Source organism: Mytilus californianus, unplaced genomic scaffold (assembly GCF_021869535.1).
Source record: "Mytilus californianus isolate M0D057914Y unplaced genomic scaffold, xbMytCali1.0.p SCAF_4, whole genome shotgun sequence".
In the NCBI taxonomy this organism is placed as follows: Eukaryota; Metazoa; Mollusca; class Bivalvia; order Mytilida; family Mytilidae; genus Mytilus; species Mytilus californianus.
Genome location: NW_026262690.1, coordinates 102,649,926 through 102,712,443, shown reverse-complemented (window position 1 = coordinate 102,712,443; position 62,518 = coordinate 102,649,926). Strand labels below are relative to the sequence as shown.

At 32.5% G+C, this 62,518-nt stretch overlaps 2 protein-coding genes and 1 long non-coding RNA gene across 6 annotated transcripts; 1 reads left to right on the top strand and 2 right to left on the bottom strand.

The window, feature by feature from the left end:
* Positions 1-9,086: 9,086 nt before the first annotated feature.
* LOC127698982 (uncharacterized) lies at positions 9,087-14,584 on the bottom strand. 2 transcript variants are annotated; one of them, XM_052202773.1, is made up of 2 exons: positions 14,150-14,584; positions 9,087-10,101 (listed from the first exon to the last, which is right to left on the bottom strand). In XM_052202773.1, the coding sequence occupies exon 2, from the start codon at positions 10,087-10,089 to the stop codon at positions 9,139-9,141; it is 951 nt and encodes a 316-aa protein (XP_052058733.1). In that variant the 5' UTR covers positions 10,090-10,101; positions 14,150-14,584; the 3' UTR covers positions 9,087-9,138. The 2 variants fall into 2 exon arrangements, with proteins under 2 accessions (XP_052058733.1, XP_052058732.1); XM_052202772.1 differs by lacking the exon at positions 14,150-14,584 and adding an exon at positions 13,272-13,369.
* Positions 14,585-17,132: 2,548 nt separating this feature from the next.
* Positions 17,133-19,716, top strand: LOC127699038 (uncharacterized). Its single transcript, XR_007981035.1, has 2 exons — positions 17,133-18,372; positions 18,732-19,716. It is a non-coding gene; the product is annotated as an uncharacterized LOC127699038 (long non-coding RNA).
* Positions 19,498-53,232, bottom strand: LOC127698928 (myosin-VIIa-like). 3 transcript variants are annotated; one of them, XM_052202659.1, is made up of 29 exons: positions 52,838-53,232; positions 46,033-46,257; positions 43,028-43,300; positions 42,607-42,693; positions 42,032-42,127; positions 41,434-41,552; positions 40,921-41,038; positions 40,550-40,678; positions 39,906-40,079; positions 38,849-39,076; positions 37,862-38,274; positions 37,169-37,320; positions 36,679-36,860; positions 36,281-36,387; positions 34,841-35,007; positions 34,526-34,620; positions 32,968-33,029; positions 32,577-32,729; positions 30,771-30,791; positions 29,872-29,977; positions 29,400-29,547; positions 26,323-26,415; positions 25,925-26,037; positions 25,403-25,521; positions 23,930-23,996; positions 22,712-22,828; positions 21,835-21,918; positions 20,607-20,726; positions 19,498-20,263 (listed from the first exon to the last, which is right to left on the bottom strand). In XM_052202659.1, exons 1-29 carry the CDS (start codon positions 52,856-52,858, stop codon positions 20,153-20,155), a joined length of 3,900 nt encoding a protein of 1,299 aa, XP_052058619.1. In that variant the 5' UTR covers positions 52,859-53,232; the 3' UTR covers positions 19,498-20,152. The 3 variants fall into 3 exon arrangements, with proteins under 3 accessions (XP_052058619.1, XP_052058621.1, XP_052058620.1); XM_052202661.1 differs by having other exon boundaries at positions 29,433-29,547; XM_052202660.1 differs by lacking the exon at positions 30,771-30,791 and having other exon boundaries at positions 52,838-53,231.
* Positions 53,233-62,518: the final 9,286 nt, after the last annotated feature.

Here is a 62,518-nt window from a genome sequence, read left to right as displayed (position 1 = left end):
TTTGCAGATATTGAACCAAAAACAGAAATCTGTCAATTATTTCAATGATCTTTATATTGTGATGAATACATAATGGAGGGTTATTTGAATTAAGGACGGATGGGGTTGGTGGCTAGGAAGATTTTACCCCCAACCCCCGCCAATTATCCTTATTTTTTTCGTAAATATTTAATATAACCTTGGTACATGTTTTGAAGAGAGAAAAAAAGTTTTCCTCTTGAATTACTTAAATGCTCTCAAAATGTTGAAAATTAAAAATTAAGTTACTGCTAGAATGATAAATCCAAAACATTGCCCTAATAATGAAATCTAATATGATGTAGAAATATCATACTAACTCGCTCAATCCTCTTCGTGCTTTGATGCGCATAAGTCCATGGCCGGTGCCAAACCCACACGAGAAGGGAGAAGGATTGTGCATAGGACAAGCATCAACGTGACGTTAAAAAAACTTCCGCTACAGAAGTCAAGACGATAATAGCCGGTAAAAAAGTTTTCTGCTGAAAACCCACATTCCTTTGTTAAGATGAGCCAATGCATAGAGATCCATCAGGATATTACTAAATTTGAAGTCAAGTGAGGGTTAATGGATAAAAACATTTCAGCTGTCCAATATTTCAAGTATTTAAAGAGAGAACCTTTGGATTAATAAAGTTGAGTGACCAAATTTATACCTAGTTGATATAAAAAGTCATTAGAGATACCACTTAGTATAGCATATTCGCGTTTTGTCAACACAAAGACTCACTTGTGACTCGAGAATCATTATAGTTAATAATCAATGTCAAATACGAAGTTGAAGTGCGTTGAAAACAATTAATTCGAGGAAAAAGTTGTGCCAAATCCGGCTAAGGATACTATGCCTTGGGTAGAAAAACCTTAGACTTTCCAATCTTTGAAACATTTTGTACGAATTCACAGAACATTTACAGAAAAAATATCAGAATCAATGATATGTTTCATGTCAGCAAAGGGGCAATTTTTACTGGGCTGGTGATACTCTCGGAGGGATTTCGTTACCACAAATTACTTAAAACCTTAACTTAATTCTCCCATAGATACAAAGATTTGGTTTGCAAGTTTGGCTGTACCTGTAGAAAACTTATTTCAAACGGAATAGCACATCCTAAATTAATCGAGCCCGGAAATTTAGATACGATCCGGGTAAACTTATCAATCCTTTAAATAAACTTATTCTAAAAGGTTACCAATTCAACACTATACTAAATCTTTGAATATTGTTTTTATAGGTATAAATATTGATTTTGTTATCAGTAAATTAAAAAATTTCCTATATACCTTAATATAACACAAGGTACTTAACTTCCGTTATATTTCAATTTCTAGGTTGTCTACCCCACTAAAACTTGTTATGCCGTAAATCTAAATTGATTTACCTACATAATGGTGTATAACACGTATACCTTTGTTGTCGGAATCATTCGTAGGAAATTATTTTTCGGAGACAAGTGCCTGTGACTAAACATTGTTTACACATAAGTACTTTCACGATACTGTTAATGACGTGTTTATACTAAATCCATTGAATGTTGGATGTGTACTGATTGATATTTTAATCTTAGATACATGATTTTTTATTTAGTTGTTATTGGATTTGAACTAGCTGTCAGTAACTGCGAGTACTCTCAAATCTGTACTTAGTGTTTTTATTGTTGTTAGGGGTGAGGAATGGATATATACCCTGCCATGTCCGCTCTGTGTTTTTGTTTGATGTTTTTCGGCTTTGTATCGATCTGATAAGTTAAGCCTTATTCGACTGATTTTTATAGTTTGTTCTTATTTTGTGCTGTTACACCACTGTCGCAGGTTATGGGAAGGGTTGAGCGTTCACAAACATGTTTAACCCCGCCACATTCTTTGTGTGCCTGTCCCAAGTCAGGAGCCTGTAGTTCAGTGGTTATCGTTGGTTCATGTTTGTCATATTTGTTTTTTTAAATTATTTTGTTATAAATTAGGCCTTTAGTTTTCTCAATTGAATTGTCATATTTTTCATGTCGGGGCCTTTTATAGCCGACTATACGGTATGGGTTTTTCCTCATTGTTGAAGGTTGTACGGTTGCCTATAATTGCTTACATTCACTTCATTTGAACTTTGGTGGATAGTTGTCTCATTGGCAATCATACCACATCTTTTTATACCCATCAGCATTGTCAGCATTTGTATCGACATAATGTCCCCGTCATACTAGATACTAATATGGCAAAATGTATTTCCAGTGATAAAAGTAATTATGATTGTAATAACCCTTTAAAATTGCTATTTAAACTCAAAATAGAAATAAAGGACATTAAATCTTGGAAGGCGGAAAGTAAAATCAGGACATTGTTGTTTTATATGTGTTGCTAAACTTGCATGGTTGTCAGTTTACCTCTTCTTATCGGAAACGGCGAAGCTAACATTTCTTCAATGACTAAGAACCAAATACAAGAAGCATTGATAGATTAAAATTGCTTTGAAGAAAAGAACCAAGTTAGCGAAGATCTTGAACAGGACATGTTTGACAGTTTGAGTAAGAAAATGTACCTAATTGTATCTCGTTTGGTATAAACAATTTACGGAGAAACACGTCAAGGTTTGAAATTATCAACAAAAAGTAATAGGAATATGAGAAAGGACCACAACATTGTTTGATGTAACTATCTTAGAGAAGTTGTATCAGCAAGGCAAGCAATCGAATAACGACTTGCTGGTGAAATTAGAAATTAAGTTAAACTGAATAGATGAGGCAACCCTGCAAAAGACAACCCACAACGAATACAAACTAAGAAACGTATAACAGAATACATAATAGATGTTGTAAGTGGGGTACCATTGAATTGATTGAGATATTGTAAGTGGGGTACCATTGAATTGATTGAGATATTGTAAGTGGGGTACCATTGAATTGATTGAGATGTTGTAAGTGGGGTACCATTGAATTGATTGAGATATTGGTGTTTCCATATCGTCCCATGAATAGGAAATATTTTCTGCGTATTCAGGACAAGAGCAAGTAAACAAAAATAAAAACAAAAAAGATATTTTCTTCAAAGTCGGTAAACAGGAAATTCAGACTGCCACCAAAAAGTGTAAATCAAATAGGTCAGAAATAAGCCTTGTATCAGGCAATCAACAAATCCTTCAACGAAGAGTTGCAAATGTTATTTAACGTGCTATGCACATCACTCTCTCTAGGCGAGGCAATGGATTTCAATATCCGACTCCGAAAAAGGTGGCTGCGTACCATTGTACAGTGTGGTGTATATTTATAATACTCTTAAATATAAGATTGATTGATTTTTGGTTGCTTAACGTCCAGTGACAATCTTAAATATAAGAGATATCAAGAGAGAATAAATATACACAGAGAGAGAGAGAGAGAGATATTAAATCTATACAATCTTTGGAAACTATGTTAATCTTATTGATATATAATAATTTGGACACGGTATTGCAGAAAGGTCACCTGCGATGTCACCGTAACTTCATACACATGTCAAAATTTACGCATTTGATCTAAAATGGCCATTTCACTCATAGTTTTTGGTCAAAATATATGTGAGCAACAGCTTTACCCAAATGAATTCATTAACTTCTTTGTAAAATACATTTTGAAACAAAATATTGCTTTGGGTAAAGCTGTTTCTCATATCTAAATATTAATGACTAGACCTCAACAGTACACTATTTTGGCCATTTTTTTCTATTTTGCACTAAATGAAGCCCGTATGCATATATTTAAGACAAAATTTAAAAGTATAAATAATGATGTCCGACAGAATAATATCCTATGTTTCATTTGGTAGATTTTAATGCTTTTGGATTTTCGAATTCAAGAGGTAAAAACACTGGCCTTATCATACCTTCTCCTTTGAATATCTAAAGTACTTGTCACACATTTCTGTGTAAAAATGTCTCAGTACGTGGTAATACAATAATGATTATGGTAAAAATACTGTTGTAAGAACGACAACTCGGTCGTCTAATGCTAGTTACCTGATCAAACAAATATTAAGTATGGATATTTCTTGTAACAGAAAAGTTTGCTTGACTGTACAACTGCACGTTACGCCTCTCACTCAACTATTGATTTAAAATATATGCCTTCTAATCTCGAGTATCACTGATATGATATATCATAACTTTATGCTTGTATTCGTCCTAGAGAACTTATCATCTTTCTGTATATACTGACTTTTAACACAAAACTTGATTATTTTTTCAAATATGAATTTACACGGACTTGTGAAATACATTCATTTCATTTATTACTTCATCGTCTTATTTAATTGTGCAATTCGAAAGTTGAACTGATTACGCCACGTTTAATGTTCCAATCATGTGGTATGCACTGAAAACCTGTTTTTTCTCTTATTTTAAAAATCTGTTTGTCCACCGTCAAGCTATTACCGTGAGACTTATCACCGGGTTTGTACATACATGAATAACATGACGAGTGCCACATATGAACAAGGATCTGCTTACCCTTCCGGGCACCTAAGATCATCCCCGGTTTTTAAAGGGGTTCGTATTGCTCAGTCTTGTGTGTCTTTTGGTTGTTTTTCGTTTTTTTGCCATTGCATTGTCAATTCGTTTTCAACTTTTGATCATCCCATTGGTATCTCTCGCTTCTCTTTTGTAACCAACGCCTAATTGATTGATAAAGAAGTCGACCAGTTCTATGGGGATGTTTTGAGTTCAGTTTTGGCGCTACTGATTATGCCTCTGTCTTGCCAATTGCAGTCTGTTTTTGGCAACTATGAGGTTAAACTATAAACCTTAAATACTTTATTGGCAGTGAATTCTGTAAAATTTCTGTTAATTGGAAAAAATTTTGGCGTGAATCTGTTTACCATGACATACGACAACTTCGTTAGCAGTTGACATTGTAGTCGTAAATCTCTCTAGCAAATTGCGTTACATAATGAAACTTTATTGACGATGCTTTGTAATAACAGGTCGACGTGGACATGGGTGATCATAACTAACCCGTCTGTCAGAAGTCATTAAAGAAGAAACAAGATGTACCATGGATGCCAAAGGAAATTAAAAGAATGATCCGTTAGAAAGAAAGATTGTATAAACAACAACTTCAGAAAAAAAAACAGCAACAAAGCCGAATATTTGAAACTACTGAGAAAAACTTTTCTTAACAAACTTGATACATCTTACCATAAATACCCGAATAACCTGTTCGATCCTAAAAAAGACACAACATCGAAAACCTTTTGGAAATACATGAAATAGAGGAAGCAGGGTACAATTAGCATTGGAACACTGAAAGTTGAGGACAAAATAGCTGAAATACAGGGATGGCGGATATGTTAAACAACTATTTGGTATCCTTGTTTTCCAACGAGAATAATCACAAAATTCCAAACACGGGTCCATCGTCATACAAACCTATGAATAACATTCAAATAACAGCCACAGGAGTGAAAAAGTGCATAGACCCTCTAAACGAAAAAAAAAAGCCAGTAGTCTAGATAAAATACCAAAATTATCCCTCAAAGAAACTTCAGAAGCTATAACACCAATACTGTCGTTTATATTCCAACAGTTATTAAATACTGGAGATATACCCAAAGACTGGAAAATACAAACATTTCAAGAAAGGCGAAAGATCTAAGCATACAAACTACCGATCAGTATCTCCAACAGCAGTCATAATCAAGATGCTTAAACACATCATAGTATCCTACATAATGGTTATCGTGCAAAGAGATCCTGTGAAACATAGCTACTCGTAACACTATACGACATAGCAAAACATCTAACCCAAGGAAAACACGATGATATATTAAACTTCTCAAAGATTATTGGAATATAAGACTTCTCAAAGCGTTTGATAAAGTTTCTCAGACCAGATTACCAAACAAACTCCATCATTATGGAATCCAGGGTAACACACGTAGATGGATAGACAGTTTCCTCAAAAGACCGACGACGTAACATCTCATACAGGGCCAGTAACATCAAGTGTTTCACAGGGAACTGTGCGTGGACCCACAGTTTTCTTGATTTACATCAGCGACATCCCTGATTGTGTAACATCAACTATTAGACTGTGTCATCTATAGAATCCAATGAAGAACATATACTTAGTATTAATTCAAAAAGACATGGATACTAGTACCAGGTAGTGAAACATGGCATTTGGAGTTTAACGTCACTAAATGTATCATCATACATTTTGCAACATCAACTGAGAAGAGACTGTACCAGTACCCCATGAAAGATTAGCCATTAGATATTGTACACCACCATCCATACCTAGGCGTTGAAATCAGTGACCCCTAAAGTATCATCTGCACATTGACAACATCTGCAAGAAAGAGTATTGGGGTTTTTGAAACGGAAGACATTGTCCACCAAATGTAACAGAAAGAACAAAACAAAGTCTAGTCCGCCCGAAAGTGAAGTATGCAACACGTAATTGGAACCCACAATAGAAAACCAGATCAAACAGATACAGCAGATACAGCTGGTACAGCGGAATGCTGCCAGATTTGTACAGAACCAACCATACAACAAAGAGAAACTAATCAGTGTATCATCAATGGTTCAAAACCTCAACTGAAACACACTGGAACAAGGACGAACCATGACAGATATCACCCTCATTTACAAAGTATTCCACTAACTTATGACTTTACCATTACTCTATATTTCAGCACCAGCTTCTGCAATAAATCATAGAAACAGCCACAGTTTGAAATTACTGTCTGACTGCTGCTGAATCAACATATACCAACATTCATTTTCCCTAGAACAGTTACCATCTGGAACACTCTGTCAGAATCGGTTGTGCTCAAACCATCACTAGACGCCTTCAAATCATCATCCCTCCAGGAGCACCAACCAAGGAGAACAAACATCAACTAATTAGCTTGAACTTTAGTTTTGTTTAGTGTACATACATATAATATATTTTAACCAACGGAGCTACCTATTTATTGGATTGCTTGCGCATATCACACTACTCACATCTACACAAGTCCTCGTTATTAGAAGTCCAGTTTGGATTTTGATAAGTAATGAAGTTGAAATCAGGTATGGAATTTTTCCAATGAGAGTGAAGTATGGTAAGCATGTAAAGCAGTAATAAGAATACCCTATTTGATAAAAAAAAATCAACGAAACATGTGTTGCGTTTTTAAAGTCCGTCAGCATTTTATAAAAAAAAAATAAGTTACAGAACGCAATACATTACTGTACTTTTTCAGAAATTGTATGGTCTGATATTTACTGTAAAACTATTGTTGAGGGGAAAACATTCAGAGGATGTGCTTTTTTCACTCGGAAAGATGCTGTTGTCAAATCTTATGTCGTCTTTTATTTGTTGAAATAAACCAAAGCATATTTTGATAAAATTGAGAATGGAAACGCGGAATGTGTCAAAGAGACAACAACCCGACCAAAGGGCAGAAAATAGCCCAAGGCCACCAATGGGTCTTCAACACAGCAAGAATATCCCGCACCCGGAGGCGGGCTTCAGCTGGCCCCTAAACAACAATGTATACTAGTTCAGCGAAAATGGACGTCACACGAAACTCCGAAACATATAAATGAACCAAAATTGAAAAAAAAACTAACAAAGGCTAGAGGTTCCTGACTTGGGACAGCCGCAAAAATGCGTCGGGGTTAAACATGTTTTGTGAGATCTCAACCCTCCCCATATACCTCTAGCCAATGTAGAATAAACAAACACACAGCAATACGCACAGTAAAACTCGTTTAAAAAAGTCCGAGTCCGATGTTAGAATAGGTAACAGAAGGAACTAAGCAAAATGACAATGATCAACATAAATTAACATAGGACTACTAGCAGTTACTGACATGCCAGCTCCAGACCTCAATTAAACTGATTGAAAGATTATGTCTTCATCATATGAAAATCAAACACAACCCCTCCCGTTAGGGGTTTAGTATCATACCAGCATAAAATATACGAAAATATACTGTATCATGCCAACAACTGGTTTTAGAATAAATGTGTTTATTTCCAATGCAGAGACCGTATGAGTGAATCAATATTAATTCCAAAAAATGACATTTAATCTTTAATGACCTGACAACAGTATCGTAACAAGATCCCTTCTGAATAAGTCTGTTTAAAGGGCCTTTTTGGGCTACTTGTAATTGTCATGTAGTTATCAAGGTTGTCTATTATTAAATGCTATTTTGTGACATTAACATGTACCCAATGTATTCTTTTAAGCATTTGGCTTGGTACTTGTATAATTCAGAGTAAAATTTGAACCTTCTCTTCAAAAGACTACTCATGCAATCATGGGTTTGTTGACCTTTCTGGAATATTCCGTTTGTCGTTGCCATAATCCTTTTCCTGCGCACTTTCCATCGATTGCTACTTAAGCACCGAAATTTTACTGTCTCTAGCAACACTATCGGTGCCATACGTGGAACAGGAACTCAACATAGAAAGCCAAAGACTAAGCAACACGAACCCTACCAAATTGAAGGTAATATCAGGTGCTCTGAATAGGTAAGCAGATCCTGCTCCACATGTGTGTTGCACATGTGAGTACAAACTCGGTGATTAGTCCAATTCGGTAGTTCACATTCGAGGAAAAGGAGACGGGATTGTGGTTACGACAATTGGGGCATTTTCGTCGTTATCTGTGAAATACATATTGAACAACGGTCAACCAACTCGTTAAGGTGTCGAAGGTTTGATTTCAACTTCAACATTTGGAACTCCAGATTTAATAGCTTCCTTGTACGCAGCAACCCTCTATCAAGGAAATCCTGATAGGAAATGCAAGCTCTGGAATATCGTATCAACTGCGATATGTATACTAAATAAACACATACATTTGTGTGGTTTATAAATTCCATAATAGCTTAGGGTTACATAAAACCTGTCCTCTCCTGTATGATGCGTTGTGTTATTCAATCCTTTGTTTTTGGTAGTTAGTATATTGGTGTTTTATGTTGTTGTTTGTTTTTGTCTTGTTGTCTTTTTTTGTGTGTGTGTAGGGGGAGGGGGCATTGTCATTCTTCGACATGTATTTCTTCATTGCCCTCTTGGTATCTTCTTACTTTTTACAATTCATTAGTTCAATAAATGTAAGAAATATATATTTTCAACAATTTTTTTTTCAATTAAGTTCATTCTATGATTCTACGAAATATTTGAAAGCTGATCCGTCAGATTTGTACGTTAGAAGACGGTAAGTCTGATTGTCAAGATAAAGATCAATAATATCTGTGTCTCGAACTAATTCTTTACTTCGCTTCCCGTCCGAGGAAATATAAAAAATGTTTCCTGAAACATTACCAGCAACGAAAACATCCCCACTTTTGTTGACCGTTAGCCCTATTGGGCGATGCAGCTTGTTCTTTTTGAACTGCCACTTTTCATTCCCTTCTAAATCAAAGCAATAAACAGTATTGAAAATCCAGTTAGTGTAAATAATGCTATCATGCGTAACAACTAGAAAAGTTTTCTGATTTATTTTGATTGGAATTGTCTTAATCATTTGCCCAGTTGTGTGCTCTAGAACGACAATTCCACGCCCTTCTATCACAATATATAAGTGATTGGAAACAATTGCAATTCCAAAACAGTTGGTTTCCCAGTTAAATGATTTCACAGCATCTTTCGTTTTCAAATCTATTATTTCAACATATCGATTTTCGCCATAGCTGACTGCTAAAAGTTTACTTGAAATTATGGCTAAATCAAATGGGCGGCCGGAAAGGTAAATCTTACTTTGAAAATGTCCTTCATCATCATGGATAAGAAGTAATTTTAGATTGGGTTCTGTAAAAATCATCCATCCGTTTGGCAAGACCAAACATTTTTTCATAAGAATGTCATGATGGTGAGAACGCCCACTGTTTAACACCTCTTCATTCGCAGATTTGAATTTCTTCCATAAATGTAATCGCACATTAATTACATGTTTTGTAGGATTGGTTGGTCTTTTAGTTTCACTTACAATATTGGATGCTGAGATAGATTGACTGGTATTATCGGTAGTATTATTGGCTTGACTTGTGGTTTTATTTTCAGTTTGTTGAAGCCTAACTGCAAAAGATACTGCATGTTGAGGTTTATGCATTTTTCAGTCCCACTGAAAAAAACAATTGCATACAACAATTATGATTATGATAAATATTATGTAAAAGTTACTTATTTTTGCTATAAGTTCTATTCTATAAACAATCCGTAGATAAGATATCATAGATAACACATTTATTTACGGCAAAACGGAAAATATCGTTTTTCAACGTTTCTTTACTTCACCAAAGATATAAACACTAAGATAAAATAAAATGGACAGTACAATATAGTGACTTCTGCAATTGAATGAATTATAAAGCTTGCATGCTCAAAGCTTGTGAAAAATTAGCATGATTTAAACAATTTGTAAATAAATTATCAAAGACAACTAAATATTTCGCATCAAATCCAATTCTCAATAAATATAAATCCTGAAAAATATACAAACCGAACATAGTTCGATGAAACATAGACGAAAGTGTTCTGTAATTCTGACTACCATTTGTTGTGTATGGTTATAAAGATTACAGATCTGGTAGTAAGAAACTCAAACTTTTTAAGGGAAAATCAAATATAAACAATCAATGTATGAGCGCTCATAATATAAAAATAAGAAGATGCGATATGATTGCCAATAAGCAACGCTCCACCAGAGACCCAATTACATCGAAGTGAACAACTATATGTCACCGTACGGCCTACAAAAATTAGCAAAAAATCCAAACGAGAAAACTAACGGCCTGATTAGTTTAACCCAGTCACATTATATATGATCCTGTCCAAAAGTCTGGAGTCCTTGATTCAGTGGTTACCGTTTGTTGTTGTCTGTTATGCAGTATTTGTTCTTCTTTCATTACTTCATCATAAATCAGGCTGTAGGTTTTTCGTTTAAATTCATTCAAATTTTGACATGTTAGTGTCTCTTATAGCTGACTATACGTTATGGTTTTTAAATTGTTGAAGGGCGTACGGTTACTAATATTTTTCAAATCCACGTCATTTGGACTCATTTGGATAGTTGTCTTATTAACAATCATACGTCTCCTTATTTTATAAAAATAACACATGTACAAAAACTGGAAACAACAATCACCATACCTCAAGGTATATTCTAAAAGTTTATATGTATAAAAACCGGTTCCTTTTGGATAAATCGCACAGACCCCCAGTGGAACATGTATTCCCAAAAATACCAATTTCATTTCCAGCTAATATATATATAGAAATCGTCGATAAATCCATTCATACTACTCAGATCAACGGACATTTCTCCTATGTAACTCGATGAAATTGTAATGCTACAGACTGAGTTTTCGATAAACTAAACGTCGCTCTTGCTTGAATTCTTAGCTGAAGTATAACGTTTGTTTAAAATTTATCATTATTTATTTCAGTAATTTGTCTTTTGTGTTTGTCGTAAGATATAAAGGACCTGTGGTCTTTATATAGTTTTTAACTTTCAACAAAAGACGGGTGTCTACACAAGGTCAAGCTCTAAATAGCCCCGGTATATAAACGAGAGGCTCTATAGAACCTGTGTCGTTCACCTTGGTGTAGCTGCATCTTCAACAATGTACTTTCTCTTGTAGACTGGAATATAACTCATGACAAAAATCGTTTTTGTTGATCTCGTATTGCTGATCATTTTATCTGTTTACAGTTTCTCAGTATTTTCTTAGTTTTTGCCAAAAACACTACAAGGGAAACAAATCGTCATTTAATGGCAATACCTCCTTTAAAAGAGTCTACTAACGATTTCCATATTTATAGGACTTGTCTTGTTGATCATGTTTGCTAAAAAGTGTTTATTTATCTTTTATAATTTTCAAGATAAATTGCATAAAATGAAACAAAATGTAAAAATCGTCATTTAAGTAAGGAGCAAATAACTGCAATTACGAGTCCATTAACGATTTCGAAAAAAAAATGGAGGAAAAAAATCGTAAAATTTATCTTTTCAGGGCAATAACTACAATAAGAAGAAGTCTGACAGTTTTGATGTAACTAGACAGTAGGCTGATGTTATGTAAGATTTTAGCTATTTCATAGCGGTATAACATGTTACTTTTATTATTCGTCCCTTAGTTTATTTATTTTGTATTTACATTGTATCATAGGTCAAATTTATTTGTTCAGTGTATGTTCACTGGTGTTAATATGTCATTTGATTGAGTTAAGCCATTTCAGTTGATATCTTATAGTGTGTCTTTCTATATTGTGATGTTACACTATTGTTTCAGAAAAGGGTGAAGGTTTGGTACCATTAAAACGTTTAAACCCGCTGCAATTGTTTGCACCTGTCCTAAGTCTGGAATCTGATGTTCAGTAGTTGTCGTTTGTTGATGTGGTTCATAAGTGTTTCTCGTTTCTCGTTTTTTATATAGATTAGACCGTTGGTTTTCCCGTTTGAATGGTTTTACACTAGTAATTTTTGGGGCCCTTTATAGCTTGCTGATCGGTTTGAGCAAAGGCTCCGTGTTGAAGACCGTACTTTGACCTATAATGGTTTACTTTTATAAATTTTGACTTGGATGGAGAGTTGTCTCATTGGCACTCATACCACATGTTGTTATATCTATATAGCGGTTTTCATGATAGATAAAACTTGTATTTTACCTGTCCCTTATGTTCTATGTTTAGCCCTGTTTGCCATTTTTGTAAAAGCCAACAGACGATGGACGACAGACGACGGACATCAAGTTATGAGAAAAGCTCACTTGGCCATTTGGGCCAAGTGAGGAAAAAAGCTGTGAAAAAGTCTAATAGACTATACAATTTCCCAAATGACAAATGAAAAATATTATTCAAACCCCAGCAACATGTTCATACACCTTTCCAAATTGTTTTTAAATGTTTTGAGCTGCTAATTTTACAGAATAACTAATCGAAAATTTCGAATTTAGAAAATATTCAGGGAGTAAATGAACAACAAATTAATTCACGAATGCGCGTACCTCTCGAGTTGATTTATAAGTGTTGTTCTGTCACGAGTTGTTATTCAAATTTTGTAGTACCCTATGGATTTCAAATCATCTACACGTTGATTTTCACAAATGTATGTCTGTATATACTTCTCAATTGTTTATCTATCGCACAGTGAGTCTTCTTTAAATGAACATGCAAAAATAAAGATCAACTATTTGTATAAATGTTTAGCTGTTTAAGTAAACAAACATTATTTACATAATTGAATGAATGAATAAAAAACGAATTATAGATATTGATAAATATATAACTTACAGCTTATGTGAAAAGCCGATTTTCCCTTTTGTTTAACTGTGTTGAAAACTGTCTAATTTCAGTAATGAGGGTATTGAAATGGATCCACCGAATGACTAAGTTTGAAAAGAAAACCCTTTTCGTTTATGTTTAATTTCATTCAACAATGAACATTCAGAATACAATTACTAAAGTTTAAATTACGTGGTGAAAGTGATTTGTTTTTAAAATGCAAAAAAATCGTTCTTTCAGAGCAACAATGTTGTCATATATAAACCAATGAAAAGTTCAGCTTGCTTTTATTGAGTAAAGACTTTGACTTATAGTTATCTATTACAGGTCTAAAGCTTAACGGAATTTTGAAGGTTATTTTGAGGTTAATTTTGTGATTAAAATGGCCGAGTTTACACACCAGTTTACTCCCAAAAAAATTAACATTTAATTAAAACACTTGAATAAAATACAAATCATGAATGTCATCAACATTTAAGGAACAATTTCGATTGAGAATGAGTTCATACTCTTGATCATGAAACAATTTGATACACGTATGAACGTTTTTGTTGCCACGATGCTCACAACTGACACAAGACTTAACATGCAAAACTGGAATTGCGATGTATCATTGTATTATGTTTTACTGATTGTTTCAGTGCTATTTATTGTGAATTACTTTTTACAATCTCTCTTAGTTTTACTGAATTAATCAAAATGAGTAATTTTGTATTTATTGATTGTTAATATAATGTCCATAGTTGTCATTAAATGGATTTAATGCATTTTTAAACTTATACTTCGAATTTGACATAAGCGGTCATCTCAGTACCAGAATCTATGACAAACGAGACGATTTTAATTTTCAATTCCCTCCCATCTTAGTAGCAATATACCAACTTCACCTGCATATAGGATATACATTTCCCAACTCATTCGGTATTCAAGAGTTTGCAGCTGCTACCCAGACTTTATAAAACGTCACCAGTGTCTGAGCAGAAAGTTGATGAACCAGGATTATGTCAAAGAACGAGACGTCCTTTTTCTAAAAAAGTTCGTCGGATGATACCAAGATCTTGGTGATAAATATTCCGTATCAGCTTCACAAATCTAAGTACTGACGTTGTTTATCATCTTAATTACGTGTTAAAGTTTCCTTTTATTTGTCTTTGTGAATTATTGGCCTTTGCTGTAAAAACATTGGTCCATTTTTGGTAATGTCCTTTTGGCATGACTCGGTACTTATGCATCCGGCCAATGTGTTGTTGTGCTGTAGTCATTTTTTGTATTCTTGTCTTTCATTTTTGCTTATGTGCTATGTCTATATGCCATTTTGTCTTTCTTTGTTGACATATTTGTTTGTTTTTATAGTGATTAAGATTATATAACACAACGTTGACTACTGTACACCTATTTTTGACATTATTACCTATTATGTCTGTTTGTTTTGTTCACACATTGTTGTCAATATAATAGAATTTTATGCGACTGTTAGCTAGTTATAAAACCAGGTTTAATCCACCAACTTATATACATAAGGAAATGCCTGTACCAAGTCAGGAATATGACAGTTGTTTTCCATTCGTTTGATGTGTTTTAGCTTTTGATTTTGCCATTTTATAAGGGACTTTCCGATTTGAATTTCCCTTGGAGTTCGGTATTTTTGTTATGTTACTTTTCGCTTGGTTTTCTATCGCAATCCGCCATAAAATGATATATATATCAGTTCAAAATGACTGTATAGCTGGCCCGGCTGGCCGGACAAAAAGTCACTCCAAAATATAATATATGGTGATTATACATAGGATACTTATAGGGTGGTGTGCAAAACGTTGATGTCAATGGGCCAGCCAATCCATAACCATCTAGGTATTTCATATCAAATGAATGCTGACCGAAGATATATGAAATATCACCAAAAATGAAATTTAATATAACAGCAAGGAAGAGGACAACCTGTATACAAAGCCCAATAGTTAAAATCCAATGATGTAAAAGAGCCGAAACATTTAAAGAGCTATATGAATTAAAGACCTAAAGTAATACTAGTATCCAATCCACCAAAACCGTCATTTCATACTTGCCACAACTTTGCATGTCCAATATGTACATTATTTTACTAACGGATGCACCAAATGAGACATGACACATATGTTCCTACAGACTGAGATGTCAATTAAACTTTATCATTTTAGAAAAGAAATTGAAGGAATAAAAATATTGGTATTTCAGTGTCGGTCATGGACTAATATAACACATGAGAGTGGAACTACAATGTAGCACTTTGGAAAAATCAGGAAACCTTTTTAGAACGGCTTAACCAATCATCCATTCATGTCAGAAATGTTAATTGTAAAGCACCTACCATGTTATTACTTGTGTGCCAATCGAACAACAGTTTAAACCGCAGCAGGGGAAATGTGAAAAGAAAAACAATTTTTGCCTACAGTAACCAGTTGAGATCACATGTGATCGGAAGGTTTCTTGTATATACTGACGAAATGTTTAACCAGTGTCAAACTAAATAAAACCAAATATAGCAAGAAGGACTCACTGTTTTACGATCGACAAGGAAGTTGGCTCCTCAATGGAGCCGCTGGAAAATATGCAGATTTACTCATTTATCCTACCAACTCCAACCCCAAGAAAAAAACCACAAAAAAATTTCATTTCCCCATTTGGAACTCTGACAGAAAGGTTCATGGTCGGTGCACAAACATATTTTGCTCATAAGAAAAAAAAACAAAATCAATCAAAGACGAACACTATTTAAAAATTGATATGTAGAAATAACTTAAATGCCTTAATGCTCTTTGTCTTCATGTAAGTTGTTGCTTGTGCTTCGAACCAATCTATTGAATGAACCCATTTCCAACGAATGGCCAACGTAGATACAAGTATCTTGTCTTAGGAAGAGATAAATCCTACTTTGCTCTGATTAAAACAAACAATTCTCTGAAACTGACATTATCAAGATGCTTGATTTCTTGATTGACAACATGTTTGTTACATTTAACGGACGTGTTTTTCAACAAACAATCGGCATTCCATTGGGAACAAACTGTGCCCTATTCTTACCGACTTGTTCCTGTATTCATATGAGGCTGACTTCATACAGGAACTTCTTAGGAAGACAGAAAAGAAGTTAGCAGTATCCTTTTACTTTAATTTCCGCTATATAGATGATGTTCTCTCACTAAATAATTCAAAATTTGGTGACAATGTTAAACGCATCTATCCCATCGAACTTGAGATAAACAATACAACAGACACAGTTAAGTCTGCCTCATATCTTGACTTACATCTAGAAATTGACAATAAAGGTTGGTTGAGAACAAAACTTTACGACAAAAGAGATGATTTCAGCTTCCCAATTGTGAACTTTCCATTTCTATGTAGCAACATTCCAGCAGCGCCTGCATACGGAGTATATATCTCCCAGTTGATACGATATTCCAGGGCTTGTATTTCCTATCATGATTTCCTTGATAGAGTGTTGCTGCTCAAAAGGAAGCTATTAAACCAAGAGTTCCAAATGGTGAAGTTGAAATCATCTCTTCGTAAGTTTTACGGACGCCATCACGAGTTTGTTTACCGTTATGTAACATCCGTTTCACAGATAATAGTGGATATGTTCCTAATGTCGTAATTTCAATCCTGTTCCCGAAAGTGACCTACCGAGTTAGACTTATTACCGGGTTTCTACTAACATGAGCAACACGACGGGTGCCACATGTGGAGCAGGATCTGCTTACCCTTCCGGAGCACCTGAGATCAATTGTTGCTCAATCTTTAGTTTTCTATGTTGTGTTTTGTGTACTACTAGTATTGTTTGTCTGTTTGTCTTTTTTTCTTTTTTAGCCATGGCGTTTTCAGTCTATTTTCAACTTATGAGTGTGAATGTCCCTCTGGTATCTTTCGCCTCTCTTTTCCAACTGATTTTTATAGTGTTCTAATGATGTGCTGTTACACCACTTCCCTAGGTCAGGGGGATGATTGGGCGCTGACAAACAAGTTGTGGATGTTTATAATTCAGAAAAGGCTTTCGTTACGAATCTGGCAGACCCATTAAAATAAAGTTATTTGTAATGACACTTATGAAATACGTATATATTCATTTTGTCTGTGTAATTGTCACAATCCTGATTTGGTTCTGTGTCCTGTGATAATTCAGATAAAAATGATGGCAAATAATTGCTTCCCCGTTGCATATATAGATGCCCTATGGTAAAACAACATTTCAACCCCGTTCTGTTAATTTCAAGCTATACTGTCTGATTAATTTTTGAATGTAAAAAAATCGTTCCATAGTGAACAAACAAATTTTGTTACTTAAACATACATTTAATGACTGCTGGTTCTGTTAAAATTACTCTCATAAGTCTTTGATGATAAATCAATAAATTTCACAGTTCAATTCATTTCAGTAACATTCAGGTCCCCATGCTTTGTATATTAAACTAAAGTTATTTCGGTTAATTCCATAATTGGGAAGTTGATTATCAGTGATAATTCATAACAATACGTTTAAATTACACACACTTCATACATCATTGACATTGTTTATGCTTTATTATTTAGGCCCACTGTTTATTTATAGAACAAAAGACATTTTATGTTTTGTCATTTGAACATACGTTCTGCAGTTTGTTTTATGCATCAGGTTATTTTAATATATTTATAAGGCGTGTTGTCCGTGTGTTACTTGTCATTGTTTTGAATGCACATTGATTGTACATAATTCACAGTGCAGAGCTTGCAAAGTAATTTGCACAAAACTTCGAACTGGTCATTATTCCATCGATATATTTTTTCTCTCATCAGTGGAAAATGTTTACAGGTTCATGTAACAATCGAATAAATGTTGATGTTTAATTTTAGATTGACATAATCACTAACCAAAATAAGTTTATGGACCTCACACAATGAACCTATGGCAGATTCATTAAATACATTTGAAGACTGTTGCGTGGATTCATAATGTGAATTTGCAATATTCATCCTGTATGGTTTTTCAAATTTTCAACATTCTGACACATGCACAGTATCTACTTCGAGATTCTAATAATATTATCACAATTGTATATAATAAGTTCTGTTAGCTACTACTCCGCACTATAATTTTTAGGTGGCACGGTAGTATTTATGATTTCATGATTTGGTACTTATACTGTTTCTTTCAGTCAGATTAACTAGAACTAGAGTTGGCAATCCAAAAATCCCTCCTGAATCACTTGAATCACCATGTTTTACTTTTTTGCTCATTTGAAACATTATATATTTGGTTTTTGTTCACTCCTTAAGTAAACGTGGTAAGATGAAAAAAAGTGAAAATCTGCCAGCTGGGGTAGGGGTATATTCTTTTAATTTTTTTTTGGTGAGAAATAAGTGCAGACTAGTATTCTTGATTGTAATATGTTTCCTAGTAAGAAGTCTATGCATCATAGGTGTCATGACTGGTTTCAAGTTTGTGATGTCTTGGTTAAGGTGGCACGGTAGTATTTACATTCCGGAATTTAGGTTGCTCTTTTGTGTACCCTACTTAAGTCAATGTATCTGAACAGTGTGATTGGACAAAACATACAGTATCTACTGATCATACTTTTCCAAACTGAGGGATGAATCAGGTGTAGAAAAATATAAAATAATTTTACATGCAGGTGAAAATGAATTTTTGAGAATTTTTTAAAATTTTGTATTCACTGCTTGATAAAAGACCTAAAAGCACTAGTGGCCTTGGGTTTATAAAGATAGCAAAAAAAGTAAACGGTCATGACACATATTCAAATTCATTTCTGAATACTATAATGAAAGTACTTCAGTTAACTGTGTATGTAGAATTTTGAGCAGTGTTAGAAAGTGGTGAAAATTCTAAAAAGGCTATCATTATCCCTATGGGCCAGGAAATACTACCGTGCCCCCTTTACCTATGCACTTACTATGAGTAAAAGGGAAAACATATACCAAACAATGTAGAGGGTTACAAGAGGAAGTAGATAAGCTCATAATTAAGCTTACACATTTTAAACTTAAAACCAAATTTCAAGAAGATATGATTTGTTGTTGCTGTGAAAAATAAAACAACAGAAAGTAGATAAGCACAAGCTATAGTATGCAGATGCTGAGGAAACTGATAAATAACACCCATGTATCCAGGAAAAAGGAAAGAGATAAGTGACACTTCTTAGTATATGTCACAATATGAAGCTTCGTACCAAATATCAAGGTGATTTGATTTGTTATTGAGAAGATAAATAAGCAAACTTTTTATCACATACATCAATGAAACATAAAATAATGGAACAGCATTCAAATACATTATTATATTATCAATTAAATCTATATAATCATATATAATGTGGATTAAAATGAGTGAGTGGAAAGTAAAATATGTATATCAAAATAAGACATTCAATGAACACAATAACTGGCTGACTATATATCATAAATAAAATAAACGTATATACAATGATTTTGCTATATAAACAGCAAGATATTAGGAAATAGTTAGAGCAGAAGTCTAAGGTTATCACATAGAAACTTTTATTATTGACAATTTTCACTTATCTGAAGTCTCTTCTCAAAGAATAAAAACATGCATTTCTGGTAAATAACTTTAAACAAAGTAAAATTTAGTCATCAACTTATGTTGTTAGTATATTATTATACAGAAGAATTAAGGTTTTCCAATGATTTTGGTGATAAATATGTTCCATAGAAATCAAATGAGTTTGGCAACTATATTTCAAGTGCTAAGAATGTGTTTGTGGTTATCATGTTAGGTTAATACAATTCATAACGGTATAGCTCAATATATTTTATCAATCCTTAAATTAGGGATATACAAAAATTTCCCGATACTATATTAGATCTTTATAATAATATAATTAAAAGTTGTCAGTTATATATCAGCAGGAAGATTCGCCAACGGTTACACCAGCTGCACTTGGTCGTTTCTTTATGTGCTTATTCATCATCCAGGCCACATAGCACATAACAATATCATCTAAGTTATGGCCCTAGTAAAAAAAATATCTACAGTTAGCAAAAAGGAGTCGGATGATATAAAGGAGAATTTGAAACTCGAGAGATAAACTTACAATGCAAAGGCAAAAAAAAAACCGAAATGCAAACATATTCACAAAACGCTACAGAAAAATTAAAACTTAGAAACACGAAACACTTGCAGTGTAATATAATAACATTTTGTTTAGTTCAGCAGCACACAAAAAAATAGACATATTAATGTGAGGACACAGTTGCGAAATATTTTTATAAAGAATAAATATCTTCTTGTATACTTGTATCATTTAATACACCAGAAATATTGCAACCATTCATAGTCTACAAATAAATACTGACCACGTTTGTTTCCAAATAAATCTTCACAGCACTCGAGGATTCACCAACAACCAATGTAAATGAGTTTTCATCATAGGCCCAGTTAGGAATCTTGTTGTAACCATATCTTGCCAGTATACCCTAAAGAATTGACAAATTACAAGTGTTATAGTCAAATCCATTCAAAAATTTAAGGTTAACTGCTTTTGTTTAGCTCTTAAAACTCATCAAAATTACCAGGCTTTTAATTTTTTTACACACTGGCATTTCAGAAATTGATATGTCTGTACCACTAGGATGTTTTGATGTGTTATTTGTCTACCTTTTTTTGTGTTATTGCGCTTTTTGTTTCCAAAACGTAAACTTTATGAATTATATAACTGTCCATGAAAGTTGATTTCCTGGCGTAACGATAAGTAATATATAATAAGTTATTAACAACAATATTACAAGAATTTCTGACTGATGCTTGAAATCTATATTTCATAGAATTTTTATAATAAAAATAGATGTAAGATTTTTACATCGGATGACCGTGAGGGCATTCCGGTGTATTGTTGCCACAGACATTTCTACCCACGTGACTTTCGTTTTTGACTGATAACCGAACGCAAAATAACATTCCTTGTCGCTTGTTATATATCAATTTCATCAATAAATATTCTTGAAAATAATTTTTAAGAACATAGATAAATGATATGAAAATGTTTTGTCGTGAGATGTATACATATATCAATAACAAATCAAGAATACCGAAAATTTGAGTAAACGCATGCGGAAGAATATCTCAAGAACGTTTTGAGGGAAAATATGAATGCCTACTCAAATCCAATATATTAGAAAAATCGAATTATTACAGAAGAGTGTCCACCATGCACTTGCACTGCACTATTATTAGAATAGTAGAATAGAATGATATACAAATGGATGAAAATTATATATACATGTAACTGTTATATACAAATATTAATATAATATATAACAACAAACCAGAGTATACTGATTTGTATCACTACAATATAATAGTTATTACGGTGAGGTTGAGTTCCCTGTCATTTATTCATCATCCACGCACTAACTTGTCTCTGAAAAAAATATATCTATGTACCTTAACCTCACTTTCAGGTATAGAGATGTGATTTTTTTTCTGAGACAAGTGCTTGTGACCATCCACAAGAACTTGCGGTCATCCGATGTTCAGTACTTTAGTACTTTGATTATTTAAGTGATATTTTACTCATTTAATTACCTTATTACTAGCGTCAAGAAAAATAACACCATCTTTGTTAACAGCAAGCAAAATATTCTTTGGATAAGTCTTTACACTTCTTTGCTTAAAATACATAAGAACAAGTTGTATTATTATAATGATGAAAACTTGTATAATTCACAATAAATGTATAATCCATTCATGTCCTTTGTTTTTCTACTAAACATACTTTCTCAGTGCAAATGTTTACTATGAAAAAACCGACACCATCAAAAGGGCAAATTGCCACACCTTCTGTTATTTGAGGCATCCGAAAACTTATATTCCTTGTTACACTTCATACTTAACTCATTATCTTTTTCCTAAACCATATAACCAGAAAAAAACTGATAACCAAGAGTAATAACGGTTGAACAGCTAACATTAAATTTTCAAAAATCGAACATGTCTACTGCATTATGGTCCAAAATACTGTGTAAAAATATCAGCCAAATTTTATTATCATCTTAATTTTCATCAGGAAATCTAAAATATTCAATTAATATAAAAAAAAATCCTCAGCCATTAATTATTCTTAGTTCCATGATTTTAAAGAATCTATCAAAGGGATAGGAACCAAGGTGATCTTTATATTGATTTAAATTAAATTCTAAATGTATATATTAAACGTTCTTTTAAGAAAAGTTTAAGGAAAAGTTATCGCAAAGAATTATTTCTGTATTTAAACATCAAAAGAACACAAAAATATTGCATAACTTTTATAGACAAAGTTTATAGACAGTAACCTGAAAATTTACCAAGACACAGGTGTTTTGGAAGCACAGTTTCATAAAAATAATTATATATTTGTAAAATTGTGAGTTTCTGAGTATTTTCTTTTTGTTATTAACATTTTGTTCTACTATATATAATATACCTTCACTTCAAAGAAAACAGATCCATAGGTAGGAAGAGTACTCAGTATTTTCAGAAATTCAATTTTGGCGTCTTCTGACTTCATAGACTTGTTATTTTGTAGACTACTTTCTATAAGCTAAAACAATACACAAGAAGAATCTTTTAATCAATAACAACATATTGCATTAACACAATCATGTTAAAAAGATAACAACTGAATAAGTAATATGCTTTGTCAACAGTTATTTCATAGCTTGATTAACATGTAAAACTATCAATATACTTTCATTTTTGTTTTATAACAAAAGATAGCCAATGAAGATAAAAATATCTTACTTAAGGTAGGGAAAGATCATACTTTGACTTTTGGTCGTTTTGTCGTTTTTGCTATGGCATTGTCAGTTTGTTTTCAACTTATGAGTTTGTATATCCCTTTAGTATATTTCGCCTCTATTGTAAGAAATTACTCTGATTCAAACAGAAAGATCTCTGAAACTGACATCATCCAGTTGCTAGAGTTTGCGTACTACCTTTAGGGTAAATAATCATATTGAATGGCTTGATATTGAATACGGAGAAGCGTCACATGAATCCAGGTCTTCTCATTTAGATAACATATTCTTCAAATGTAATCATACATTCTTTTTTTAGCATTTTCTTCCTAAATGACTTTTGTTTTTAAAAAACTGTTTCTAATAAAAAGTTTAATAAATTCTTCTAGCTTGAAGAGTCATCTATGGATTATTTTACTTTAGTGTATTCAATCTTTTACCGATAAGACGGAGTCTTACTCGATGGTTCTTTATTGCATTCAACACTTCAACGTTTTACACGACAAAAATAAGATTCATTTTCAAGTAGCCTTAAATGTGATTACTAAATATAATCTTTACATAACCAAGTTCAAAGTATACTTAACATTCTGGACTGAATCCAATTGATTCTGTAGTGCTTGAACAAGTCTGATTTTAACACATCCGAACTGTACTCTCCGATACAATCTTAGCCTAGTATGTGTCGATATCACTTCAGGTAAGAATCAATGCTTTATCCACACTAACTTTATCTTAGTTCTCTTAAGCAGTTGCCGGTAAATTTTCAAAAGTTAATAACCCTGTTTATACAGGAAATGTTTGCCCCTGAACATTATGCTAACAACAGTCTATTTGTATATAAATATTAACTCAATAAGACAGTCTCGTTTGAATATTAAGACCTAAAAGGCCAGAGTACTTACTGATTTCCACTCATTGCCTGGTTTTTCTCCGTGCATTGTCTGTGGAATTAAAAACGATTGGTCCTTTCTGTAACGATCAAATATAAATTCTTTTTAAGTACATTATACTTTACTTGTATAATACATGAAATTATCCGACTATATCGAATAAAAATGAACTTGTGTTTATGTGCTAAATATGAATACAAAAATTATCATTTTTTATTATCTACTTTATACATACCAAGTTCAAAGTTTTGATTTTGAGCATTCCTGATGAATGTATATTAAGGCGACAATAGTTTGCCGATGTTCAAAACTCTTAAATCGATTAGGAAGATACAAATCAAGGGAACGAACAAAAACTGAGGTAATCGCATGAACTCCAAAAGGAAAGAGACCAGGTGCGTCGACAGGATAAGCGTTTCCTGCTATGGATACATCTCTTGCCATACGAATTCACACTCAGTCAAAATGTCACAATCGGGTATAGGAAAAAATATGTAAAATTACAGTTCAGACAACTTTACTGGTATCTAAGGCTCTAGGGCCGCGAAAAACATATTGCTAGTTAGTTGGGACACCGTATTGGTCAACCAATTTGTGATGATAAATTATGTACTGTTTATTTCAGTAGTTATTCAACATAACTCTGTTGGAGCAGTTTTTTGTGTAAGGATCACACCTCTGTTAATGAAGTCCGTATAGTGTAACGAGCGTTACGTATTAAATGAGACATGTAAATGCCATACGATGGAGCAGAAGGTATGTTACTGCTGAGAATGGAAATTTAACAATTGGAGAGTTGAAACCATCACGTTTGTCATATACTCTAGTTTGAAATCGTCCATCTGTGTCAACATCGAGAAAAAAATCCAGATATGAAGAAAACCTTCTACTTAAAGGTAAATCAAGAATAGCTCATAGGACGTACCAGATTTACAAAACTGTTACTATGATTTTTTAGCACTAGGTCGATACCGCTGCTGATGGAATGTTAGTCCCAGAAAGTGTTGAGATGATTTATGGCACCCATTTCTTCAATTTCCGTTGATAGGTTTAGAAATTATTTAGGAACTAGAGATACAACTCCTCTGGCAAAATTTACCTTAGATAGTTTTGGCTATAATTTTTTTTTATTTCCATTTCAGTGATTAGACTCCTCAAGAAGTATTCATACATACATACTTGTAGAATTGCAGTCCTATAAAGCAACAAATTCACTTTGGAAAGGGACAATGACAAGTCAAGAAGGCGACTTTCAATCACTATCCATGTATTGCATCAGTTTATATGTTGATTGTTTACAATCAAATGTAATTCGCCATCTTTTTTGTATTAATTTGGAATTAAGCATATTTGTAATATGTTGTTGTAAAACCTGAAAAAGCGATGCGTCAAAAAGATGAATCTCAACAAAAGCAAATGCAAACACCAGTATTATACTGACATTCTGTCATAAATCAAGTCCAAGAAATCAAAACAGAAACTTACTCTAAATTCTTCAAAGCAGCCAAATCCTGACCATGCTGAGCAGTGTATAACAAAGATGATAATTTCACAGTTTCTTCCATTTTACATTTGTGATAGCCGCGAAGGTAATTTGGCACTTCCTGAAAAAAATATAATGTGGAATTAACCTTCCATGCTTGACGTTTGTATCCTGTCCGGATTTGGCGATACTTTAGGTCCTTTTTGTTTAGGTCAACTCTTCCCACGTTTTTATTAGGACTTGAATTATTAAATTATTCGGCCTAGAGCATCACTGAAGAGACATAAATTGTCGAAATGCGCATCTGGTGCATAAACATTAGTACAGTTGAAGTGATTACAGTTATTTACATATTACTAGAAACTTGTTAGTTTGTTATTTAGAAAACGATATTCTCTGAAGAATCAGCACAATAGCACATTATCAGCGTGCCAAATTTTAATGAATTTAAATATAGGATATTTTTTTATAAATACATCAACAATTTTCAAGCTTAAATAAATAAAATGAATTTATTGTATAACCTGTGGAAAATGAAATTCAACATCTGATAACACTTCCTCTCCTGGTACAGCATCAACCCAAAGCTTCTTCATAAAGAATATAGTAAGATCCATTTTCTGTGTAGTGCTTGATGCTAAAGTTATAAGAAAATATCCATGTAACAAATAACAAAACACAGTACTATAAATGATTATTTCTAAGTAAGATCTTTATGGATTAAACCTTACTCTTTAGAAAAGCAGTATATCGACAACGCAAGATCCTAACGGTTAGTCAGAGTCGTTAAACACCACCGTACAGTTTTAATATTCATAGTTTGAACAGTTTTCACATACCAATTAATTCATACAGTTTCGTGTTTCGGTTTATAGTATAGGCAAGTAACAAACCTTAAAACTTAGTTATATATCATACTTACTACCGGGCGAAATTGGATCCGGTTGCCGTAGCCAAAACCTTTCTACATGTGTAAGAGCATCCATGAAATATTCTGTTTCCCTAGCATTTATCACTAAAATACATAAAAAGTGAATAAATTCATCTTTTCATATTTAAAATTGATAGAATGTTATTTTACATTTGAAATCATAAAAATTATTTTCATTTTGCTGTTACCATATTTACAAATGAATTTTCCAATGATATTATGAAATAAAAATTTTCAAATTCAAAATCATATTTTCCCTTATTTACTTGCTATAGATATGTTACAATTCTATGAAGGGTCATTCGAGTCACAATGCAACACTTACCCGAGAGAAACGCGTTGCAGTGTGTTCGCATACCCTAGAGCAACGCGTGGCTGTTGGTTCGGATACCCTAGGCCTAGAGTATCGTGTAACAGTTAGGTAATGTATCGTAGAGTAACAAGTTACACATTATTCGCATACGCTAGAGCAACGTGTTGATGCTTAACAGAGAAGGTGACTCACGATACTGTAGGGAACGTGTATATACGAAAACTTGTCACTGATAGAATTATCTTGCCCTGCAACAACGTATCATAGAATACGCAGTGCAGTATATCGAATGTCTTGTTATATAATGATATCCTTGAAAGAGCTGATGACTTTATATGAATGAAAGGGACTGACTGAAAACAATATTACTCTCCCACAGGCACTAAATTTTCGTTTTATATCATTCAGAAATTGCCTCGTGTTTGTCATCAATTCAAGATTGGGAAGTAAGGGTAAGAGTAAGTACTTTGACTCGTTAGAGATTTTTTTTTTTGAATTCCTAGAACAGACGAGTTCATTCCAAATGTAAGGGATATCGTTCATAAAGTGAACAACTTCAAACGTGCAATAGTTGCAACGTGTTTCTCTAAGTTATGGGTTTTTCTAGGGTACACCCACTGACTGTAACATGTTTATCTGGAGAACGTGTCAACAATTGCATTGTGACCCGAATAGCCCTTCATACAATTCAACTGATCTATGACGTGAACATCAATATCTTTTTTTTAAGCTCCGAAAATTTTTGTTTCAACACAGTGTATTATAGTAAAATTCAACATTTCGTTAGTTGTGAAGAAAGAAAATTTTAAAACAATGAATAATGATATTTAAACAAATTAGAAGCTACAAGTTGCAAGCAGTCTAACATTTCTACAATGCTGTAATGCATTACTTCATTTTCGATAAAAATTCACGTACTTACAAATAAGTTGCTTGTCGTAAATCGTTTTATGTAACACTTTTTGAGAGAAAAAAAGAAAAAAGGTTGACCATTAATTGCGAGAATTAGAGTGCAATTAGCATAGAAATGTCATGCAGCATTAATTTATTTCTGTATAATAAACAGATAATCTGATGACTTAATCTATCGGCAGTTGTAGGGATTGAAATATAAATAGAAAGTCGAACACATTTTCAAAATTAAATACGTGCAACAAAACAAAATATACATAGTGCAAACTCGATATTTGTACTGCTGATAGAATGACAATGACTATCACCCCGACAATATTCTTAACAAAACATGCATATAATTTGATATATGTAGCATACAATACTAAATGCAGTCACTTTGTTTATTGCTAACATACATGGCCAACACATCAAAAGCAACTTAAGATGAGAAAATCTTGAATAAGGTAACGAAAACTGCTTGTTCGTGAGAATCAAAATCCGTGTATATATTTATTTATTGCTTTATATGAGTACCTTTACCATACTTTCATTCCATATATACTTTTTATTTGATTATAATCTTGTATCACAAGCAGTGATAAACGCCTATTCTTTCTCTGTTGTATATTTCCTTACTTAATTTAGGTACATATACCATAAACTTCTTAATCAGATGAAATATCTACACCAGAGACAGAACAATGAAAGTGAATATTGTTTAAGTTTGCCACCTTACCTTGCAGTTAAATAATATATACTTTTCAACTGAATATACTATCAAAAATTCATAAATGGTGGATATCAAAGAAAAAATTTGAAACATATTTTTGTATACGTCAATATAATGGAATTAAAGAAGTCCGACTTTTGATTTTAGCCTTCATGTACCGTTATTTATTATGAATTTGCTTTTATGTGCTTGTAATCATATGTTCCATTCGGATTGAACATTTTTGGATGCGTTCGAACGCGTTGACCCTTTTGCATAATCCTTAATGAGAAACTTTCAAAGCCCATATGTTTGAAACATCAAAGACAATGAACAAATTTGGAGCGTTACAAAATTAAAGTTGTCTAAAAATAAACGGCAAATACTTGCCATTGTCACTTTTGTTTGAGGGGAGAAAATAGATATAGATTTCGCCGAAATGATGGTTTTTCATTTGGTTTCTTTAAAAACAACGCATTTAAAACTTATATTGAGTTTAACAAAAGTTAAAGAAGATAAAAAAAATCAAGAGTTTAACTAAAGTCAAAGTAGTAAATAAAAGGAAAAATTAATTAGTATGTATGAAGATTATTTAAAAATAATGATCGTTTCTGTAGTAAGTATTATTTATTAATGGAGGCATTCGACTGAATAAGCTCATCCAGTTTGTTTTTGAACACGTGCTATGGTATCCCTATACCATATTGTGTATATGCACATTGCTGGTCAGATAAATGAAGCATGCAGGAATAGAAATAGACGGCAGATATCAATGATTTAATCATCTAATTTACTTACTTTTGCAAAGGTTCTACAGGAAAATCTAAGATAGGCAAGCTCTACATAAAGAAGAATTTCGATAGTGCTTTTTAAATATTTCAAAAATCAAAGAAAGGTTATTTTTCGTTTAATATCCACCAATTATTAAATGTATGTACTGTGTTTTTAAGAGTGCACTATTTTTTCATATTTTTTCAGTTTTGTTATTTTCAAAAAATAGTTTTACCAAAATATTAATTATATTTTGCAACCATTTAAACTTTCAACAAATATAAAAGATATGTTAAGGAAGTGGATTTTGCAATGAACATTTTGTGTACCAAAAACACAGTCACAGTACATTGAATTAGAGTGAGGGTGAAGAATACGAACACACAGCCAAAGATGATGAGTAAAGGTTGGAACCTCTGTCTTGTAATCCAAAGAAGATCCCGTAGTCTTCTGCAACTGCAAGTCCAAGTTTGTTAGCGATCATGTTTCGAAAGCTTCCCACTCTAGCTGTTGGTTCTATGTCAAACGTCTGGATAACAACAGAAATATAAAAAATCACAGCATATATTTAAGCCGACTACACATATTGCTGAAAACGAATCGACAGAAAATCATATGACTGACAATTATCAAACAAAACATAAACATATGTATGAGAATATTTCACACTTTCTATAATATAATTGTAGAATTCATGAAAACAATTGTTTCTTGAGGCATACATTTTAAGATGTATGATTGGTTATGCGACGAATATGATAGACATTGATAAGTATCGTTGTTAGTCACAGTTGTATTGAGTTAACCATTACATGTTTGTATGAAAATGTATAAAGTTAAAATAATAAAGTACCTGCTGTTCTCCAAAAGGAAAGCGGATCTGAATTGAAATCTTTTGAGTACTGTAGCTGAACGATTCATGTTCCCTTGTATGAGGAGGATAACGTCTACAGCCATCTCTGGAAATATATAATATAAAATAAAATTGATTACGTACGAAGACTGGATTTAAATCAATAACCAAGTGAAATTCCTTTCTTGCTTTTATTTGTGTTAAATAAAATATCTTATATTTTCTAACTGTTCATGTAAAAAGTTATCGATTCTCCCTAAAACAAAACACTTTAAGATATTTCATAATCGATCTTTATTATGGTCGAACTGAAGACGATGCCAGTTAAACAAATTATAGTGATGTTTTTTAATCAACTTATGTTTCAACGGTTATCAAATAATAATGCATGCATGTAAGTATAAGTGTTTATAAAAATCCCTAAATGATACTGACACAATTGGGGTGATATATTTTAATAATTTAAAACATATAGGGGTTAAACAGCAGTGTGCATTTCAGTATATTTGAAATCCATCACCTTATACAAAATAACGTATGCCATTCACCATTGCAGCATTATTTATTGCGACTCTTATCAACACTGATAATCCAACAATACTAAATTACGATCATACAAATTTAATCCTACCAGGAAGTAATGATAGTAGATGACAATGTTACAAACTTCGGTTACACTATAGGTTCAAAATAATATGATTACAGTAATGCTAAAAAACGAAAAAGCTTTAACTTGTTTAGTAAAATGTAAATTGTCAATGTCTATCAAAACAAATACTAAATTGTATTCAAATATTCAAATATTTCTTTAAGGCATTAATAAATAAAAAACAGCAATTGCCTAAATACTACACTACTTCTAAATAATACTGCCTGGCAAATCGCAAAGCAATACTTGCCTGCATTTTGTTACTCCAAATCTAGAGAACCATAGCACAATTATTTTAATATCTTCTTGAAGGTGACTGTATACGGCCCCTATCCTACAAACCGTCTTTTTACAGTGGAAGGTCAAAGTTACACCGGTTGATCGCTTTGATATAGTCATAATTTTTTCTCTCGTTCTGAAGTATTTGCCACTGAACAATCAACAATTTAGAAACAATCAATCATAATCAGCGTATTGATTTTTAGGGAGGAAAAAAATGCATTCAATTATTCTGATGAAGATGTATTTAATTTGATATTTAGTATGTAAACACACTTTAGTATGTAAAAGATATCAGGCTTATAATTTGGTACACCAGACGCGCTTTTCGTCTACATAAGATTCATCAGTGGCGCTCGATTAAAAACATTTTGCAGGCCAAATCATATACAACGTTGAAGGGCATTCAAAATCGAAAATACCGAAAGTTGTGCCAAATACAGCTATGGCAATCTATTTCATAGAGTTGAAAACCGTTAATGTTTCGAATAATTCAACATTTTATAAACAGTAGATTTACATAAAATGAACATATCAATGATATTTCATGTCAACACAAAAGTGCTGACTACTTCTTGGCTGGTGATACTCTCGGGGACTAAACGTCCACATGCAGTGGCATCGACCTTGTGGTTGTAAACACTCATAAAAAGTAGCAGGCTTATAATATCGCCCCTCAGACGCGTGATTCGTCTACACAAGACTTATCAGTGGCACTCGCTTCAAAACAGTTTGAAGTTGAAGAGTATTAAATCCAAAAATTCCGAAAGTTGTGCTAAATACGACTAAGGCAATATTTGCCTTAGGATAGAACAAACTTAGTGTTCTGTGTTCCAAATAATTCAATATTTCATGAACAATAAATTTGCAGAAAAAAATATTCCAATGACATTTCGTGTCAACGCAAGATAGTACTAAAATATATGGATATATGTTAATATGCATATACCGACATATATTAAAAAATTTCACTGTATTCATATAGAAATCGATTTAAAAAAGATGTGATTTTTGGAGAATACTTGTTGAAAGATGTTCATTCATTTGTGGATACATTACAATATATAGAACTTGTTTTATAAACGCAGATAGGAGTTTACACTTTAACAATACACTTAAGTAAAAACTAATGATTACCAATAACTAAAAATAATCTTGCTTAAATCAGGCTTCATCGTCGGATACACAGTTTGTTTAAACTAGCTACAATTTGTACTTTTTAGACATACAACCTATTACATAAGAAAAAGGGACATACAATAGCATGCCAAAAAATAAAAATAGACGAACAAAAACAAATAGCAGTCAGTATACAAAATACACCATAAAATAAGTTACACGCACCCATGTAAACCCGCCGTTAAAATACTCCAGAAGTGTAAGCAGTTCCTGCTCAACAATTGACACCCTTCGTGCTACTCTTTTAAAATTCCCTGATGAGTCATTATCAGTGATAAAAGATAAAACAGTAGCAGATTATTAGGAATCTTTTTTGTAATCCACATTTCGAAATTCTTCAACGTCTAGAATCATGAGTGACGAAAAATTAAATTCTAATATGAATTACAAAGAAATTCTTCAAAAAAAGGGTAGCTGAGTCCAAAAAAAAAGACGACATTCTGTGTTAACGGGTTCATTAGTTTTATTACAGACGGTCTTTTACAACGTTTACAAGACAACCGGTGCTGTATGATACAAAAAACTAATAAGGCCTTCCATTAGTCTAGCTAAAAAAATTCATAAAAATCACTACTTAATTCATTTCCAAGTAACTTACTCTTTAGTTCGTCGCAAACTATCCAAACAAATCTTTGCCAACTTGTGTTTGTTTCCTTTTAAAAATGCTTCACAATGTTGGGTTAATTCATAGCTTGGGGACACAGTCGAAGTCAGGAAGTATAATAGTTTGAATCCTTTTTCTGTACTTCCCCTGTAATTAAAAACAAAATATAAATGGTCAATAAATATAGATCCAAAAAGGTTGTAAGTACAGAAAATTAAACACAAATGAGAATTCATGGTTTATACATTAGAAATTATGATTCGGCTTAACACTGACAAGATGCTAAAGTTGTTTATTATTATGATTATTTTTATGATAGAAAAAAAACCAAAATGCTTCATTTTGTGATATATCTGTAAAAATCTTGAAAATATATATCACTCACTTGTCAGGATTATTTGTCAGCTGTTTTATTAACTGGCAGTAAACTTCTTCTCGTATGTGACGCTGAAAAAAAAACGAAACAAAATTGCCAGCATACCTTGTTATAAATTACTAGAAGTCAGAAAAAAAAGTTTCTTAGAGAACTCAAAAACTTATTCGAAATGCACAGCTGATCTATTTGTATTAGAATTAATGGAATTATAATGGTATTCCTGTAAGAATTATAGTATGTGTAACATAATTGTGGTTATAACAGAGATTAGGTGGTTAAAATGCAAGACCTGACTTAATTTGATAATTCGATACATACACATACCACAATATACTATTTATCAGCTTTCCTGAAATTTGCTGTGAAAATCGTGTTATATATTTTGGCCTTCGTTTCCTGCACAGTATTGTTAGCGTTAAGTATGAGATTGTTTTAGCATAGGGTGAGGTATGAGTGTTAGGGCTAATGTAAAATATGAATAAGGGTAATGGTTAGTTACATATAGCTCTTTATGATTTTGAACCCCTAAAGTAAAAGAAGGACTTTAATTTGTATTCACAAACCGATCACTTGTTTGGTTATTGTACGGATTCCTTTAGACTTACTTTCTCTTTCTTTGACTTTGACAATGAATTCTTATTTTGTTCATATTTTCTCTACTGAAAAAAATGATTCTTTCCAGGTATATGATACATTTTGAATGTATGTTTATCTCATGATTTTTAATTGAATATGAACGTATGAAAGTTTTAACGTATGACACGATTTGTGCGAAAGACACGTGTTTCGTGTATTAGCTTGATCGAGTACGGACACGACAAAAATTTGTGGAAGCTAAATACATAAAACGTCCAGGAACAACTAATCTTAGAGGGTTAATACAGTACAGACTAAACAGTTGGATAGACTAACCGAGAGGGCTGATAAAGAACAGTCAAAACAGTCAAAGACCAACTGAGATTACTAATACAGACCATTAAAACCAGTCGAATACCAACCGATTGGGCAAATACAAAACAGACAAAACCACCGAAGACCAAACAAGAAGTCAAATACAAAACAGACAAAACAATCGAAGACCAAACAAGAAGTCAAATACAAAACAGACAAAACCACCGAAGACCAAACAAGAAGTCAAATACAGAATAGACAAAACAATCGAAGACCAGCTTTGCCCGAGAGACTATTTTCTTTAAAAAAACACGTAACTTCGATACTACAATTACCAAATTGTTGCATAGTTTACGTTGCTTTCCAGGATTAATAAATAAGAAGATTATTTTTTTTTTCATTTTCTTATTGTTTATTCCTTCAGGACATCATCAATGAGAGACGATTTTTTTTAAAGGCAGTTATGGTTTTTATGCTCTCTAACGTTTAAAAATAATCGGCTTTTCAACTTTTGGTCAAGGCCGTACCCGATCACGTTTATTCCTGATTCATGTGCTGTATAAAAGGGAAATCATATCATTTTCTGTTTGTTTGAAATATAAAGTCATCAGATGAAACGGTCGTTCATAATTTTTTATCACAAAAAAAAGACAAATAACAACATATAAATACTTACGCTTCTTATAGCCGGATTGATTATATATTTATTCATTAGTTCAGACTCGACAAGTCTGTCCTTATTGATAGCGTCACCCATATATTGCTGAATAGGTTCAATTGTCAAGGATTTTAATCAACAAAGACTTCAAAAAGACATACAAGAATCTAAACAGAAAGTTAACAATCTGATAATTTGATAACCAAGCAAAAGCCATCCTAGCACTTAGTATATTTCACTTTTTTAATAATCGATATCTAATATTTTGAAAGTTTTTAAATAATTTACAATCACAAGGTTTCTTAAATAGTAAGTACACCAATAAAAGGATATCCAAAAAACACCGACAACTCGTTGATCTTAATTCTTCTTTAAATGCTGTTTTGCGTAGCAATGGTTTCTTGATTGGGTCTTTTGAAAATTGCCAAGGCGTTGCTGACTTTTCTTTTCTAAAAGACACCTGTTTCAGCACCTTAGTAACTGTATTATCACTTGTAGGTCTAGAATAAAACAAATAATTCAGTTTTTAGAATATTAAAAACAAAAACAAAAACTTACGGTTCTGGATTTTCTAATGTTCTTACTAGTGTGTTCTTCACAGCGGAACCATTTATCTCTTTACGAATTTTCTGCAAGTGTTCATTCTATTCAAAACTGTTTGAAAGCCGTATTTCGCAACCTTAACCTCCAAGATCAAGTAATATAAAAATAAGGAGATGTGGTATGATTGCCAATGAGTCAACTATCCACCAAAATTCAAGTAAAGTGGATTAAGATCGTTTTTTTAATTTTTATCATTTCATTAATTATTTTAATCAACAGCTATCGAGAGGAATTCATATATGTGACTAGTCACTTGTTTTCAAATCCTTGCATTGTAATGATGTACTTGCTTATGAATTTGTTTTCTGAATCAAATATAATTTATACAAACAAGCCATGAGTTGTTTTATGTTTATAACGTCAAGTTACAATCTAAATGCAACTAACCGCTTGCAAAAATTGCTTTACAGTTGAAAAGTCAGTTCCATAAGAGCACTAATCAAGCAGTTATTCAAATAAACTACGGCCGTACAGTGACATATAGTTGTTTGAAACTTCTACGTCATTTGGTCTCTGAAGAAGAATTGTCTCATTTGCAATCATACCATATCTTCTTACTTTTATACATATATTTTACTGTCTATGGCAGTTCTAAAGTTTGAATTCGATACTGTATAAGACTTAGTGCCGGTTCGGTATTGATTGCATGTGATTCATATTGACGTTATTAATTATTTATATAGGTCATACATAATATGAATATTTCAAATTATTAGCTACTTTCCTCTTCTTTGAAATCCAAAATTTCAGTATTGACGATGTAAAAATTTAATATATGACGTATATTTTATAGCAATTATATAAAAAGAAAGAAAGAAATAACCTTAATAGCCATTAATGAGATAGGTTCAAATTTCTTTAAAACAATTGATCCTAGGACAGATTAGGTACAGAAATAGTGACTGAGAACTTTCTTTGCACTGTGTGTACTAATTCTAAGATTTCCTTTCATTTTAGCGATATAAAATAATAAAATCAGACAATATAGATTAAGAGGCAAAAAGCCCAGTGCTTACAAATTTCGATAAAGATGTTTTTGTTCCTTTCTTTTGTTCTGCCTTTTTCATAATTATATAAATATCAGGTACATTTTTGTAAGTGTTTTAATTCACATGTTTACTACTCTATGACATACTGATTTAGAAGAAAAACAATAAATTAAAAACTGACCGAAAATGAACTTTGGAATATGCTTCCAGTGTGTGTTCTATCTTTTCACTAGCTGATAAATTAATAAATACTGTTGGATCCTTTTTCAGTTGCATAGTGAGCATACCCTGCAATGTAAAAAAAATGTTTTATTAAAACTTTATTAAAAACAATAGGGAAGATATTTCAGTAAATTTCCAATGAATTCATTTGACAAAAGCACCTGTACGATTGAAGAGTATTCTACTTTTATTGTACTCATCACCGCCTAATCTATACAAAGGGCATCGCTTTTTTTTCAATAGTGGAAGCGGTTTTTCAAAACATATGAACTGTAAAAAATTAAAGAGATACATTATATCAAACTGCATTTTTTTACAAATCAACACAAAATAATAAAAAAACTATAAAATATTCACCATTGAGTCAGCTGCAGGTTCTTCAGGGGTAGGAAGTATGTACAGCAAATCACGTGGCATCACACTTATTTTGTCTGTACGTTTGCACATACCCGTAATTATATCTGCATCTATATAATTTTCGTACGGTCCATCTAATATAACTAAATCTCCTTTGGCTACATTCACACCTATTGCACCTTCTACAAATAAAACTAAATGTTCAAATGAATATACATCGTGAATGGATCTTTATCTCTAGTTACATGACACAGGAAAGACATTCGATTGTTGAAGTTTTTCCATTGTGTTTGGTTTTTTTTTTAAATCATAAAGACGTTCATAATGGAATGTCGAAATTGCACTTCAACCTATCGCTAGTGAAGCTGGACAGGATTAACAGCCTGATGTGCAAACTTATCAGTTTATATTACAGTTTCATTTTTTTATACTTAGCTAGATTCTCGAACATGAATTTTGAAAGAATTGATATATCAAATAGTTTACTTACCCAACTGGGATGAATCCTGAACAACTACAGCATATTTTGATTTCCGCTTCAATCCTTCTAAGAATGTTGTAAGATGAGAATGGAGGTCCTCTGAATGATTTGAATGCATAACATATTCCTCACCGCTCAGAGTGGTGATGGTCGTCGAATGCCTATAACACAAAATATGTCATCAATAACATTAACAAGATTTAAATGACTAATGTTTTATTTTGTAAAAATAAAAACAAGGATGACATAAACTTATGCATTTTAAAAAGAATACGAACAAAATTATGATTAAATTCAAGAATAATACTGCTGTAATACATTTCTGTTTTTTTTAAAGAGATAAACATTCTTTGAATATGTGTAATATACATGACTACAACAACTGCAAGGTATTGCCTTTAGCCATTTTTGGTTACTGTTTCGCTGACTTTTATTCAAAATGCTTTACCCATATCCCATTTTTGTATTTTGATGCCTAGACTCCGTTTCCGCTTACGAATACACAGTTTAATTAACGGAGTTTCTATACTTCAGTTGCATTTAAGTACACCATTTAAAAAACATAGCGCAAAACAAATGAAATATAAAAGAAAAAGATAGGAAATAGAAAAGAAATGAACCTTTCAGAATATGGATACACTTGTTCATAATTATGGTAGATATGTTACATAATTATATACGTTATATAAAATCGTATCATACCTTGTTCTCGATACAGTTCCAATTTCAAGAAATGTTAAATGGTTTCGCGCATTTTCTTTTTCGTCCATTATATCAATTTGTTTTGAATTTACACCAACTATTCCATTCTGTAATGTCATTGCAGGTGATATAACTTTTGATGCATCGTAAAACCTAGAAAACTGCGAATGCCATTTATCCTTAGCATAAGTCACAATGTCAGCTCTAAGAGATTCGGCTGTCACTTTTTTTCCTTTTGGAAATTCTTCTTTTATAGCTTTTTTCACTTGTTCTTCCCAAAATGCCATGTCTTTTGCTTTTTTAGATTCCTCTGGAAGCCACGAATTTAAAAATGATGTCAAGTTCATCGGTTCGAAATTATCTTGAGATTCACAAAAATATCTTTGAGCCGCCATCAAGACTAGAACTTCCTCCTTAAATGAAAACGTTAAGTACTAATTAAACAACTGATTTCGAAAATGCTTGTTAGTTTAATTGCTGTATTTACTTACTAACCGACATTTTCTTTTAAAAGATATACGCTTAATTTAAAATTTAATGTATGCTGTATACTAACTGTATTGTTTGAATATTAGTAGATGAAAATGCTAAAGAGGAAAAAACTATTTGTTACAGTACAATACATTTATTTCAGAATTATGATCATTTGAGAAAAAAGTCTTATTTTTTTAAATACTGCGACTGTTTCCCGCATGTTACCATTTACTACCTTTAACAAACAAAAAAAGTGTCTAAAAATGCATTTGTTGTTTTGATACTTCTTTCAAACTTTCTCAAATGAAAAACAGGGAAATGCCTTTCCGATATGTGTATTCACAGTAGTTTGTTTTCTTATTTTTGAAATAGCAGCCTTTGATCACCCCTTCAATTCATCAGAAGTACCCACACATTAACATCTTAGGCATTCAGGCGTAGACCAGTGCTTCTTTTAGTTAGTATTATATTTAACTGTTTATCTATAAATGTTACATTTGAAACGGTAGATACCTTGTCACACTTGTATTCACCAACAGATATTCCTCTCATCACCTGGTGATAAACAAGTTCAGTAGAAATTTCATCTAATTTTGCATTATGCCATGGAACAAAATATTCTTTCCTGAAATATAGTCTCCAAGCTGAACTACTTTCTCTCATTCCCATTTGTTTTGTGTTCTGTTCACATTCAGCAACTGCATCCATAATTCGATGCAAACCATGGCCAAGGCAAGATATCTGTAGAATACAAAAATTTCACCACACAAATTTAAGACATCATTTTATTAATCTGGGCAATGGACAATTTCTCCTTAAGATATCATCTTTTTGTAACGAATTTCAAACTTTGAATATTTTATCTTGTTGTGCTTAATGAAAACTAGAAAATTCGAAATAAAACACAAAATTTAAACTATCCTCTTTATTTAAATAAATTTTTAAATCACACCAAAGAAATTTTTGTTATTTCGAATATAGTTTTCAAGCTTTGTATTACCCGTTATCTGACCTATACATTTCTAGGAATATGATTAGTTAAAAGCAACCGCGTGGAGACGTGTATATTCTATATTGGGTTAGTAGGCGGGGCTTATTTCAATACACGGTTAGTAGTGGTGTTACGTCTCTTTATAAAAACAACACGGTGTTGAGGAAAAATCTTAAAGGTTATAACAGAAGAAAAAAATGATGATGAACGATTAAAACAAATTCATAAAACACATTTAAAGCTAACAAGTTGTTATTGTTGGCATTTCTTTTTGTATAGACCAATGGAAGTAGGTTCTTAATACTAACGGTATTGAAGATTTGATCACTTTGATAGGCCACTAGTCTAAATACTACATGTTAAGATAGTCGGTAAGATAAATTTGTTACATAGTATGCTAGTGACCTAATACGATATATATGGGGTCAGTAAATTCCATATTGGGTCAGAGCGATCGTATTAGGTCACTAGCACACTATGTAACTAATATTATTAGTATCTAGAGTCCCGAATTCCGTTTTTTCAACCAAACAAACTAAACTTGAATAAAATTATGAATAAAAAATAAAAATTGCATACCCTTTGCATTAATGTAATATATACAGAAAAGCCTGAATCATCTATTATCCCTATTCTATCACAGATCTGATGACAAAGTTCCTGGACAGTTGTTACAGAATCAGCAGTTACCAACATTCTGTGGTTGTTCATCAAAGCTATAGGAATTAATATTGGTTTCCCGTTCTTTGCAGCCTGGAATTATTACACATTTATTAAGAAGCAAGTGATATCTTACTTGAACACAAAACCATAAAAGCCTATTGAATAGTAAGCATTTAATATATTTTGTTCATGATCGATAAAATATATATATGCATTAGAAGATGTTCGTTTATGCACGTTTTGTTTACATCTACTGATGGAGAGTAAAAAGGGTAGGATAAATATATCACAAAACTAGTTAAGCCTTCCTATATCAGTAGCATCTTCACTAATATTCGTATATCATCATATCTCAATGGGTTTTTTCAAGAATTGAGTGTAAATGGCAGATCTTTGATTGTTTCTGTTAAATTCTTTCGTAATGTTTATGGACATGGGACGATACAGAACTTGATCTTGCCATATTGATTTTTTTTTATTGTTTTGTATTAAGGTTACTGTCTCATTTGGTATACCACACATTTTTTTTATTCATATTTTAGTACAAATAGATGACAAACCTGAAACTCCAACCAACTAGGTGGAAATCCACGTGTACCGGAAATAAAGGTCCTTCTAACTAATCTCTCCACTTTTTCTGCAAAGACTGGAGAACTGTCTTTTAAAAACTGTAGGAAACATGGGGCAAGCTACAAAATATCATAAAAAAAATAACTATTATTTATCTGATTATTAATTTACCATCAGATCTGAGACATGAATACGAGTAGATATCGAAATATCAATAGTATTACCTAGCACTGTCATAGTTTATAGTTTATATCAGCATTAATATCATCTATAATAATAATATAATTTAATTTAACTAAGCTTCAAGCTACGTCTCATTGATTGCTTCTATATACCAGATGTATTATGTGGATTTGCTTACCCGTTCTGATGGTGCAAAGCTGCCAGCAAACAAGCTTAATAAAACCCAACCTCTTACTGTGCTGTTTCTAGAAGGATTATTTGTTAACTGTCTACAAACTTGACAATACAATTCATCTCTGAAAGTGAAAAAAAATGATACTACTGGAAACTACAGAAATTTGTGTCAACATTAAAGACTGGAATAAAGAAATAATACTTTCACTTGCTATTTATTTTGTCTCTGTATTTACAGACTCTAGATATATTTGTTCTAATTAAGCCTGGTTTTATTTTTTGGACTATTCGTTTTCATATCACTTTAATTGTTTAATGTTTAGAATATATAAAACTCGCAAGATAAAGATCAAACAAGGAAAGTGCATCGTATGCAACAAGTTTACTTTAAAAAAAATCTTTAACTACGACCGCCATTCAGAAGTAATTTATCGTCCTGATGACAAATACCGTTTTGATCAGTTTTATAAAATTGTGTGAGTTTGTGTTGTACTTATCTATGATTGTAAGATTGTACCTGATTTCTGGTCGGTATATTCCTAACGCTGTAACATACTGTACTTTGTCTAACATACCACCACTTCTTTCAGGTAAAAATGGAATACTGGTTACTCCAGAATGTGCAGGGTCTTTAAACTATACCAAGATATACACAAATGAATATATTGGACAAATACAATCGAAACAAGTATCTTGTAACACGAGGCAAAAGATACCTAGAAGCGTAAATCGAGGTGAAACAGACAGTACCATTAGCAAAAAAACTTACAATTTTATTATTATTGTATGTATTATGGCCTATAATGTCTAAATTGCTTGACAGAATTATTTAAAAATTTACACTATTTAAGATTATCATCGGAAACATGGGAAAATGATTTTTTTTGGGTACATTTGAAAATCTCTGAATGTACTGTACACAACAATTAATGTTTAAAAAAACAAAAACTTTCATAAATGATTAAACGATTTACAAAAGTACATTGTATCTTCAGAAAATGTCAAATATCATATGAAATAACAACTATTATTTGTTTTTTTTTGATAAGATATCATAGACCTTTTTTTAATTCAACAATTTCCAAACAATGCTTGTGTTAAATATTCATAATTACCAGTTCTGAGTATCTTTTCTGTGTTTCTTCAACGTCCTTCTTAGTGTATTTTCTTTGGAAGTATTCTCTTACTGTAGTCACAACAGCAGGTGCAGTCTAAATGTTAAAATATTAAACAATTGATCAAAAGACAAACAATAGTACTTTTTCAGTAAATTCTGTATTTCATTTCTGTAAGTCATTCGTCAGTTAACGCGTATATTTTGTTTGAAAAACTATGAGATTGTTTAGTTTTTTCATGGCTCAATTTAAAAGTATACAACGACGTAAGTTGTACGTCCTACAATAAACAAACAGTCGAACACATCGAACCAAACAGATGGTTCGATCAAACGAAAGTATCTTTAGACAGGTTTAATGATAATATATGATGTATCTTAGTCCAAAGACGGAATTTCAAAAATGCAATGAGCTCCAAAACGAATTTTACCTTACGCACAAATACATATTACCAAGAAGTTATGCAAAGCCATTTTCTCTCAGTAAAAACCACAAGCGTGTCGTAAAAAATGCTAATAAGAACAACACACAGTATGTTACATAAATTAGAAATTCATAAAAAAAAGAAAACATACCCCTGCTACTGCTAACGTATCTCCAACATCTGCATCTGGAAGATCTCCCATTATTCGTAAAATTGTCACCCAAGATGCCAAGGATGCCTGGAAAAATATGAAACAGTTCTTCTTAATATAATTTTCGATAATTTAAAATGTTATGAATGTATATTTTGCATGAGAAATTAATTGATAAGTTATCGTCAGTAAAAAAGTAAAACAGCAATGTGAATGTTGTATCAATACACTGAATAATATCAAAATAAAGTATCTACATGTTTTTATAGATACTATAACGTAAAATAAAGTGTGCATTCTTAATGACTTAATAATTATCTATTGAATTCAAAATTCTGCACACATAATTGCTACATAGTGCGAAATAAAATATTTACCAATCAAAAGAAATTTTAAATATTGAAAAAAAAGAAGTTATTACCAAGTGGTCACCCCTGTCTTTCTTTGGAAGAAGTGGTTGCTGTAAGACGGAACAACTGTAACTATGGCTACCTTTTGTCTGAAAATATGTTTGAGCAAATTTTGCCCAGCTACTACTGGATGATGACGGGTCACTAAGTTCAAAAGAGCTGGTGGATGAAGCAAGCTCATCCGAATGTTCACTAGATGGGCATTCAGAGTCTCTGTCCGTACTTCCGTTTCCATTAGTAACTCCATTTTCTTCAGCGTTGGCTTGCTCATTGAGTGCAGCAGCCTGTAAAAATACATAAAAGTATACTCTCCAAATTAGAACACAAAAGAGTCACTAATTACAAAAAGTTGCAAGTGTACTTGTGTAAGCTTTATCTCATTTAATGTAACACAAACAGTAGTTATATGAGTACAAGGAAGGTTGCGATTACTTTCTTAAAAGTGTTAAAGCAGTGGCATAACGACGACCAACCTTTATTTAAATATTCGTGATACTGTATAAAAATAAGAAGATGTGGTATGAACCCAATGAGACAATTTTCCATCAGAGTTCAAATGACGTAGAAACTAACAACTTTAGGTCACCGCACGGCCTTCAACAATGAGTAAAACCCATACAGCATAGCAAGCTACAAAATGCCTCGACATGACAAATGTAAAACAATTGAAACGAGAAAATAATGAATTTACTTTTTGAAAAGTTAATATTGTTTTTCATTTATACACCATACATCACACAGGACGTTTAATATAAAATTATATAGTTTTAACACTTTTGAAATTGTGTTTTATATTTAACGTATGTACTATAAATTTCATATGACTAAAATATCGTATGATAGATTTAGCTAAAAGTTTCAAAATTTTACAAACCAAACAATTAGGGACCATAGGTCTTCTCTCAATTGAACTTTAATGCAACAATTCTTACGCATTTACGTTACATTTTTTCAAACTATTCAACTTTTTCAAAAAAACCTATTCCCTAAATTATTTTTAACTTTCCTTTTATGTTGAGCTCAGATGGCTTTCTACAAGGAATTTAATCCTATTTTCAAATGACGTTACTCAATTTATATATATGAATTTAACAGTTTTAATACATGAAATATATCATTCAAATATTGGAAAAAGGTAGTCAGTCATTCGTAAATATCTGTATAATATATATGCATCAGTATATTTGTGTGAAAACTGTGGGTGTTACACTTATTCACAAATTTCCTTATATTATGTTTAATGCAAACAAATTTATCCAAAATCAAGATCAATGCATAATAATAAAGGTCATAACCTCTTACAATAAAGACTCGTCTAAAAAAAAATAAGGTAGATACAAAGGGATATTCAAACTCGTAAGCAGACGACAAAATGACAATGTCATGAAAACGTTATGAAGACAAACTGGCAACGTTCTAAATGAAAAATAATATTTCGTGCGTCCGACGCGCTTTTGTTTTACCCTTCATCGTGAACGCTAAACCCAAATAGTTCAAAGCCAAAGATGTATGAATACGTAAAAACTTTTGAAGCTTTATGACCACAGTGAATAGCCAAACTCATCTAAGATCAACTTTATCTCTATACAGTGATTAAAAGTTGCTTTATATTTTTCTCACTGTGGCACTGCTTATAAGTTTAAAAAAAAAATTAAAAGTTTAAATTTCGTTCGGTGTACAAAAACATTTGACAATGATGAAATCTTACTTTCGTCAATTTGTTTCTTGTTGAAAACTGAAACTACTACATATAATTATTATCTTCACAAACACCGTTTATTAATATTCCGGTCACATGAATCTACTATAATAACTTTTCTTCTCCACCCTCACTATTGCGGTAAAATTCTATCAGGAAATGACTTTTTTCATTCTTTAGTGGCTAATAGGTTAAAACACTTTAAAATTGTAAAAATTGAAAAACCGCTTTTTCATTCAGGCAGTCTCAATGGACTTTGAATGAAATTGATCGATTTTATTGTTTGTCTAAGGAGCAGGATAACACGTATAAATCATTTGTACATTAACACATTAAACTACTTCCCCAAATAAGAAGTCTAACTTTTCCTAGGAAGAGTAAAATGTCTTCGATCGAATCATATGACTTGAAAATCACCGATGAAGCAAATTATGCTTCTATGCAACAGGACACATCGAGCTCTGCGTCTTTTATATGTTCTTATTCGCTATATATTTATTTGAATGTTTGCTTCCAGTAAAAATGGAAGAAGATACCAAGAGTATATCAAATCCATACGTCGAGGGAAGACAAATAACAACACTACAGGACTAAAAGGCGTTTTCAATGCCAATTTATCTTTGTTCAAGACCTTACGTGACTATGTATTTATATATCTCGCCCAGAAAACAGACGGCATAGAAAGTTAAAAGTGCTCTTGAATGCGCAGATATATATGTATCAAATAGTTGAATGTTCCGTCATTATTTTAATATGATGTTTTCTGTTGATGAAAAGTTTTCAGCTTAACTTGATGTTTACAATCAATTAGAGTTGTCAACTTTGTGAAATTGATAAAACGAATTATTTCCATGTGAAGTGTTTTTCGAACCTTACAGACATGCTTGGTTACTGCTATAAATAATAAAGTGTTGTTTAGTATATAAAAATAAAGGAGATGTGTTATGATGGCCAATGATACAACTGTCCACCAGATATCAAATGAAGTGGGTGTAAGCAATTATGGGCAACAGCTCGGGTAGAATGCATTTATATTTGTTGCTGTGCTCTTCTGCAACAGAATACACTCTATTCCTAACTTTGTGTTATATCAAATTATATCTAAAATATTTCAAACTTACTAATAACTAAAACTTGCATATTGTTTTGAAAAAGTCTATTGCTGCTTTAATCGTATTTGGGTACAAAAGTCATACATAATGCATATTGATTGCCATTTACCTTAAATGTTAGGTGTAAACTTTGTTCTAAAGTAAATGTTGAGTTAGATTATAATTTTCTATTTACTACTATACTAAATACACATGTATTATATACCACTTTTTCTGCTATAGGTGCTGATTTGGACAATGTACTTGTACCAAACTTTGGATTTAACTCCGCAACGTCAGTAGATGTTGATCCCCGCTTAATACTTGTCCTGCTAGACGTCTCATCAGCTGCAAGTGACGTGTCGAAATGGCGGTCATCGTCATCAAATGCGGAGGCTGATATTTTCGATGGCACAACTCGTTCCTTTGTAACAGATATATTACTTATGTTCTGAAATAAGAACTTAGAAGTAAGATATAGGTTTAAAACAACCCGTTACTTATTATAATTATGTCCTTAAATACGATTTGAGAAACATAGCTTTTATTGTTTTTTTACATAAATCAGGCCGTTAGTTTTCTCGTTTGAATATCGTTTTACATTTGTCATTTCGGGGCCTTTTATAGCCGACTATGCGGTATGGGGTTTTGCTCATTGTTGAAGGCCGTGTGGTGACCTATAGTTGTTAACTTCTATGTCATTTGGTCTCTGGTGGAGAGTTGTCTCATTGGCAATTACACCACATCTTTTTACTTTTATATAGGTATAGAACCGCCTGCTCCCTATTCACAGATAAAAACAAATCATCAAAGATAATAGGCATATACTGATTTTGTGTAATGGATGGATACCCCATACCCTTTCTTTTCTATTACAATTGTGTACGCCAGACGCCATTTCGTCTTCAAAAAGACTCATCAGCGACGCTCGCTTCAAAAAATTTAAAAGGCCAAATAAAATACGAAGTTGATATGTTAGTTAGATTCTAGAATAAGAAATCAGAAATAAATATAAAACAATCATGCGCGGGCTAAACACACATACTAAAATGTAAATTGAACTAAATTAACATTTGACAAAAGTTAACTTTGATATTTCGGTTTTTTTTTCAGTGGGAAAGTACACATGAATGCATAGCATTTGGTACAATGATTCAATATCAGGAACGTACATGTGAACACATAGCATTTGGTACAATGATTTAATATCAGGAAAGTTCATGTGAACACCATTTTGATACAATGATTTAATATCAGGTATGTCACCTTACGTGTTGTCTCTAATTATATGTATAAGCAAAAAAACAAAAGTACAAGAACATCACAAGCATAGACTTATATATTTTAAATTGTGTAAGTTTCTTCTCAAAACGATTAAAGATTTGAAAATGAGCAATAACGAACAAAACGTTTCTTGCATTATTGTATGTGGTCAAATTTGATTATACGTCATGTCTGCACGTTTGGCATACAATACAGTAGTTATGAAGATCGGGTACGGTGTTGAACTGTCACCAGTCTTTAATCCTGATCTATTTAGTATCGTTTTATTTTCATCTGTCTCTTTGTCGTATGTAATACTAATTTTATAGAGTTCAATGCTTTGTCTACATATATTGTTATTGCACATTCTAAAATGTACAGTTTGCTGGATCCACTGGTAGGAATTTGAAGGGGGAGTGATTATTCAAATTGCCAAAAGTGAAACATTTTACCATTAATGACAATTTTACAATTAGAACCAGGTAAAATTAGTACGCAACAACCTTAACGAATAATACAATTGACTCAAAAGAACATAGTTGCATAAAACACTTTATGGCAAAATGTTTTGGTAAGACTGTTTCGCATATCTAAACTTGAAGGGGAAAAAGTGAGACAATATTGACAGTGACAGTTTTCCTCTATTTAGAGAAGTTTGGAGCTTATGGAAAATATTTATGACAAAATTAGAATATATATAACCAATATCTGACCAAGGTCTTGAAGATATCTGAAAAAATGTTGTCTGTTAGCTTTGTGATACTTTGTATTTTCGAATTTAAAAGGCCAAAAAGATGGTCTTGTTATATTCTCGTCTTTGTCCTTAAAACTGGAAAAAACGTTGAATAAATGTATCCTCAAACAAAGATCTAAAGATACATTTATTAAGGTCATTATCTACATTTTACACGTCTATGAACTTAATATCGAAAATAACTTTCTCGCCAAATTTAACAGATATGAATCTTTATTGATTTCAGTCTCGTGACCTAGTCGCGCAAATCATCCATCAAATATACTTACTGTCTTAAGTTCAAACAAAGGGAAGAGAGAGAGCACGCGATGAGTTGTTGTACATTTTATGTGATTAATATGCAGAAATTAAAATAAACTTCAAACAAAATATCATAATGAGAACGTCATACAATATGATCGCCAACGAAAAAATTACGAAAGAAGGTAAGATCAAGGATGCTAAGAGTTAACTGCTTCGCATAATAAACTTTCGATTCAACAACAAATTTGACTGCTAAATGAACGGATTGGGGAAAGGGGGATTTGGGGAGAAATTTTATGGTATTTTTTCAACCGTCTCATGTTACTGACATGCACCAATATGAAACCTAGTTGCTTTGTGCTACATATCACGTTTTAACCATTTTAGCTTAGAATGTTTGTCCCATAGAAAGATATAACAAATTAATGATTTTATATGTATTCAAAGCAATAGAACAAACGGACCATCTGCACCCTAAGTTTAAAATCGGGTACATATCACAAAGGTAAAATCGGTAAACTACATATGAAACTTGCATGACGCATTTCCCGAATTGTTTCTGGTAATATCTTATGAGCAATTAGCACTGTATTCTATTTACCCCGTTTACAATTTACGTAATTATAAAGTGCCTCGAAGCATAACACATATCACTGTATCTTATAATTTTCGTATAAAAATAAATATGAAATCATGTTAGACAAGTTACATAAAATGTCATAATAAAGAATACAAATGCATTGTCTTTTCTTTTAGTTCAATAACTGATATATTATTCATTTATTGAACTAATGTATCTCGGCAGCAGCATGCGTTTACTGTCATGATTTATTTGATAGAAGGTTGTTGCTCACAAGGAAGGTTGATTTGCTTGAAAAAAGGTTGCTGCTTACAAGGAAGGTATGGAACCAAGGGTTCTAATTGTTAAAATCAAGTGTTTCCTTCGGAAGTTTAAAGAACGCCATCATGATTCGGTTGACCGTTATGGAATATGAGTGTCACAGAAGACCATGGATAAGTTTAAGTTGTCATATCCACAATGCCGTCCTCTTTTCTTCGATTGTGACAGCTCACCGAAGGTTCACTAGTCATAAGCTACACGACATGAATCACTAGTTCCGATAACCTAAGATTAAGTGGGGTTCGTGTTGGTTAGGCTTTCTGTGTATTGTTTTGTAGTCTGCATGTTATTTGTCTTTTCGTCGTTTTTCTTTTTTAGCATGGCATTTTCTGGTTTTCTTTCACTTGTGATCTCTGAATGTCCCCATGGTATCTTCTTTCTCTATTTTCTTCAATGCTATTTCTACTCCTTAATACAATACTAGTATCTTAAATCGATTAGTAAAACTATTGAATACTCATAAATGGTACTAACTAGGCTTTTAATTTGTTACGCTAGACACGCGTTTCATCTAAATAAGACTCAGTAGCAGAGCTCGAATCAAAACATACAGGAAAATTCCGAAATAAAACAAACACTTTACATGGTCCATTTATTAGTTAAAAATATGTCCTTAACTAGTTTTTAGAAACTGAACTCTTGGATCGGTAATATGTGTCTTTGTCATTTTGTTAGTTGTTTTTTGTGCTTTAAAATACCTATATGGTAAGTCAAATTCGTTTTCATTGATATTTACAGTTTGTTTTTATTATGAACTGTTATACCACTGTCCCATGTAAGGGAAGAAATGAGCGTTCAAAAAAATGTTTAACCCCACCACATTGATATATGCCTATCCCGAGTCAGGGGCCAGTAGTCAAGGGTTCGTCGTTAGTTGGGGTGTCCGCCATAACTGTGTTTCGCTACAAAAGCAGGCCGTTTGTTTGGTTTTTTTTCCTTTTGAATTACTTCACATTTTGCTACTTGTATAGCTTACTATACAATACTGGTTTTGCTCTTTTTGAACGGGCTTGTGGTTGTTACCCATCTTGTCTTTAGCAGATAGTTGTGTCATTGGCGATCTTTAACAATATCTACTTGAGTATTTATTTTTTAACACAACCTTCAAAAAAGGCCGTCTAATGAGATTTATTTTTCTAGCAATGACGTTTGGTTTAATTATTTATTCATCTATCTGGTTTTCCTTTGTTTCCTTGTCCCAGGAATCTCTAGATTAAGACAGTTTAACTATCTATACAGAAAATAAGAAATAGGCGGTGAAGCAAGACTTGAGGTAATGAAATAACCTGGAAGTTCAACAGACAATAATCACTTCTAAAGGAGTAATGAGTGAGTACCGTCTTAAAGACCAGCATGACGAAATTGCAAAACCCATTATTTTCTATCTGGAGCTAGAACCATCCCGTCAAATATAATGTGCAATGGAATTTGGTACCAAGGAATATATTTAAAGTTCATTGAATTCTATTTTATTGTTGAAAGGGGAAGTTAAATGTATTCACATATCTCTAAATCTTGGTAAAACAAGTTTTTGCGTCGAAGAAGCCTTTTCAGAAGTAAGAATTTTATAGTTCAAAAGAGTTTTTAGATTGTTATATAATCGATAAATATGTCAACACAAGTAGAATGTAAAGGGACTTATAATGCTGTGAAAGGGAAGCAACCGTGTAGTTCTTTGAAACAAGGAGTAAAGAGACTTCAGAATAAAACCATTCAGCTAACAGCAGAAAAATTATTGTTCTAGAAATTAATCTACATACTTTGACATACCTGTGACACTAAGTAAAGCGGAAATTATTTGCTTCCTTGAAGTCGGTTTAGCCGGAAAGAGTTATGGGTTTAGTCGTTGATTAAAAAACTGTTGGAGATTTTTTATAAAATAGATCATACGTAAAGCAATGAATTTACTCTACTGCAACCCAAACAGCTAAAATATCATTGTAAAAATGAACAAACGAGACATGTGGTATACCTCGATGAGACAGAAACACAACAAAAAACTATGTAAAGGCCAACATACAATATCGTCATCAAAACAAATAGTTCATTTAAATGCATTATTTCAATTTCGACCGACACCACTCCTCCTAATCCCCGAACAACATACGGTTTTCAATAAAAAGACGGGTGAATATGCAATATATTTTAACTTCGAAATCCCCCTGTATAAAAAATGTAGTGGATATATATAGTGGAGACAACAAAGAACTGTCATCATCACTCATCTGCACCAAAAAAGTCCAAATGACAAAAATATTAATGATAATATAAATATTATTGTATATTGATACAAGAAGATGTAGATAGGACAATCGGGCATATCCACGGCTATCTTAAACACAAATATCCCATAACGGTCAAATAGTGTTCAGAAAACTTTTGAATTAGAAAATTATTATATTCTAGTAATCATGTCTTTGAAATTCAGTTTTCAAGGTACCCTAATTGTCAATTTCTAAATGTAACTGCAGTCCAACTACAACATTTTTTTACGAATCATCTCCTTTTACAGGTTCCCGTGAAAAAAAGTCGCACTGCATGTATATGATATTTATATATACACGCATATTTGGCAATATAGACAAAATCAAGTCAACATAAGTGCATAGTTAGAATGGCCACAAGTCAGGTATGATGCCCATTGTATCCAAAATTAATAGTTTCTTTATTTGAAGGAAACATAATTAAAACGATCACTTCAGTGAATGAAATATTTCGATGAGGTGCAGAACCAAAGGGGAAAACAAATTATATACTATAATTGATAATTAATTAACGAAAACTGAAGAATTGAAATACTTGAAAGGTACTCTAAATGTATGACGAATCGATGGTCTACTGTTAGACTAAAACAATCATTCGGGTTGTTGTCTCTTTGACACATTCCCCATTTCCATTCTCAATTTTATTGAAGTGTCTGTCTATGAAGACTAGCAAAATACATGTATTATCTAAATCAATCAGCAGTTAAGTTCAAACATTTCAACTTGTACAACTGAATTGTATAATGCTGATTATAGATTGACTATTGATTTCCATTATAAAATGTAGATTATCAGGTGTAAAAACTTGTAGTTTTATATTTTAAGTATGTTGTCACAAACATGACAAATCAATAAAAGAGACATGAAAAAGTTATGTCCTTTTAATGTAAATTAATCACCATGCTTAAGGGTGTGGATTTGTTTATACTTATGTAATACCGCAAACAAACAACGACACAAATCTACTTTAATCTTTAACATAAGAATCGTCAGGTAAAAAACAAGATTTGGACTCGTTTAAACAATGATTTACAACAAAATTGTAAATGTTTTATTTGTAACACATTTCAATAAATTAACGGACAAACCTAATCTTAATAAGTCTACACAAGAAGCTGAATGATTTGCATGAATGATTGTCCTGAAATGGCATAAAGGTATAAAATTTCTCCCAGTAAATGAACATGATACATATTATTTCCCCCAAACCTACAAACGCAAAGTAAATCTATCCTGATCATTTAAGAATTGAATAAAATAATATCATTTCTTAAATTTAAAAAATCAAAACAAATTGACAAAAATGTTAAGTGAATAACTACATTATGTTGTAAAGCAATGCTTCCATTACTTGATTGGAATTGCAGAACAACACTTTTATACTCCGATGACAATGTACCCTTAACCGCCGTTATTTCATATCTTGTCTGATCTTGCTAGATAAAGGTATACACAAAATACTTATGAGGATCTCTTATAAATAATGCATAACTTTACTTATTTTATTTATCGATAGGATCTTATTTTCATTCAACACCTCTTACAAATATCGATTATAACCAGACAGACAACATTAAAAGAAACTTTTGGAATATTGTTAGCTTACCTTTGACTTTCTCTCAGCCATATTGGCCAATTAATCCATTACAATCAAAGTAAAAATTGAAATATAACCAACTTTCTTACGATTAGCGAACCATTTGTCAAATTCCAAACAGGATAAAATAGTGTTACATATATTGACAAACAAAACTAATGATACTATATCGATATAAAACGCTACTGTTTATCTCGGCTTTCACTATACATGTATCCCAAAGCAAATATATTTAATTCCTTTATCACCTAGCACTTTCGATTTAATTTAACTAGATTTCATTTTCAATTCATTGTTCAATATCTACATCTCAAACAGCCGCCATGTTGGGTGCGATTACCCTGCCATTTAGAATTCTGTTTTGCTCCGATGGTTATTTGACAATGCCGTTTCGACCCAGTTGTATTATATGGCGAAAGAATGTGTATAAAGTTAAACCGAATGGGATAGTTTAAGTTACCTGAAGGACAGGTGTATAAATAGATTACGTATGGTATAGCCATTCGTATCAAAATTTTAATAATTTAAAAAAAAAAGAAATTATGAATTAACAGGCGTGTTGATGTATACCTCATAGTATCCGGTTTTTAATTTTGAGTCACGTTATGGGTGGTTTTAGTGTAATGTATTAATGTTTGCCTAAAATGAGCGCTTTACAAATTGTTCGATATTTCATTAATCCCTGTAAAAATGTATAATTTACGCGTGAAACTTTTCGTTTTACATAATTATCTTCATTGAAAAGTTATAATACATAATTTATCTGCATTGAAAGTTATAGGACGCACATCTTATTGAAATCTGTCTGTTTAGTAGTGCATATTGCACTGGAACGATGAGCACTAATTATTCAGACGATGCCTTATTGCAAAATAGTCCTCCTAACTACATTGCTAATAGCGAAACTTGGAAATACTCAGTTGAAATTGCATAAACCAAAAAAAGGTATATTTTTGATAATTTATTGGTAAATGACTATTACAACAACAATGTATATAATGTTTGAAATACACAAGTAATAATACTTGTAGTTCAAATGGTCTTAATATCGGACGAATATGAATTAAGTGTTGAGTATAATAAATAATCATTATAGCAGCACTCTATCAATAAAAGATATACATGTATATAATATATTATTTGGGAGATTGCTGTCAGGGTTCAATAATCTGAGTTGTCACTGAGATATGTACAGTCATTAAGACTTATACAGTGTAAACCTTTTGAAACAGCACCCAAATTAAAACTTGACCAGATGTATAGAAATTAAAAGTAGATGATAGTTCGTTATAAATGAATATTTACAAACAAACCAAGAAAACCTATCCAAAACCGTATAAGGTCTCCCTAGCCTGTCGGAGCTGCTACTATTTTTAAAAATAAGAATTGGCAGTAAGAAATATTCATTTAAAACAGGTCAGTACCCAAATTATGATTTTTTTTTATCTCTACAGAGCAGTTAATATTCTCGATTTAGACTGAATGAATTATTCTTAGAATTATTCTTAGAATAATTCATAAATACGATGAAGGTCTAACAAATATTCCATTACCCAATCAGTCCAAAGTAATGTAAAAATACACTAAATACTACCATCGGGTCAGTAACGGTGCTGGTGGACTTCCATACAGCACAGTAGCCAGTGCTTTGGTACTGTGACATTATACTGTAAATTTTCAGTTTATATATATTATCACTAAGGTTGCAAACCTTTCAAATTTCAAGTGGTCCTGTACTGGCATGTTTATTTTCAAATTACATATTTTAAAACGAACATTTACAGTCTATAGAAAATAGTATAAGTATACTAAAACTAAGGCTACAACTCATACACCCAGGCATAGTTTGACGGTTTTGTAAGTTCTTCTTATAGGCTTAGTTTTGATGGTCACAAACGTTTTGAACGCATATCACTTTTAGAACGTTTAATGTCGAGAGGATTAAGGCTTTTCAAAAGCACACGTCGTTTGCACGGAAAAGGGTATATCTGGTTTATAATTACCCCAAGATACCAAAGACAGATTCATACTCGTAAGTCGAAAATAAACTGACAACGCCATGGCCAAAAAAGAAAAAGACCAAAAAGAGCAACAACCGAGTATACAAAATACAACATAAAAACTAAAGACTGAGTAACACGAAACCCACCAATATAACTTCTGAGGAATTGCCAGTCTCCATGAGTACCATGCGTTAAGTAGAGGATGCCTCGGTATTTGCATGATTTCAATGATAAAGTTTTTGGTTAAGAATAATGGAATAGATTTAAACCAAAATTTCGTTTCCTATCAGCTATGTTGATTTGTTTGTTATCTGTTTAGTTATAAGGCTTGCAAACTTTTTTTTAAATTGGCTTTCGAAACGTATGCGTGCTTCAGTGTGTTTGTTCCAGAAATACGTATAATATATATACACTAACATCAGTATCATACATAACTACCACTTAGTCGATACCGTTGATGTTAAACTAAGTCTTCGAGGATACTATATTATAACTCTCGTAGGCAGAGCTGACCTTTTAGTTAAGGCTTCTAATTATGCCTATTCGATTGTTGATCAGAAATTGTTACGTAGTTTGCCTCCCAAACTTTTGTTCTCGAGAGAACAGTAATGAACATGATATTTGTTTATTTAAAAAATAAAAAAAAGATTATGAAAAGAAATCCTAAGGCAATATAGTTTTCGATAAAACACATGTGCCATAACAATATGTATAAAACCTGAGCTCTAAATCGTCTCGGGTCTATGAAAGTTTTATCAAAATAAATGGTAAGGTGTATAATACAGTTTTGGAATACATGAATATCTCGAAATAAATGTATTATAATAGTGTATGAAAGGAATAACATCTTGTTCATTGTTTGAAGATAGATAGCAACGAATCGAGAACGAGTCCACCATATTCATCATTCATCAAGTTTAAGATACTGTCGGGGTAAAGCATCATTTCGTATAATATATCAACAGTCATCAAAGATGCCAGGTTTATAATTTGGTACGTCAGACGCGCGTTTCGTCTTCATAAATAAAACTCATCATTGGCGCTCGAATCAAGACAGTTTAAAGGCCAAAATCAAAAACGAAGTTGACGAGCATTAAAAACCGAAAATTCCAAAATGTTGTTCCAAAAAAATACAATTATTTCGCCTGGGTAGAACAAAATATTGTCTCGAATAATTCAACATTTCATTGTTAGTAAATTTACAGAGAATGAATATCTCAATGCAATTTCATGTCAACACAAAAGTATATAAGTCTAAAGAAAACTTGCATTTAACCATCCAACACAGTATAAGGTATTGGATCGCTGTACAACGATGATTCTACACAATCAGGAAAAACGGTAGCTATAAATTGCATATGTACTTATACACAACAAATGGAGGAATAGAATCAGCTTCTGCAGTTTTAACTACACACATTTTCCCATAGATCCTAATTATCTTAAGCGAATTTTTTTAACTTTCTTATCCAAAATCTTTCCCCGAGAGATTCTCTTTTCGTAGTGTAGTCAATATTAATTTTTACTTAGTTTTGATGTCAAAAAGTGCACAAAAATATGAAACAATTTTTTTTGAGACGGACTTGCAGATCTGCCAACAATTTATGAGGATTTCCCCCATGAAAGGTGTTGACCTGAATTTTAAAAATCTTCATAATATAAACTGAACACATCAAAACAGGCATTCAGTTAAGTTATATTTTAAGCAATAACATACTCTTTCAAACAATATAGTAGTAGATTAGAAACACTTAAGAGGAGCATTAGGTCCTCTCGTGCTCAAATTCCCCCATGGAAATTTTGAAAAGTTGGCAGATATGGACTTGACAAAAGTTTGAAAATAAATGATACACATGTTAAACTATACACAAAAATTTACGACAAAAGAGACGATTTTTCGTTCCCAATTGTTAATTTTTCTTTCTTTGACAGTGATGTTCCTTTTTGTCTCTTCTTATGATTTTTCTGGATTATCAGGAACACTCAACACCCCCCCCCCCCCCCCCCCCAAAAAAAATGGTTAATCGGTATTTGAAATATCATCATATTATGGAGAAAATTATGTAAATGAAGATGATCAAGATCAAATAAAGATTTTCCTACGACTGTGTTACATGTTTTGAAGTGTATTGTAAAACATAATGCCGAAATGGTCATAAACAAACAAACAATAAGTCAGTGTATCTAGTATTTATACCAGAGGCGGATCCAGGGAGTGGTCACCCGGTGCACGTGACCACTCCTGGAGTTGGCAAAAATGGTGCACCATGTACATTTTAATGTAATATTTTGATTAATTTATCTATTTGTCTATCACTGGTAATGCAGTTGTCATTACTTACCTTAAGGCGAAATACATGTGCCTTGACATGTATGTTTATACAATGAACATGTAATCAGCGATCGTTAATTACTTCTTCGATTCCTTGGATGTGTAGGTGTGAAAATTAGAAAGTTTAAATTTGTATGGCAAATTTGTTTGTATGACCGGTTCATTCCTCCTATTCCCACTTTTTATAAATCTGGTAAGAAAAGTTAAAATTTCATGTGGGAATAGGGGAAAAACTTGTACAAACAAAGGATTATACTGTATAAACATTGTTTAATCAACTTTTAATTGACAAGTGTTTTTGGATAGGTAAAAGGTTATTTTGTATTTAGAATATAGCAAAGTACTCTCGACCAACGAAATTGTAGGATTGGATGCCTCTTAATTGTGAAGAATGAATGTAAATCATGTTCTTAGTAAGGGATTATCCTATTATTTAGGTCTATTTACAGTTCAAAACAAAGAGATTCTATAAATGAGTTACAACTGCCCCGAAGCACATTTATTAGATTGAAAGGATTTATCACACAGTGATTGAAACTGACTAAAAGTTGAATTGTGAAACAAACAAAAATCTCAAAATAAGTTGAAGTTTACTGGTGCAGTAAAATTGGTACCGTGAATTTTATTATGAAAATATTAATAACTTCAAATTACTATAAAATTAAACAATACCAAAGCAATACAAAAAAAAAGAAAAAAATCTTTCAGATAAAAAATAACCTAAATCTTTAGCTTTCCAAAATTTTGACTACTTGATCAGCGGTTGGGGAGAATAATTATTTCAAATACATGTATTCCGATAAAAAAAAAACAGGAATTTAATTTTGAACATATTAAAAACTTTTAAGGGCATTATTTTTGAACATTTCCCTGACATAATGAAACAGTATTTGATGTAAAAAGCCGGACCAAATTATTGGCTGTGAAATAAAATTTAGTTGTAACTCAAATGTATTTTAAATTGATTTAAATTGTAAATTAAAAAAGGATAATTCCTCACTGAAATATAACATGATTTACATTCATACTCACAATCAGGAAACATACAATTCCTACCTTTTCTTTCTACTGTTGTGTCACCTAATATCTATAACGCATTTTTAAAAAAAAATATTCCCCAAATGATAAGTAAGTCCTCACATCACAAAAACTAATCCATAAATGACATGCCGAAAAAGGAAGTCATTCATCAATTATAAACATTGCACTGACAATGAAACTAATTCTTGAATAGATCATTTGAGCCTTGAGCACTTTACAATATTCTAAGTTTGTAAGAGAATGATAATCCCTTACTTCATGATAAGTACTCGCTAACGCTCGTACTTATTCATGAAGAAAGGGATTATCATTCTCTTACATATACGTGTATGAATTCTGTGTTTTTAATTATAATAAATATGAAACGAAATGGAAAAAAATATAAGTAAATTATTTTATTTCCTATATAACACAAATTCAACAGTAGATTCAAGCAAGCATTATAATATGAAACAAACAATACAAGTTAACAGCACTAAAACAAATCACACATTGTAGCATACACGTTAGAAATTCACTTATGTATAATCAAGATATTTGAAATGATTACTTTATAGAGCAGGCATGTTGACAAAAAAAGTATTGTAACAAATATTCACATTTTTTTCAATGCTACATGTTAGTATTATTTTCTGTCTATCGTTTTTGTTATTTATGTTTTTCTTTAGTAACAATCATATTGTTTGGATTTTAAACTAATAAAATTCTTATTCTCATTCTAATTCTGTATATAAGTCTATTAAAGTTTATTAATCTATGCAACGCGAAGAAGGTGGGCGGCTGCATCATCAAACTGTACTGCACATGCTTGTATTAGACTAAACGAATATTTCGGCTGGGATGACGGACCTTGTAAAAAGAGTCACGCCAAGTCAAGAGCCATGAGGGTACATGTCAATCTAACTACACACATCACGCCAAGTCAAGAGCCATGAGGGTACATGTCAATCTAACTACACACATCACGCCAAGTCAAGAGCCATGAGGGTACATGTCAATCTAACTACACACATCACGCCAAGTCAAGAGCCATGAGGGTACATGTCAATCTAACTACACACATCACGCCAAGTCAAGAGCCATGAGGGTACATGTCAATCTAACTACACACATCACGCCAAGTCAAGAGCCATGAGGGTACATGTCAATCTAACTACACACATCACGCCAAGTCAAGAGCCATGAGGGTACATGTCAATCTAACTACACACATCACGCCAAGTCAAGAGCCATGAGGGTACATGTCAATCTAACTACACACATCACGCCAAGTCAAGAGCCATGAGGGTACATGTCAATCTAACTACACACATCACGCCAAGTCAAGAGCCATGAGGGTACATGTCAATCTAACTACACACATCACGCCAAGTCAAGAGCCATGAGGGTACATGTCAATCTAACTACACACATCACGCCAAGTCAAGAGCCATGAGGGTACATGTCAATCTAACTACACACATCACGCCAAGTCAAGAGCCATGAGGGTACATGTCAATCTAACTACACACATCACGCCAAGTCAAGAGCCATGAGGGTACATGTCAATCTAACTACACACATCACGCCAAGTCAAGAGCCATGAGGGTACATGTCAATCTAACTACACACATCACGCCAAGTCAAGAGCCATGAGGGTACATGTCAATCTAACTACACACATCACGCCAAGTCAAGAGCCATGAGGGTACATGTCAATCTAACTACACACATCACGCCAAGTCAAGAGCCATGAGGGTACATGTCAATCTAACTACACACATCACGCCAAGTCAAGAGCCATGAGGGTACATGTCAATCTAACTACACACATCACGCCAAGTCAAGAGCCATGAGGGTACATGTCAATCTAACTACACACATCACGCCAAGTCAAGAGCCATGAGGGTACATGTCAATCTAACTACACACATCACGCCAAGTCAAGAGCCATGAGGGTACATGTCAATCTAACTACACACATCACGCCAAGTCAAGAGCCATGAGGGTACATGTCAATCTAACTACACACATCACGCCAAGTCAAGAGCCATGAGGGTACATGTCAATCTAACTACACACATCACGCCAAGTCAAGAGCCATGAGGGTACATGTCAATCTAACTACACACATCACGCCAAGTCAAGAGCCATGAGGGTACATGTCAATCTAACTACACACATCACGCCAAGTCAAGAGCCATGAGGGTACATGTCAATCTAACTACACACACAAACAGAAACATATAGAGGTCAATGTTGCAACTTTTATTTTTTTTGATTCGAGCGTCACTGATGTAGATGAAACGCGCGACTGCGTATAAAATTATAAGCCTGGTATAAATGCATCATTGATGAGTTTTATTTTTTGTGCAACTAATATACGGTTTCCAACAATAGACATGTATCTTTACAATAATCAAGTTTTAAATCAACCCATCACTCAGTAGACACATTGTAAATAAATGTTACAAAAACCTTTAGCAGAAAATTCCCCAAAGGACAAGTAAATTAACATAATTATGACTAATGATAACCACTGACGAGGTTCCCGATCTGAACAGATACATGCATTTCTAACTAGTTTGTAATATTCAACCCTCCCCTTTTGATATCGCTCATAACCATAAAAAAATATCAAAAAGGCAAGTAGAATTACATTTGGTGAAACAAGTGCAAATAAAACAAAATCATTAATAACGATATGATACATGTAGATAACAAAATGAACAATGCAATTTAAACAGTACTAATGATAATACCGTACAAAAATACTTGCAGTTACTGAATGCAAGACCAAGGACAATACATTAACTTTGCTTTTTATAACCATACAATACTGGGTGTGAAATACCACATTTTATTTAATTCCACCAAATGGAATAGTACATGTACTTCCACAATACATAGTTATATTAGGAATAACATATAGAAAAGGCTTTGACCTAATTAATTATATCTCCATCTCTGTCGTTAAAAATCCAATGAACTGAAAAATGGCAAACTTCATAAAATGGAGCTAACGGAACATCACCGAAGAAAAGGAAATTTACCATTGAAAGCAGGAAGTCTAATACAACGATAATCTATAGAAAGTCTTATTATCAAGGATTTTACTATACAAATCCTTGCTTATATCAAGGTCCACACAGAGACAACGGTGCCTTTTATTGTTTGATTTCTATAATGATTCTTACTTTTCGGTTGTTTCTTAATGAATTGAGATTCATAAGGGAACAAATATGCAATAAATAAAAGGGGCACGGTAAGTCCTTTAAAAAAAACAATCACTTATCAGTAGTCTTTATTTCCAAAACGATCATTGATATCATTAAGCAAAAGTCTTAATGGTTTGAACCATTTCCATGTGTAGATGTTTTATTGTGTAAAAGCGCAACTCTTTCTTTAAATAAATTATAACCTGCACTCTCAGTTTCAGATTAACTTTTTTAACAATATTAAACGTTGCTTGAAGCAGGGCACATGCAATATACTTTACAGAAAAAAACAAAGTCATTTCACTCAGTTAATCCTTTAGTAATTTTTGGTTTCTGTAGCTGTTGTATGGTATTTGATAAATCATTAAAACTACCTTTCAAAAATTACTTACTCTATAAAGTCTGCCTAAACTTTCTGATGTTAACATAAGCCAGATATTAAACCGTTTAAATATATGTATATTTTCCTCATAGTAAGCCGCATAACTGCATATTCATGGGCGTATGTCCTATTCCCTGACTATCACTAACGTATCTCGGTTATCACTTTTTACAGCTTCTGTTCTTATTTTCCGTTATGGTCACTGTGTCTTCGATCTTTCCCTCAAAAGAGGTATTAAGGTTCCAGGGGTCTGGATGATTGGGAAAAAGAAATCTACAAGGGAATATAATATTTGATAAAATATTCAATTTTTACATCGGATGACCGTGAGGGCATTCCGGTGTATTGTTGCCACAGACATTTCTACCCACGTGACTTCCGTTTTTGACTGATAACCGAACGCAAAATAACATTCCTTATCGCTTGTTATATATCAATTTCATCATTAAATATTCATGAAACCAACGGTCTAATCTATATAAAAGACGAGAAACGAGAACACCTATGAACCACACCAACAAACGACAACCACTAGACAACAGGCTCTTGACTAAGGACAGCTGCATAAAAATGCAGCGGGTTTAAACGTTTTGACAGGCACCAACCTTCACCCTAACATGAGACAGTAGTGTAACATTACACCATGAAAAGACACACTATAAAATATCAATTGAAATGGCCGCAGTTAACTCGATCAAAAAGACATTTGTCGTTTGTTGATGTGGTTCATAAGTG

What these genes read in the sequence shown, in the direction of transcription:
- LOC127698982 (XM_052202773.1), bottom strand. Translation starts at nt 10,089, where the DNA reads ATGCATAAACCTCAACATGCAGTATCTTTTGCAGTTAGGCTTCAACAA.
- LOC127698928 (XM_052202659.1), bottom strand. Translation starts at nt 52,858, where the DNA reads ATGGCTGAGAGAAAGTCAAAG. An exon ending in AAGACAGGGGTGACCACTTG is followed by an intron (nt 42,694 to 43,027) that starts GTAATAACTTCT and finishes ATATTTTTCCAG; the next exon opens with GCATCCTTGGCATCTTGGGT. An exon ending in AGAAAAGATACTCAGAACTG is followed by an intron (nt 41,553 to 42,031) that starts GTAATTATGAAT and finishes ATCTTGGTATAG; the next exon opens with TTTAAAGACCCTGCACATTC.